The 72,089-nt window shown below is 38.3% G+C and overlaps 1 protein-coding gene across 1 annotated transcript; it reads left to right on the top strand.

The window, feature by feature from the left end:
- The first annotated feature begins 33,101 nt into the window (after positions 1-33,101).
- On the top strand, positions 33,102-44,297 carry HS3ST1 (heparan sulfate-glucosamine 3-sulfotransferase 1). The gene is made up of 2 exons (XM_086889736.1): positions 33,102-33,265; positions 41,603-44,297. Exon 2 carries the CDS (start codon positions 41,728-41,730, stop codon positions 42,688-42,690), a length of 963 nt encoding a protein of 320 aa, XP_086745862.1. The 5' UTR covers positions 33,102-33,265; positions 41,603-41,727; the 3' UTR covers positions 42,691-44,297.
- The last annotated feature ends 27,792 nt before the right edge of the window (positions 44,298-72,089 follow it).

Here is a 72,089-nt window from a genome sequence, read left to right as displayed (position 1 = left end):
TGCAGAGCAGAGACTGTGGTTGAACTGTCAGGATAATAGGAATCTCCAGGGAGTCCAGAGAGCCTCTTGCTGGCTCAGCCTCTCTCACTTTCTCTGGATGTACTGAGAGTTGTGAGGTCATGAGAAGAAAAATCATGACTCCTTGTAACTTCACATATTCCTACTGCCCAGACAGTTCTCTCAGAGTATTTCTAATGTAATTTTTCAGGGAAAATGGTATCTTCCAGTATCATTCATTGAGACAGAGAGAACATAAAATATCCTGGGAACTGTCATTTATACTTTCCAATTCATAAGCGTTTTTCCTTGCAAATATTTCAAACAATCTCTGAAAATAGTGCTACAGAAACACCATGAATCCAGTTCTCCATCATGCAAAACTTGTCAGCTGTGAAACTGTGGTCAGTTTGTCACCAGCTGCTCCATTGTATCTCCTGAAATAGGAATATCAAAAGAAATCTAAAGCCAGAAAGGTCAATGCTGGAGTCTCTGTTATGTTGACCTGGGGGGACTCACACCAGGGAAGTCAGGGCATGAGAGGCAGCCTTAAAAAAATCTTCATGATAGCACTTCACATTCCTTTGAAAACATGTTACTGACTGTGCAATGCTTCAAGAGGAGAGGATAATCAGGTCTAAAATTGGACATTCTCTTCCTCACATTCAATTTTTTCCCTGATTCCCAGAGGAAGGCCACTCTCATTTCCCTTAAATCCAGAAAGGCATTTCTTATTTTTAACCTGCCATTGTCATCTAGGTCATTATATAGTGATGATTATTCAAAAATTTCCTCTTACTCCAGTAACTTGAAATGAAGTTTGCTCTCTGTGTTGCACACAAACTCAGAGTAGCGCACCCAGTGACAGAACATTTTCAAGCAACCTTCATTTGTATGATTCATTTCCCTACGGCTGTTTCACATGAGTACTTAGAACTTCCCTGCCAACAAGGATTGGCCTCTTGACTTACTTGTTTGGTGAGGGCAGCTTCCCTTAGGCATTTACCTAATAACATCCAATTAGCAGTTACCATTGTACCATCAGAGTTTATGCTTAACTGTGGCTTGCCAAGTGATGTACTCTCTCTTTCCTTTACATTTATTTCTGGCTTCTTCTGGCACAGCATACACAGTCCTTGTATCAGGATTATATGTACAGGCTTGGTATATATGCAGCAATACAAAGAGAGACTTAATAAGCTTCATCATGCAAGCACCACATAGAAACTCTGGATTCCACAGTGATTGTGTCCAAAATCAGCTTAGTTCTGAAGCCAGATATTTAAATGGCTGTAATAGTCCTCCTGGTAATAGAAACAAGACAATTCAAGAAACAACAGAGTAAATACTCCCCATTTACTGTGCGAGTTGACTTGTAAATACACAAGACTGCATGTCCTCAGGGAGAAGAGAGCAGGGCCTGACCAGAGAGAACTTGTTTGGACTAGTGACTTACAGGTTATCCTGCTCTTTGCAACTCCTGAGACTGAAAGAGTTACACCACTTTGGAGCTGAGAAACGAGTAGCAATGCTCCATATGTGCATCAGCAGAGCTGGGAAATGACTTTTCAGGTCAGCTGTTTTCCTCTGAACAGGTGGATACAAGTAAGAGCAGGATGATACCATCCCAAAGCATCTGCTATGTGTCACTGATTAACACTGACCAGAACTTGCCAGAAATAATTAGTACTGTAGAATGAGTCATTTTACCTTGATGTACTCCAAAGATAAAGAAACCACACTTTATCTAAAAGTACCTGCACCAGATCTAAAGGAGCTAGTTTAAGCTGCAGAGCAAAGGTAGCCATGTTAGCACAGTGTGACACTTGCTTCTCGACAGAGCTAATTAATCTGTACAGAGTGCAGCAGTACTGTGGTTATATTGTTTCTGGCAGCAGCCCAGAATGGGCCTTCCCACAGCTTTGTTGTTCTTTCTGTCAGGAACGTCAGTTCCACATCAGCCAGCACTTCCTGAGCTCAGTGAGAACTAAGATTTAAAGCGGTGACAAACTCTACTGGCAATTGGGGACATATAATATATTTTTGAAATTTGAAATGCAGGACTATATCACTTGAGCACACTTCCCACATGACACTCCCTCAAAAAACTCTTCTTCAGAGTCACAGGCCAAATATTGGAGGTCAAAGTGATGGGTGAAGAGGAGACATTAAAAGAAAGATATATTAGATTGAAGTTTGTTTAGTGTCATCCATGGCAGAGGAAGAACTTTGCAGCATATATCTTCTTGTGAACGTTGAGACATTGATTTGATATCCATGGTGGTGTTTCAATGGATTTCCAAATATCAATTTTTCTTTACGTGGGAAAAATATGTGTAAATTTTAACAGTAAAACACCTGATGTGTTTTAGAACCTGCTGCTTGATAAGCAGGTTCTTTATAATCGTGACTGCTGATTTCATCAGTTTATTTGCTAAATGACAGTCCTCAATTAAGATTTTGTTTCTGTTATTAACTTTCAGTTATGCCTGTTATTGTCTTTAAATTTCTATTATTACTTCTGAAAGACTTCTGTGAATAGAGTCCTGCAAGAGGTTTCTGCTGTCCAGAATAATTATTAATTAGCCTAGAATTAAGCCAAAAAGCCCTTGTGTGACTTCACATCAGGGTATATGCACAATTGCTTACACATATATATATATACCTTTCTTTTAACAAAGGTATTGAGGTATTAAAATATTCTACAAGCATTTAAAATCTCATTTTCCACCCATTCTTTGAGCAATAAGGCTAAGGGCAGAACTTGTTGTGCAATTGGCCTGTTGTGTTTCAAGCCTGAATACACAGGAAATTTCCCTTCAGCTGTCATGGTGCTGGACGGAGACTTTGGAAATGAGGGCTAGAAGTTCAAACAGCTGAAGACTCTTTTGTGGCATGCTGCCAACCTCCTGCGTCCTCTCCCTTTTATTATGGCTTGTCCATATGCAGCCAATTCATCTTAAGGTTTGACACAACATTTTCAAAATGTACAGAGGTTCTTTGATAAAAAGCCATCCACGAATTCTATCATCATCATTATTTGCATTTATCCTGCTACTGAGAACTGTAATAGACTTTACTGTCATACACCAACAGCAACCTATGAATCACTGCCACCTAACTCAGCAGGGCATGAACTAGCTGTGGAAAAATTTGACTGGAACATAATTCCTTTTTCCCCAGAAGTATTTGGACAGAATCCACTTTCAGCTGAGAAGGAACACCATGGAAATTCTTGATGAACCGGCTCCTTTAAAGTCTTCTTACTTGTACAGCCCAATAAGACAAGTGTAAAAATATGTTTTCAACCTGTCACAAACACTTTGTCCAAGCTTGGACACAATAAGAATAGCATGGACAAGGTCTTTATGAAAAACTTAACAGTGGGTGGCTACACAGGTCTCAGACACTGCAATATTATCAGAAAATTCCTTATGGAAGGAAAACTAATAACAATTTTCTGCCTCTTCTTCAGGATCAAGTGTGCTTACAGATACTTGTAGCAGCCTCCACTGAAGAGAAGTTATAAATGTTCAGTAGATTAAATGTAGTCATGTCTACACATACAAACTGAAGCTCTGTTTTTTAGCTGAACATTTGGTATCATGACCATGGACCACTTAATACAAAGCCATTTTCTGTAATCAGGTGTTTGATATAGACTAGGAGGGGTAAAACTATTTTGCTTAATCATTTTTACAATTATATAGACCTGCAGAGCCTTTGTGCTATAGAAGGATTTGTGTCCAGATGAAAAAAACATGCTGGTAGTACTGGAATATTAATATGAGAGCTGCCTTTCATACACATCTTTTCTCTTAATTCCTTCATTCCTGAAAAGAGTTGCAAAACGTTTTGAATTTACATTAACATGAAATGTTAAGGTATTGAGTGCCCTGCAATTGCACATGACTCGTAATAAATCACAAGACCAATGTAATTTCTCAGCCATACCTTTAAGTCCAGCTGCAATTGGGTCTAGAGTTATGCAACTCAGTAACAAAGCTAATGCATCCATTCAAGGGAGGACACATAAACTAAGCTGCTTTTATAAAACAAACAAAAAAAAAACCCAGCTCCAAGAGTGCATGAAGGAAATCTAGCAAATGATAATTTTTTCATGATCTCCCATGCTGACTGGACACATAACAGCCTTAATAAGGCATTAGATTTGGATAAGATGCCACACATATTTTCTTTTGGGAGGCTTGACACACTGCTTTCTAGGCATGGCATTCAGAGAGTATTTTCTACTGGTTTAAAAAAAAAAAAAATCAGAAAATTGATTAATGCTCTGTTTCTTATTCACAGCGAGACTTCTTGAGCTGACTGAATTTCTTGCTTCTTTCCAATGCCACTCACACTCAAAAAATGACAATTACAGTAACACAGGAAGTGCAGTCTCCTCTCATTTAAATATACTTTTATGATAGCAAAGGAATTAATCCAACTCTAGGAAGTCATGAAGAAAAAAGTCATAGCTCTCATGTAATAATACTGCTATCACTGTCAATAAAATTAGATTTAACCATATCTTGAACAAACAGAAGGGTTTATTGCTTTTATTAGTTAATGTCTGAAAATGTTCCTGTGCTCATATTTTCTCAGAAAATTAATTGTTCACCTCAACACTTTTCACTTAGTCTCCACTTTGAAGTCTCCTGCAATTATTTTTGGAAGAGCTAAAGCTTCACAAACACAGGAGAAGAAAAAGTAGCTCTTGAACCAAAGACAAACTCTTCACTTAGTTGCAATTTTGATGCAGTTTTTCATGACAAAGCAGTAAAAAGAAATAGATCTGATACTCACACACCCACTGGAGAATTGAGGCTATAAACCTCAGTCATACCTGCTATCATTTCTGTGTCCATTTTTTTAAAGGTTGAGAGCAAAAAAAATATTGTAATGGCATGTACACCTAATTTAAGATTAATATTATGTTTAAAAAAAGTATAGCCTGGCACCTAGAAGATAGCTTTCAAAACACAGATTCCATGGATAGTCTCTAGTGTGGCTCACAGCCACTAAGAATTAATTCCACTGAGAAAACTATTAGTCTGATCATTTTCATAAGAATGGATTTTTTTCAATTATATGTTTAATAAGAAGTTGGAAAAAACTATCTCAACTTCCTCAAAGCACACCAGAAATGGGAAACAATTTTATTTTAATAGTGTTAAAAATATTTCATGCTGTTTTCATTCTTAATTTATATTAGGCTGTGTTCTATTCTATTAAAAGTCAGAGATAAGCAAAGGAAAATGTTGAATTGAAATATTTCTACTGTATTGAAATAATATTAAATAACAACTTACTGAAATGAAAGCAGCGGATAAACAAAAAGTAAGTCCTTCAGTTGCCTCAAATAACAGTGATTTTTATTTGTTTTAATGTAGAATTTCACTGAAAGATACTCTGCTATCATATTCTCTCTCTCCCACAAACACAAATCCAGTTTCTGACCTTCTTTACTCTATTAACTGCTTGTAAAGATTATTTTATTACCTCCCTATGAGGTAAATTGTTCCTGTTTGGCACAGACTACTGGAAAAATCAATGCAGACCCATACTACCATGGAGGGAATAACAGGAAACACTGGGGCTTCTCAGAACTCCCTGACTGTCCTGGGAGATGTGTCAATTTGAGGCATCCTTTTAGTGAGGTACAGTATATTCACCACTTATTAATCTCACTGTGCTGGTAACAATAAAGCTCAATAGCTACTTTCATTGCTGATTATTTTTGGAGTTGCGATGGAGGAAGGAATGGGAATGGGCACTGTAATACCCTGCTTGAAAAACAGAGGAAGGCACAAGACTTACTGTAAGAAAGATCCACAAGATGCCCATAAGAATCTCATTACACACACATGCACAAAGGAAAAAGAACCTGCAGTAAGAGTGGCTATGTGAGTACTTATTTTGAAAGGGAAAAACAAGTTTGATACAAATGAAGTCTGTGTGTTATTTTGCACAGTATGTGAGCCCACAGGGTGGCACACAGTGAGAGCTGCCTTTGTGAGCAAGCACAGAACAGACCAGACACATAAAAGTGGAGTGAAGAAGGCAGGAAAAGAATCCTCATGCCTCAATTAACTGGAGTAAAGGAACTCTGCAAGCGTCACACATCTCAGGTGTATACAACTCTAGGGTCCCGTGAATCATCACTATGAAGCAAACAGTATTCATCTTCACAATAGGAATTGACGTGCAATCTACAGTTTACTTTTTCCTTCTCACACACCACTCAAAAACGTCGGCTGTCATATTCACTTGATGTTACTGTTAGGTGTTAGATTTCATTATTTCATAAATAGCTGAAACTACGTCGTTTATAAAGCAAACAGATTGCTCTTTGTTCATGTGATGGTTATTCATTCTGTCGTTAGGTGAGATACCAGAAAATAAATACTGATGGTTTGGTTTTGAATGCTGTATTGCACAAACCCTGTAAAGTATCTCTTGGGAGAAGGATGACGGAATGCTGTTTTCCCTGTGATTAATCACTCTCTACTATTGCACCCTTTTCATGAGGAGGATGATATAATACATACGGCTGCATAAAAACATTCATATATCTCAATTCAAAAAATTAAGTTATTCTCCCTACGGTCATGTCCTACATTGGCCTTTTGCCAACATTTTTATGAACTCTATGGAAGAAAAATTAAATAAACAACCGATAAAATCTGTTCTTAAAAAGGTCTCAAAGCTAAACGTGTATTTCTGTAATACAGTGTAATTTGCAGCACTTAGTAGTCAACAGCACTGGCAAAGATATTTTGGACCAAGTGACTGCCAGATGACCCTGATTATCTTGCAAGCTGCTGCAGCTAACTGCTTTACATTGTCATGGAATGAATAAGAGGAGATGAAGTTCCAAGGATGATTTAGTAAGAAATGGACAGTTTTAATGACAGAGACCATTACCCAGGTAGTGAATGAAAATGTTGGAGACATGACAGCTGCTGTCCTACAGGTGTGAAAGCACCATGCCCATGAAGCAGGTCCTCATAGTCCATCTGACTCCATTCAGTATTGATCTGAAGATATAGAAAACTTCAGAATATTTATTGTCTTCCATTTACTCCTCTGCTAAGAGAATAAAATGTTGTCAGTGTGGGAAATGATTCAAAAAGGCAAGGCTGAGCATAAAGCTCACCTTTAACCCCCAAGCTGAGGGAAACCAAAGAGTCTGGACTGGGAAGTTTTCTTCCTGTTCTCCATGCCCTCGTGGCCTGTAAGAAAGGTTACTTTGCAGTGCTCACAGTGGGAGTCACAGTTTTACCAAAGCTGTACATTTAATTTCGAGAAAGGATAAAACTCTGGTTTTGTCAGAAGAGAGAATCAATAGAACTCAGCTTGACAACTCTTCATAATTTTTCCCCTCCTCTAAAACATTGACTAAAATATAAATATTAACATTATTTTCCTTTTTGCATTCTAAATTGGCTCAAGTCTGTAGACCCAAGTTTTTCAGACTTAAACTTTTTTTACATATCCTACAAAAAGCCAAAAGCAAAATTAAAGAATCCTGCAGTTACTCATATACTATAAATTTTTTCCCATGCAATCACAGTGAAATGCAAACATTTTCTGCATACTCTGGATACACAAACAAATCCCAGTTGCTTATCCTTGCAATGTAATATTTTATTCCTTGAGTGCATCATTATAATGCAAGACAAAGAAAGATATTGTGGCAATTCCATTAAAATAATCTGGAAAATAGTGATAGACTATACTGAACAAGCCAAAATCTTCCATAGTATGAGCCTGGCAATGTCAGTGGAATTAAATCAGAAATTAATTTGGGCATACACAGATACACCACTGGATTAATTCATTGAGTAATTTTCTTTTCATTAGGCAAGAAAACCAGTTTGAAATCCAGTGAAACTGTACAGGCTAATCTGACTCAATGCAAGCTGGAATGTTTGCTGTATAATCAACACTCCTTAGCAATATTGCATTATCTTTGCTTAAGGTGTACAGGAAATGATAAATGCCTGTGACTCCTGACGTGCACTGGATCTGGAAGCTTACATGACTGACAAGTCAATCTCTTCCTGGGACATGTGTGCACTACCTGTGAAGAGTTTAAAGCAATTGCAGATGTGAAGGTGAGGCCACAGAGGCTCTAATTCACTCATACACCATGAATCACCCACCCTATTTGTTAGATACTCGATTGTTGCACAATGTTGGCTGGGGAAAAAAAGCGAAAAAATAGGACAGGAATGAGCAAGTTGTGCTGTGGCAGTTGAGTAACAGCAGGTGGATTATTACAGAGCACTTGAAAAGAAGAAATTTTACCTTTTACATACGCTGATTATTTTACTTCTAAACATGTTAGAAATTTGGTGCTAAACTTTTAAAGTGAAACAAAACAATATCTGAATATTTCAAAATTAGATTATTTTGTGACTATAATTTAAATGTGTTTGCGACACTGTATTCCATAAATAAACAGGTCTGTACAATGGTTTTCAGCACACACAAATAATAGCAAGGAAATTGTCTACAGACGACCAGGAATTAGAAACATAATGCAGTTCTGTAACAGACTTTTCTCATGTATGAGTTCACAGACCATAGCAAATGTCTCACAGATCACTGTGAGGCTGCAATATCAAATTTTACCCAAAACAAACTATAAACAACACAGTTGAGGTTCAGATATCTATAACTGATATATATCAGTCCAGTCGTGACTGAGGCACCTTAGCTTAGGAGCCCCTGAACTATTAATCCTGCTAATTTACAATCTCCCGCTTCCCTTTTCTCCTGACGTGCTTCCTTGTTCATGCATGAGGAAAAAGAAAACTTCTGAGCAAAACCCTCACCCTTGCTCTACTCTGACTCATACAGGAATGCAAACAAACATTTCCAAACAAATTAACAATACTGAAGTTTGCAGCCACTACTAGAACAGGAACTGGTAGTTATCACGAGATGATTTTTATCATAATTTTTCCATATATATTACCCTTAGAAATACTTAAGCAGTATTTTAAAACATGAATGATTGACAGCACAGAAGGTACATTATTTTATCTCTAGTTTACAATCAGGTCAGAGCTCAAGAAGGATGCCAAAGTGCTCTTGGATCACACTAAAAGACATTGGCAGGACGGCATCACGGCTGGCAGGCTAGACTACAGCACAACTACATGACCCAGGGTTGGGTTTAAGTGCTGCCCAAAATAGCAGTCCTGCTTTAGATGGACAAACATTTTTTCCTGCTAAGACCAGCTCGTTAAAAGGAGGCTGTGACATGCAGCACAGCGACAAAGCTGTGCCTGGCTCGTGTCTGCATCTCTGCAAGGAGTCATGCAAACTTGCCTCCTGCCTAAAGAACTCTCTTTGCGCTATGTGATGAGCCGTGCAATCCTGCTCGATGATTTCTCAAGGAAAATGAAACCTTATTTCTACCTAGGTCTCATCCTCATTAAAAATGCTTTTACAACCTGTTTCAAATACTGGTGTGGAAGGTGCCCTTTTGCTTTTGCTTTTGCTTTTGCTTCTCAATGAATAAGTTAATAAGTTTCCACAAGTAGTGCAAACTGCTTTACCCTTGCCCTTCACTTCTGTGTTGTTAGGTGAGAAAAGCTCTAGAGCATTTTGCCTTCTCATTTACTTTGATTATTTACAGCCCCACTCTTACCTTCACTGCTATAATTGCTTATGAGTTACACAGAATCAGTCAGTTGCCTTTATTCATACTGAATAGCCCCATAGACTACAGCAAAAGCATGCTGAGTGCAGCATACTTCAGTTTATGACACCCATGAATCTCACCAGACTGAAAAACTTTAACAGGGGAAGTAATTCAGAGAGTAACTTCCACTGTCTCTGCAAAACAGGACATGGCTTCTACATCATCCTTCCCCAGATTCTCTGTCTCTAAAGTTAACCCAAGATCTGAGCCTACCTCCTAGTTCTACTGCTGGCATAGCTACAAAACCTGGGCAAGATGTGCAATAAAATTTAATGTGCAAGTAAAAATAAAAAAAACAAATTTATATTTAAAATTAATAACTTTAATTATTAATTAAAATTAATAAATAATTAAACAATGCACCCTTCCCCCCACACCCACACCCCACACCCTCCCCCCAAAAATGTAGCGAACTATTCAGGAAACCCATCAAATAAAATCCTTGAACTCCAGCCTCAGTTTGGGCTTCTATTACAGGTCCATGCACAAGTCATCTTAAATGCAACCTAAGGCCAAAGAAATTTGCAACTGAAAGACCTCATCTTTTCAATTTAGCAATGTTTTCTGTCCCTTCATATCTTCTAGTGCAAAGGGGATCAAGAAAGTGTTTATTTGAAGACAGATGGATTTACACTGAGAATGCAATCTACAGTGAACCACAGATTAAAAAAAAAAAAAAAATTAAAATTATGTCATGAAATTGTAGTTACCTTATAGCAGCCAAAAAAAATCCTCTCCAGATTCTAAACTTTTCTGAGAAGAGCTTGTAAAATATCTACCTACAAAAATTATCTTTTGAAAGCTGTTAGATATGGAAGTATCCAAGTAACTGTAATTCAGTGTGGTCATGACAGAGAAGGAAGGTTCTTCCTGGACTTCTGATACCCTGATCTACTATATCAAGTATCAAGTCAGAAGAAAAGAACACACAGCAGTGACAGCAGCAGCAGTTATAGAACCATACTCTGCTAAAGCACTGTTCAGGAACAGGCACAATCCAACCATTCCTGCACCCATCCTAACTTGAATTGTATCTTGATGTACAATTTGCTCTTATTTTCAGCTCTGCTGCACAGCCAAAAAAAAAAGGAATATTGCTTGTGTTATTAGCAAGACTGAAAATAAACCCTGAAGCTTAGAAAAATGTATTAATTCTTTGGATGAGCACTTATTGACACCCTAATATGTTGGCTGTCTCCTTTATTTCAGGAGCTTTATTATCAGGGAGTCATCTCATTCTCTCAGAACAAAAAGAAATCTAGGTGTGGATTCAATTGTTCCTAAACATACTGTGGACAAATTATGCTCATATTGTCTTCTGGTTTTGCTGCTCAGGGGATTTCTCCCCATAAACACAAGCACTTGGAATTTTCCCCATTACTCATTTAATCTTTGCTCAGCTGCCACCGTGGCATTTGGGACTGCTCAATACAGTTTTCAAAGCACTGCATCTGATATTTATGAACCTATAAACTGGTGCTGTTTGTTTGAAGCAGCTCAGGCTGTTGACAGGGCTTGTTTCTGGGTTTTAGGGTAAACAAGTTTTGACTGCATTTCAGGTTCATTCAGAGTGAAATCTTGAAATATCCAGTGAGAGACATCAAATAACTTCAGGCATGTCTATATTCTTATCAGCCTTGGTTGTCTAAAACACCTTCTGAGGACGGGACAGATATTAACTTGTCCTCACTGTCCTTCTCCTTACACGTATCCCTTCCTTCCAGCATTGTTAACAAATAGCCACCATGGTTTCAAGTTAATTTCCTCAAGAAAACCCTACTTCCCAGCCCTACATTTCCTGATATATGCATTTGCTGGGAAAGAACAAAGACTATAAGGTATATATTTCACATTAGCTCAGTTGTGTCTGTGGAATGCAGACAAGAAAATTTCAATAATGGCTTGGCAGCTATACATCACTGCAACCATTGCATAATGGCTGTATTCCAGTTCTTGTTCACTCCAAGGATTTTCTAAACTAAAGAGAGGCAGAAGCCTGGAAAACCCTAAAATTTTCTACCTGATTTCCTACTGTTTCTTCTTTCTCCATCATTCATGCATCATTATCCTGAAGTAATGGAAGAAGTAACACTGCAATAATGCAATAATAAAGTAATCTTTCTGCTTATTTTTCTATTTTTCACTTTTCACAGTGTACAGTGGAAAAGCTCTCGGACTGTGGAGTACTACAAGCTATACTTAATGACTCCTGGTGTCACAGAAAAGACTGAACAAAGTTTCATCAATATCTCATCATTTAGATGATGCTCCTCAAAGTATTATTTTACAATTAAGAAGTTCCCATAGCTCTACTTCCCAATATGAGTATAAACAAGCTCCTCTTTTTTGGAGACTAATATGTCCTCCATCATCACAAGCAACTGTTTTATTCAAACCAGATCTGCTGGTTTTGGCTGGGGTAGGGTTGATTTTCTTCACAGTAGCTAGTATGTGGCTGTGACTTAGATTTGTGTTAGAAAGTGTTGATAAAACAGGGATGTTTTAGTCATTGCTGGACGATGGTTACAGAGTCAAAGTCTTTTCTGCTTTCCACCCACCTCACCAGTAAGGAGCAACAACAAGGAGCTGGGAGGGGGCACAGCTGGCCTCACTTGACCACAGAGATATCCCACACCACGTGGCATCATGTTCAGTACATAAAACTGAGAGAAGAAGAGGAAGGGGAAAACATTTGGAGTGATGGTGCTTGTCTTCCCAAGCCACCATTAAATGTGATGGGGCCCTGCTTTCCTGGAGATGGTTGAACATCTGCCTGCGCATGGAAAGTGGTGAATCAATTCCTTGATTTGCTTTGTTTGTGTGTACAGCTTGTGCTTTCCTTATTAAACTGTCTATCTCAACTCGTGAGTTTTCATACTTTTATTCTTCCAGTTCTCTCTCCCATCCCGCCAGGGTGCAGCAAGCGAGCAGCTCTGTGGGTCTGAGTTGCTGTTTGGGGCTAACACATTTCACCAGAGAATGTTCCTGACATGAAAAATGCCATTTTCCATGCTATTTGAATCATCTCTAGCATGGTTTTGTCCAGGTCTAAAGAGAGACTAAAGTCTCCCAAGGAATTCTCAGCAAAGGTTGGGTAACATAAGCCAAGGACAGGCCATTTGCCACTCTAAGAGGGAAACAGTTTAACCTGAAGTTCATGACCAGACCAGACTGCTTGACATGAATGCTAATAATATTCCTTGACATTGTTTAATTTTCTAGCAAATATGTAGTAACAGTGTCTAGGTAACTCAGTCTACTGAGCTTCAGTTTAAGGTGGGAAGAAGGGAATAAATACTCTTACAATTTGCACTTGACAAAAGCACAAGGACAGTAATGCTTGCTTTCCCAGTAGTATTTGGGTAAGTAATTCTCATGACTTCAAAGATAGAAGTAGGTCTAACTTTATTAACCAAGGACATCCATGGGCAGAAAGGGGTTTGAACCCACCATAGCTCAGAATCCAAGCAAATGGAACAAATTTTCTTCCTGTGGGCAAAGCCTGTAGCTAGGATTAATGCCAAAACTGATTAATGCCTATGGTTGTGCCAGCACTAAGCCACTGCAAATGGAATACTTAAGCAACCCCAGATATGACTAATACCATTCTAGGACTAAAGTACAATAAAGTTTTCCTTTAGTTTAAGTTTTCTCAACTAATTATGAAGACAGCCTTGATGACTATTTTGGTATATATACCTTAATTTTAGAAAGTTAAAATTAGAGAAGAATCTCACACCAAATGTATCTGTGAAACAAAAACCAAAACTCGATAAAGAGTGTACAGGGAGCAGTATAACTTAGGAAGGTTAGATTTAGGTATTTGGCTTAATAACTTATGAGAAATTTTAGCAAGAACTTCTATAATTCAAAATGTAAGATGCAATCATTTCACTAACAGTTTTGCACAGTTTCTAACCTTTTTTCCTCCTAATGGTAAGTTTTAGGGGCAATTTTTTTTCATTATCATAGACTCAGTGACCTCCGGATAAATTACACTCATTTCATAAAATTCTTTTCCGTTTCTTTTATTTCTCACAATCAAATGTAAGTGTGCAACTGTAGTTAAAGGTTAAGAAGTCAGAAGGATTTATCATTGAAATGACACAGATAAAATCTGCTAAGGAACATCTGCTCTAAGAAATTTATTATCGCAATACTTTCTAAGCACTCTCTTGATTATCTTGCAAAGATCTGCATACTAACAAATCTGCTGAATATCAATTTGCAGTGCATATATACTTACTTCTTAACATGTCAGAAAATGATATTTTCTATGCATGAAAATTTCAGGCACTGTCTATCAGGAGGCAAGCTCAATTCTAAAAGATTATCTTACAGTGCCACATGCTTTGTCATATTCTCCATCCCAATTCTATATTTCCTGTTCTCAATCTTGAAGCAAACAGTGAGGGAGATGGTTTGCTCAGATATTTCTTGGATCCCCAAACAAATGAGAATGAATGTCTTGTTTTCTTTTGGTGAAAACTGTCATTTCTTGCAATGGAGGGATATAAATAAATATACATCAAATTATATAACATGTCACACAGCAGACAGTCACAAGATGAATTTGTCTTTTTTAAAGGCAAAATTTCTGAGTATAGATGCTGAGAAAATGAAAACAGTACCTCTGTTATAATGTACAGCATGATTCCTTTGACCTGGAGATAAAGGAAGAAAAAGCAACAAAGCCATGTCATATCTAAAGGATATAAAACCAGAGAAACCAGTGTACCCTGATTTTGTACAAGTTTTCTCTAAAGAAAAAAATATTTCCTTTACAATCCTATCTCTTTATCAATAGAGCTTTATTCCCAGAAAGCAGTGCTATAGGTCACTTAGAGAGAAATTACTCATTGCTAATGGAAAAACAAATCAACAATATATTTACTCAGCTAATGCACTTCCCTAGGTCACATTATACAGGAAAGCTTTTAAAAATATTTTGTTTGACTGATCATATTATAACCTGAGCTATTAGCTATTCTGAATAGGAGACCTTGTTTTAATGCAAAGGCTTTAAAGGTACAGTTCAGATGTGCTCACTGCTGGAAGGAAGGATTGCAAAACAGCTGTATTTCTGGCAGATGAAAGGTGCCCCAGGAAAACACAAACACTCTCAATACCAGCTCCCAGAATTTCTGCTGCTCATGACCCTGGTCTAACAAGGGACAATCCCAGCCAGCAGGCAGAGCTCCTGCTGGGCTTTCTGGGACAGTGTGACAGAAAGCTGAGAGTTTTCTTGGGAATTTGAATTAACTTAAATAATCACCATTTTGTGGAAGAGTGAAGGGGATGCAGTCTGTTCAAACTCAATTTACCACTGGAAAAAAAGTCACAGAACATCTGAACAGAAGAAAGCCTATTCTGACACTGAGGGTGACTAAAGACTCAAGCACAGGCTGTGCCTGAAGTTTGTGGAGACTTCAACCTTGTACCTGACTGCACTGCACCTGTGCAGCACATTCATGCATTTGCTACATCTGCAGTGTATATGCAGTGATGGTTTACTGAGGAAGAATTGCCATCTTTCCTTAGACAAAGCCTTATAGATACTCAGTCAAAATCAAAGACACAAACTGAAATATCTTCAGAGGAAATCCATCCTGGCAGAAACTATCTGCAACAAATGTGAGTTCATCTAAAAGCAATATTATTTGTATTTCTATATATATATTTAGATGTAAAGATGGGCTTTAGCAGTATTTTATTTCTGATTTCAATCTAAATACCAGTTTCTAAATGTCAGAGAACCATAGAATATGCTGAGTTGAAAGAGACCCATCAGGATAATCAAGTCCAGCTCCTGATCCTGCAAAGGACACCACCAAGAGCCACATTGTGTGCCTGAGAGTATTTTCCAAAGGTTCCTTGAACTCTGTCAGGCTGGTGGTGTGACCACTTCCCTGGGGAGCCTGTTCCAGTGCCCAACCTCTCTCTAGGTGAAAAAGCTTTTCCTGATATCCAAACTAAACTTCCCCCAACTTAGCTTCATGTCATTTCCTTGAGTCCTGTCACAGGTCATGAGAGTGAAGAGTTCAGTACCTACTCCTCCTCTTTTCCACGTGAGGATGCTGAAGACTGCAATGAGGTCTTTCCTCAGTCTCCTCCACACTGAACAGACCAAGTGATCTGCACTACTCTTCACACAGCTTCCCCTCAGGCCCTTCACCATCCTCATGGGGCTCCACTGGACACTCTCTAACTGCTTTCCCCAAAGCCCCTAAAAGAGAATTAACTTCTCCAGGAAGCTGGAGCCAGTACACACAAAGAAACAAAGTTTGTCGTAGAATGTTTTGATCTGGAAGAAACTTCAAAGGTTTCTAGCTCCAACCCCCCTGCTCTGGACAGACTTTCCAACCTTCCACTAGCCCAGGTTGCTCAGAGCTCCATTCAGCCTGGCCTTGAACATTTCCAGGGGCAAAGCATCTACAGCTTCTCTGGACAACCCACTCCAGTACCTCACCAACCTCACAGAAAAGAATATTTTTCCTCCTAACAACTAATCTTAACCTACCCTTATAGTTTAAAGCCATTCCCCCTTGTGCTATCACTACATGCCCTTTTAAAATCTTCCTCACCAGCTCTCTAGTGGCCCCTTAAAGACACTAGAAGGTTCTATGAGGTCTCCACAAAACCTTCTCTTTTCCAAGCTGAACAGCTTCAACTCTCTCAGCCTGTCAAGACACTACTATGGTTTCTACCAGATGCTACAACATTTTCTGCTTCTGAAACTGAATTTTCATCAACAACTCAGTACCAAGAGCTGACTAAAACAGATAATTCATTATTTGTGAGGAATGTAAAACACAAAAGATAGGTCTTCAATGCAAAAAAAGTGATGGGCATGACAGAGGGCTATATATCACCCAAAGGAATTATGCATTGTCCAGCCTATTGCTGGATTCTTTCTCTGTCAGTCTAGTTCACATTCACCTTTTTTAAGTCTTGGGGATATTTTCAAAGGATGCTATTATTACAATTATTTTACATCAATCTGAAGAAACTATATTAAAAAGAGGAGTGTAAGAGAGTTAGTAATTTCTGTCATCAACTAAAACATTTTCTGTCTCAAACATGAAACAAACCCTTTTTGACTGCAAGTGTCAAGGTCAGAATTACATTTTGTTTATTTATTTTCATCCTTTACACTGACAAGTACAAAAGACAACCTTCTGAATCAAAATGAATGCAACACTATTTATATTCCAAAACAAAAATGGAAGACAAAAAATTCTTTTTGCCAGAATTTCTCCGATTTGAAAAAATAAATCCTAAATCTGTATTAATTTACAAGCTCTAGTGCAGTTTTTGTTAGTGCTTTTTACTGTGTGTTACTGCTAAAATATTTTTAATACTATTCTGAGTGGCTGATAAATTATAACCCATGTAAATTTACCATGATTATTGCTGATCCACTTCCTGGAAATCCTCTAGAATTTTTGTTTTGGAAAGACTCTAAGAGGGGAAGTATATCACCATCTGCTTGTCCCATTCGTATCTCTAGCATCCTAAATTGGCCACTAGCATACATGCACAGCAGTCCAAACAGACCTTTAGTTTGACTCATTACAGATGTTCTTATGTTCTCAGCATTTAAGATAATTGCTTTAGAGAAGAGAGTACATGGATTTCCTAATAAGTTTGTGTTTTGTTTCAAAAAAGCAGTGGCAGTGCCATTCTCTTTTTTAATTTGTTTTGCATTGCTTAGTGCAATATTTTGCACTTCCAATGTAAACAGATTGCCCTTTGATGTCAGGACTAATTCCTTGCATGTTGATGGAGCAGAATATCAGAGATGAAATCAATCATATGGCTCCGAGACAAGAATCCATCTGTACCATCATGCTAATTTGTGAACATATTTGGAGCCAAGATAAAATATAACACTGCATGGAGCTAAACATCAAGCTGATCAGCAGAGACACAACTAAATGCCATTGAAGTCCAAGGAAAATAAAATCAGTGAGCAAATTGAATCAAGTTGTCCACCAGTATTTCTTTATAGCGCTACAAATATGTGGTGCATGCATAAGCTCACATATTAGAAAATATTTGGGAAATATTTGCAGACATACCACAGTTGAATTTCAGTGCAAATATTAAAGGACATTAGGTTTTGGCACTGTTTCTTTGGATCTGACAAGGAAGCAACTCACCAACCTCAGCATAAAATAAGTCAAACCTAAAAAGTTGCTCCTTGTGGCTATTGGAATAGGGTACTTTGTTGACAAGAACTGTTGGCATATGAACTTTAGTTAATCCTATAGGATAAGGGAGAAACTTAGTCCTAGAAACAGATGAGGACATTGAGTGTAAAGGACATGTCAAGCATTGTCACCATGTCTTTGTGAAAAGCCTTTGAGATGGCCTGATTGTGAGCACCAGCACCACAGACTTGCTGGGTGTTGAGGAAGGTTGACTAAAACTTTCTTCACCCAGGCTCTAACTTTTGAGGTTATAAGCTACTGAAGAATGGAAAGGGGCCTCACAGCCCTGCTCCATGACCATGAACCCACAGCTGGAACTTTGACTCCCTCCTGACTTCTCCTTTCCATTGTCTTTCTCATGGGACAGGCAAGTCACATAATTTGTAAAATTACTTACATCTGTGATAAAAGTGTTTTGGTATCAAATCCATTTAGCTTCTGAATAGACATTTTGGTCTTAAATCTTTACTTCTTTGTTGGGACCCTGGGCACAGAGAATTTCAGGCTTTCTGTGCTAACAGGAACTGACCCGCAGGAGAACATTGTATTTGACCTGAGGCTGTGGGAAAGGCTTCCAAAATTAAGGGATAGAACTGAGGTTGTGAGTGTGTAGTTTGAATAGAAGTGTGCTATATCACATGGCGGAAAATACAGAGTTTAAGGTTTTGGGATATAGTAAAATATATGTAGCAAGATGGAGCTTTAAGGTGTTAGCTTGCCTTGTTCTTTCATCTTCTTTTTCTTGGGTTTTAGGTAATATTGTGTGGTTGGATAGAAAAATCCGCAGTACGGAACATGGGTGTTTGATTATTGGGTTAAAAGCAAAAATAAATTAGTTGGCATTTTATAATTGGGTAGTTGACTCTTAAAAGGTCCTGTAGTGAGAAATCAGGGGTTCCATTTTTAGTTTGTTAGCTTAGTGTGTTGAAAAACTCAGAGTCTGTGAGAATGTAACATAGATAAGAAATAATAAACATGTCTGAGTTTGAACAATACCGTCTCTCATTCATTAATCCCAACTTTGAGGAAAAGAACCTTGAGACAATTTTACACACTTCTTCTTCATCAACTATATCTATAATCTCAGACAACACCTCAGGTAAAGGATTGTAAGCACACAAATGCTCTGACATGGAGATTGCATGTCATGAGTGACCTAGAACACAGGTATCCAACTTTTCCAGTTCATAAAGCTCTCATGAAGGTGTGTGACTCTTGTACACTGCAGCCCATCCCTGTGCATCCCTACATGCACCCACCCTGTATCAAACTGTAGGAGCCTGCTGTCATCCCCATCAGTCTGCAGGCATGTGCAAAGTCACCTGAGCAGTGTCCACTTTTATGTACCTCTTGTTTCTCTGCAAAAGCATGGGTTTTACTGTCATGGGACAGACCTGCCCCATTCATATAACAGAGCATGCAAACAGCCTTGGGGCACCCAGCCTTACGTGTGTGAACATGCAGAAGAATGCCTTGTCAAGGACACAGCATAACATTCTGGGCATATAGTGGAAAGGACTGGTTACACAGGGAAAAATGACAACCCTCTGGAGGGAGAGGGTTGCATGGAAGAGGCTCGTAAGAAACAAACTGCCTGGACTGGAAAATATAGCCTGTGGTGCCTCATCCTGTTGGTATATATATGCAACAGACCTTCCTAATCCTGAATGAGCCTTGCTAAGTCCTTCCAAAAACAGTCCTCATTGTCTAAAATACATGTGCACTAACCCATTATGCTCAAATCTCCCCATTAATGTGGGGAATGTTGAGGATGAAAACACAATTCTACAACACCCGAATGGATGTGGCCTATCTCCTCCCCCATGCAGCAGTATCCTGTCTCCTCTACCAACAGCAGCACTGAGCTCAGCAGGAGCACAATTTGCATTCCTTCTGCAAAGTCTCCTTATTTCTCTGCTCAAGAGAGGGCGGTTCAGACATCAGCTGGGGCACCAGTCAGAGGACTCCCTCAGTCCCCTACTTAGATTAGGATCAGCCTGGACGAGGCAGACAAGATGTGAGAAAAATCACAGCATGGTGAATCTTAACAGAAACTAACTTTTAATGAATTGTTCAAATCCATAAAAGTGATGTCCTCCATCTGTTTTAAAAAAGCTGTAATATTCTTCATGTCACTTAATTTGTTCTGAACACTGTGTGGGAGAACACAGAAGAAATATTAAAGTACAAAAGGAGTATTTCATAACATTTTTTGGCATCTCCTCTCAGTAAATTGCACTGTCTACCGTAGCTCTTTACATACTTGCATTTTATGCTGCATTCCTAAAAAGCCACATGACACTTGCCTTTGGGTCAAATTCATAATCACTCAACAGTAGCACACATTCATTCATACAGCTACTAGCAGAAACCACAGAATGTTTTTCCACTAGGATTCTAGTGGAAGTAATCTACAGAAACAGGGAACTGAGGAAATAGGCATGGAGACCTCTAGGTCAAATACAGAGTCAAATACAGACAGCTGAAAAAGACAGACCTATATATCTTCACTGAAGAATCACCAGTTCAGAAATACAAATATAAGTTAGCTGGTCATCATGATTCCTTGATTGTAATCAAGGAGGCACAGATAAAGAATCAGATCACTGAAATGTGTTTCACATTTTCACAGCAGTTTTGTTCTGCTTTGGGCACTAGAGCTGAACCACTCCTTTTCCTCTTGCACCACGTGCCTGAAGCTGTATTGCCTGGATCTTGCAGGTAGCTGAGAATATCATTTTGGGTCCAGGTGAAACCCACTTTGCAATTTTTTTGTGTGGGCTGCCTAAAGCCACAAGTGGATGGAGCACTCTTCATCCTCTGGCATGCAATCAGCTCAACTTGTCCGACCTAAGAAATCATATGAGTGGAAAAAAAGTGACATTTTCTGTTAGGATCCAGTCTACCTAAGCACAATTGATGAAAGTATTCTAATAAGGTATATGAAATTGTTTGATTTCATGAACTTTCATAACTGCATGAATGTATGGAAGCTTGGAGTTGGAGAACCACACAAATGTGAAGACCACAGATTAGGTCTCTCCTTTGCAGCGTGGGCATAATATGGAAAATGTGGGCATTGGCAGTATTTGAAGAAGAAAGGGATTCCATTATTCTACTGTGTCATTTTTCCATTTTTCAGAAAGTTGTAAGAAAATGCTTCCTTTGTTTTTCCTTAGCTGTTGGATGACTCAACAAAACCTGAAACTCTGCTATCCTCAGCATTGTTTAAAGATGTGATACAGAAGGAATATGTCAGCATGAGGAAGGCAAGAGATGCAGAACATAAACTGAGGACAAAAGGGCTGGAAATATTTTTCTATGTCTCTCTCCAAAAGTAAGCAAGGAAGTGTTTACAAGGTACCTGTTATAGGGTGCCAGCAGGTCAAAGTATTATACCTGAAGGCAGGGTGAAAAGAAGACAGAACCAGGTTCTTTCCAGTGGTGTTCAAGGACAGGACAAATTAATACACAGGAGGTTCCCTCTGAGCATCAGGAGACACTTTTTTACTGTGAGGGTGACTGAGCACTGAAGAGGTTGCCCAGGGAGCTTGTGGAGTCCCCAGCCTTGCAGACACTCAAAAGCTCTCTGACATGGTCCTGAGGATCTATTTGTAAGTGGCTCTGCTTGAGCAGGGAATGTGGACCAGATGATATCCAGAGGTTCCTTCCAAATTCAAGTATCCTATATTTCTGTGACAAATAAGAAGGATTATTTCTTAAAGCTGCATTTGAAAATCTTGGCTTAGTGGAGCAATTTAGAAATAATTTCGCTGCAGTCAATGAATTACATGGGAAAAAAAGATCAGAACCAGGTTGTACGCTGTTGTTCCTTTGTATTATACTGGTAGCCAAGTTAAAAAAAAATATTGTAAAGCAGTTGCTTGAATAAATGATCAGTGCTATTTGCAAGACATTTACATGTTTTAAACTCTACAGATATCACTAATGCATAAAATTGGTTTCTTCCTCTAGTATCAATGGCAGTGTTGGAAGATGTATTCTGGAAGACTATTCACCCCATCAAGAAAAACACAGAACCTTCTCTGCTACTGTTTATCTCCTATGTTATTTAATATCAAAGGCACCTATTCTATCCTAAGGAGCTGAATTTCACTAGAACTAGAAATGGCACACATGTGAGCTAACAGATCAACCTTTTCTGCACAGCAGCTGTGTAGTCACCCCAGATTACTTCTGCATCACTCCAGGACTGATTGAGCAATGCAGCCCAGAGACCACTGACATCCCAAGAGGACAGGTGGGGTTTTTAGCCTATACACTGAGACAAGGATTTAGTCCCAAATGCTGATTTCATTTTCTTGACTTTTAACTAGGCTTGTTTGACCTTCTGTGTCTAAAGAATTTGAATAAACGTCTTTTTCTGTAGAAGTTATGTACCCTCTGCACATCTGACAGCACAGTTTTACTGCAAATGTTTCTATCCCCTTTTAAAAGCAGGTCATTTGTCTAGTTGAATCAGACTTATATAAGACACAGCTTACCGGGGTAGCAAATGTGCATTAGCACTCTTTTATTAATGAGTTCTACACAATGGTAGTCAACAATTCTTTCTGCTGTTCTCCCAGAGAACTGAAAACAAGCAACGGGTTTAAAACAACTTTCTAATCAAGCTGCACCTCATTAATAGGGGTTTTTTTTTCAGCTTTTTATAGTGAAACTGCTTAAAAGTACACTTTAATTAACTTCAGGTAATTTCTGCTTACTCTTCCCTTAATTTGATTTAGAAAAAAGATCATGTGAGCTGATGCTCACAAATCAGGAAGTTTCTATTCTTACAACTTTCTAAACAAATATTCAATCAAAAATAGATTTTATATTTTAAAAACCCATGTCTTTCTAATAATATTTTCATTATGTGGGAATTTACATAAAATATAAATATTTATATGTACAATTAATTACATATGGATATATTTGCCAGGCATATTTTAGTAATGAAATATCAGTACAAACCAGGACCCATGGACAGAAACAGCAACCTAAAAAAATATAAATACTAGAAAATATTCTCATCAGAAATCTGAAATATGTAATTAGATCTATTTTTTAAAAAAAAAATCCCAGACTTTAAGTGAGAAATTAAAATAGGTTTTAGCTCTCTGGGTAAAAATTTACCAGCTTCAATAATGAATATTTCAAGTACAGAATACTTTTCTGCTGAAAGAAAAGTCTAAGCATGGGTTTAAGAAAGAGATATGGCAGACTAATGTGACAGAAAATGGTTCCTATAAAAAAGGAAGATAGGAAAGGAGGATCCTATAGTAAAGCTGAGGTCAAGCTGAGAACTGACTGTACCTGAAAAAATGTCAATGGAAAGGAAATCACAGAAATCAGGGAGATGATAAAATGCCAAATAAGTTAAGGTAGACTTAGCACAGTCTGCCCAAGAGATTCGCACAGAATAAATAGCTTGTATGCAAACAACTAAAATCACAAGAATTAGTGGAAGAACACAGCAGTAGACCAGGCTCTGGCTTTGGGCAGGCTGCACTAGATTATACAAATTCCTCTTAACCTGAGCTTCTATCGATATCAATAGGAATTCATGTTAATGATGGTGTCCCAAACCCACAGTATTTGTAGAAAGATGACTGATAAATAAAATTGTACTTGTTTTTATTATATAGTCCCCTTCATCAACCTATTTGCAGGATGAATTTTGAAGAGGTAGAACCTTGTATTCTCACAAGTATGATTTGGATCATAGTAATCTTTGTGTAACTCAAGGCCTACCTCTGGTAAAAGTATTGGTCCCTCAGCACCCCTGATGCCCACGCTCTTCTTGTGCTTTCTCCTTCCAGCATCTCTGAGCTCTGATGTCTCCTGCTCATTCCACAGCTCTGAAATTCAGCCCCTCCTCTTCAGAGGAAATGGTAACAGAAGCAGCAATTCACAACATTTGGGTGTGTTTACACCCTTCCTTTACTATGGCTCTGCTGCAACATAAGGACAAAATTAGTTTCCTTGAATTGCAAGACTCGAGTAAAAAGACAGATAAAACAATTATTCTAGCACAGAATTTTTCAAACAGTAGGTGTATAAGTGTGTTAACAGATGTAAAATTTGTATTAGTCAGACATAGATAGCTTTATTTGCTGGCAGCTGCTGAGAAAAGTTCATGATGAGTCAGTGCCACTGGTCACTTCTTTTCCTGAACTATGTGAATTGAGATGCTACTGTCTTGTCTGTAATGGAAGAGCAGTAGGTGGAATGAGAGGTTTCAGGTGTTTACATAAAGACACAAGAGCCTAAAAAGGCAGCTGAATTTTAAATCTGCCATATCTTATCAAAGACTGTCTCGAAGCAAACTTGTGCTTTCATATACAAACAGCTGTTTGAAAAGCCTATCTTACAATTAGTGCAATATATCTTACCCCTCTTCCACTAAGAAAGAGAAGTTGGAAGGAAGAAAATACAGAGGAAGATAAAAAAATCATCTATTTTTTCTTTGGAAAATTTTTTGTCCAAAAAACCCACTGAATTACTTGAACTAAAATGCATTTACCCTCTTTTTCTATACTAATCACTGAGACATATGCCCAGCAGAGAAGCAAGGACATCAATGGCAGGGGAGGAAAAGACTTTTCGGTAAAAGCTCCAGGTTATTCTTGTACTTTCATATAAAAATGTTTTATATATATTTTCTATTCAATCATGTTAGATTTTGTTTTTAATTAAGAAGTTTGGATCAACCTTCTTTTCTGTCACTGAAAGAATTGAACTGGCTCATATGATATGGCTTCTCTAGGAATGCAGGGACATCCTCAATGAGGATCCCAGGAGCAGCTTTCTTATAAAGTCAGTGCACAACCCAAGGGCACTACCACCTCTAACAACCTTTACCATATTGAAATTGGTCCCCATAAGAGTCAGATCAATACCTGAATTAGGCCAGAAAAATCAAGTGCTACCCTAAGGGACTGAGCATGAAGCAGTTGTGGGTTTGGGTTCCTTTCCCACTCCATAAAGGAAGTCTGAATGACACTAGCTCTAAGAATGTAATAGAAGCTCTTTCACCCCATCCAGTGTGACTGCCTTCCAGTCAGGATGGCCCCATGAAAGGCATACTGCTACAGACCAGGGTCACTCCATCTTTGTGATGATTTTGATATTTCCAAATGAAGTTTCTGCCAACTGCACCACTCAATGATTAACAATTCCAAGGGCTGGATCCTCCTCTAATGAAGACTCTTGCAACCAGGGAGCCAGGATAATTTGGGGGCCCCACCAGTGCAGCCAGCCCCCAGGATGCTGAGGACCTGGCAAAAAAAAAAAAAAACCTCAATTCCAGAAACCAGGAAGGTCTAGGCAAAATTTCACAAATAATTGTTTCCTTCAATCTCCAGCAAAACAGTTGAAATACCCTCATTTGACAACATGATTTGGGACAGTACTTCAGCTGAATCCATCTAAACTGTTTTCATCTGTACCTTCTAAATAGACCCATAAAGAATTGGTGTCACTCCTGTCCCTCAACATTGAGGCAGCCTGGATCCATCTCTGGAGAAGTCAAAGAACCAGACTCAGAAAGGTAGTGAGTTTCACTAAAGCTGTATTTTCTAGTAAACAGATAAAAGATTTGCTTTTCATTGTTTCTAACAAGTGAAATAGGGAATAAATGTTCTTCCCCTGTAGCTACAGAAATTTGAAACAAGTCCAAACAGCTTCTCTATTGAATTTACACAAGCAGCAGCTCTAAGCTCATAAAAATATATCACTGTGAAGCCTACAAATATGGCTTCATTTTATTACTCTTACAAAGATAATTTGGAGCAATAAATATTTCACACTGAACTTGTATTCTGTCTGCAACATGGGTCATCTAATTTCCTCGGACTTCACTCTGTATTTGGAACTCAGGGTTCATAACCCAGTTGGTCTGTGCCTGGAAATTCTGATGGTGTTAGTGGCACTCACATGCAACAAGAGCAAACATGGACCAGCCCACATTACACGAGTGGCATTTGATGAAAGCCTGGATAATGCTTTCTTTTTCTCCATTAAATGTATTTTACTCTGCAAACTACTTTACCAGTTGATTTCCACGGAATCACTTGCAAAACAGCAACTTTGAATCATCGTGCCACAGCTGAGCATTAGCTTAGTTTAGAGGCCACCACCACAGGAAAAAAAAAAAACAAACAAAAAAACGTCAAACGAATTCTTTTAAAAGCAACAGTGGCCTTCAAGGAAGACAGTCATGCTGGATATCATCTGGTAGGTGAAAGCATTCAACCTTGAACTCTGTGTCTAATAAAAGCTACAAAGCACCTGTGTGTCTGAGTATGTTCTTTTCTTCTAAGGTAATCATACCCCTACTAGAGCTCTCACAAGCACCTTGAACATTTTTTGGCGTTAAGAGCAATGACAGCTTTTTTTAGGCTTCTAGTCCTTTTAGTGATGTTACATTTTGTTTGAAATAAAAAAAGACCCTGCAGTCAAAAGGCATTTTCCTGTAGCATAAACCAAGGGGACAGACGACCACACAGTGGGTCCCAGTCTCGGCCCTGAGCAGGTAAACACTTCACACTGTCTATGGGAAGGATGGTTCCAAAGTGTCCCATCACTTCCTACTGCTCCTGAAAACACATGACATGACTCACCTCCTGCTGTTGTGTGAAAGCAAAGTGAGCCATGGCCTTAACTCTCTTTAATCCCTTTAAAGCCAGCAGACACCCCAGAGAGCTGCAGTGCTATCAGGCTCTGTCTAGGAGTGAGCTGTGCACAGCACACATTCTGATTCCCCATTCCCTGCCCATGTCACACACTAAGGGCTGAGTAGAGATTAGCCCTCAACAATATAGTGCACTACTAGAAGAAATATGTTTTTATTTATCACCTCATGCAGGTTTTCATTTGAATTCCAGAGTATAAATTCAACAGAAAGTTGTGTAAGCCAGTACAGTGCACTTCAAATAGAGCATGCAGATTAGTTCTGGCCTGTTACTATTAAGTTCTCACAAACCACGTAACTTTGGTGCAACAGGGATTTGCTTCTAAAGAAAGCAATAGATATACACACACACAAAGAAAAAAAATCAAACCCAATATGAACCAAGCAAACAAACAAAAAAATCCAAAAACCAACCAACCAAACAAACAAAACAAACAAAAACACAAAACCCATTGGGTATAATATATTCCATCAGGTCGCAGGTACAGAAAAACAAAGAGGGGTAGAACAAATGCAGAGCAGTTCTTTCAATCACAGCAATGCCCTCTAAAAACTGAGATGGAAACTGTCATTCTGAAGATCACAAGTATCTATCATAAATACCTTTCTCTTAAAATAACCTGAGGCCAATCATTCCTAATTTATAGTAGCCTGAAGACTAAGAAACGGACTTTTCTTATAGAGACCTATATTATTTCTTTACATTTGTACAAGGCTGTGAGTAGAAAAAAAATCTTTCAGCTCTCAGGCTGAAGGTATAATAAACCCAAATAATACAAGAGGCTTTTTGACACTGAGAGATGTCTGAAATTGCACGTCTGGAAGCATAATAATGCTTGAATGGGAAGGCAACCTGTTGTTTACACTGCCTCCTTTCACCATCTTCAGCATTTTTTCGGGATTTGAAACTGCACAGCAGGGCTCAAGATGCATGGGTTGCTGTCACCTGCTCTGAGCAAAAAGGTCTGTGTGTTGTTAGCAATTTCCAATGGATATAATAGCATTTGTCTTTCCCCCTCTTATTTCAAGTGGCTAAGTACCACTGAAAATATGGATAATTACTATTTCTCACCAGCTCCCAGCCACAAGGGAGTCTTCCCAGGGCAGCTTGTACGAAACCAACAGGAAACGATTCTCTGGGCTGGTGGTTTTCTCCTGCTTTAGCAAACTCAGCCTCCTAACAAATGAGTCCAGCAGCAGTAAGGTGAGGATATGGAAAGTCATGTACCTGCCCTTTCAGCACTGCAAGCTCTGCTGCCTTTGCGAGGCTCTGCTAGACTCAGGATGTCACCCAGAACAGAACGGTGGGAAATCCTGTGCAGCTGCAACTCTGCTGGATTCACACAGCTCTTTGGGAAGATGACATTGCAAAAGTTACCATTTTGTACCTATATCCTTCTCTTTATATAGCAATACCTTACTTGAAAGGGGTACCCTACATTCTCAAAGAGAGTCTTAATTGCTTGCAAAGCTATGACAAGTCTGACATAGAACTGGAACTTAGATATCATCCATTGTCAACTTCGTAGTAATCTTTTTCTTCCTTAACTTTGTTAAAACCAGCATCCTTCAGATCATGTAAAAGCCATCATTCAGAGCCTTGAATCACCAAGTGATAATCTGTTTCTTATTGCAAACAACATTACAGTTAGGGAAAGGAAAAATTTTAAAGTTTATGCTGAACTACAAAATTTTGACAGGTCTCTTTCTTATAGCAGTATAAACCTCCATGCTCAATATTCAGCTCCTGGAGCTTAAAGTACCAACCTGAGAATGTTTGACTAAAGAAAATGAATTATAAGGCCATGGCACCACTGCATGCTTCACAGAGATCATTTTAAATAAAAGTCTAAACTGAGCTATGAGGCAGGTCTGTGAGGAATCTTCAGACTAATCCTTTATTTATTTCCCTGGAAAAGTTCAATATTATCACTTAATTATCATTTATCCTCTCTTTTCACTGTAAGGTTCCTCTCTGCATGCTTCACTTCCACCTCGCTTTCATAAACTCATCTATACTGCAAGCTCTCACTCATTCTCTGTAGTTAAATCATCCCTGAAAATATTTTTAGGAGATTAGGCTTTTTAGATTTTCCTTGCACCTCCTTCAGTATTGTACCTAGACTAGTCTGGTCCTTCTCACACTGTTCCTTTCCATCTGCTACATTTTAGTTCTTTTCCCTGCATTTTATTGCTTAATCTAAGTTGTGAACTTAATTTCAAAATACACTGGACCGTAGAGAGGGTATATGGTAGTGGCAGCTCCCAGCTGGAACCACAATAATACATCTCCTCAATATTACTATTCCTAAATGCACCATAATTGCTTCTAAGAAGTAGAGCTGGATCAACAGCACTGGACACCTGACAAACAAACTCAGCTGTCAAGAAGTTTACAGATTAGCCTTTTGCATTTTTGTTCAAATCTGCTACCCATTTGGAATTAGTCTCATTCCCACAGTTTGTTTCCCTATTTCATCTGTGCCTTCTACTGTCAGCAACCAACCTGGTTTTTTCCACCTCATGGACAACTCTTCTCTTCAGATGTACTTCGTCTATGCAAAGGCTGGCTTATAACCTTAACACTCCCAACCACAAACCTCTTTCCATACTTTCCTACCCTTTTCACTTTGCTTTTCTAGTCAACATGATGCCCTACTCATGTCTTGACCCTCTTGCCCTAAATCAGACATATATTATTTAAATTTTAGACCTGAAGTAACACACCTTTTATTTCCTGAATTTAAAATAATATTACAATATATACCTATTTAATAGTATTTTAAAATTCTACACCTGAATTCCATTACCTGACTGGATAACATCACTAATTCTTCCCTGATTTCCCTAGAGTGTTTCCTGGTGACAAAACAGAAATCTCTTAGTCTGAATTCTTAAGTCATAGCTGCATTACTTCAACCTGAGAAATGTAAATTTTGTTGTGTAACAGGCAGCTCCAACATAGACTGTACACAGAAAGCTCTAAGTATTTCTTCTGTTAAGAAATTTTCATGTCTGTGCTCTTTCAGCTACTTTCCACCTTTGCATCACCAAAACACCTATGGTGAGAAGAAGAGGGTTTAAAACAAAGTTTTCAAATCCCTCTGATGCTCATGACAGCATGAACCCAATGCTCTCCAGGCTGTTCTGGGAGCTGCTTCAGCCAGCTGCAGAGCTGAGCCAGCAGTAAAGCCACCTCAGGGCTGGCTGAGAGGCACTGGCTCTGTCCTGGGAGCCACACTGCTCCCAGTCACCACCTCCTCCTTCCCTGCTGCACAGGCATCCCACCTCTGCTGTCCTGTTTCCAACACAGGTCCTCTTCCCAGCATGGGGCCTGTCCCCAGCTCAATCCCCAGATTACCCAGTCTTGGCTCTGAACCATTTTCCATTTCCTCCAGCAGAGTTTTTTCCTCTAAGCAGGCTCCCATTGAATTTATTATTTGGGCAGAACACCCTTTCAGGATATGCTGGAACTTTGGTAACCCCATTTTCCACATCTTCATTTTTGGACTAATGAGGGAAGCATAAATGACTATTGTCCATGTTGCATTGATATTTTTCATTTCCTTCCTCATTCTTTTGGCTTTAAGAAGTCTCATTTCCTTTTTTTAAATTAGTCATTACTCAATTAGCAAAATGAAAATATGGCACTGTTGACTCGGTGTCATTCTCTCTTACCACTTTACCCACAGCTGGAGAGACACTCCCACCATCATGTCAAATAAACCTGCTTTTGAGGAAATTACAAATCTGCTTGATAAGTATGAAGGCAGAATAGTCTCATAAAGCATCAGATTTAGTAGCTTGGGACATTTGAATTTAAAAAGTAAGGATTACTTGACAATGAAAGGTACTTGAAATTGCTTAAGAACTGCACAACCAGCAGATCTTGAAACCTTATTGGCAATTGGATTCATTATCAAAGCATTGTGAAAATGCTTCCATTGTCAATATTAAGCATCGCTATTGTACTCACTGAGAACTTGTGAAAAGTGAAAAAAAGTAATTAAATCTAAACTTTCTTGAGCCTTCCTGTGAGACACTGTAAGAGACCACTTTGTTTATCTTATTAAAAAGTGAAAAAGAATACTGAGAAATGACCTAATTAGAGTAAGAAAGTAAGTTTTGGGGCAAAACATATCTTTAATCTACCTGGGAAGGCGCTAATATAAAGCAGTGGCTTGAAGTTACACTTAGATACCTTCAGATAAAAAGGTACACAGATGCTTTCTGTTATTATTTTGACACCAAAGATAGTCCATGACTGGAACAATAAAGAAATTATGAATTTTTCATCTTTTGATTCTTTTATATCAAGACTGGGTATTAAACATGAAATGGGTATTATGATATCTGATCTATAGATCACACAGAAGAAACAGTGATCCCTTATCACTGAACTGTGCTGGTCCATAGCACCTGAACAACATTTAAGCTTTTTGGTTCTAACCTCTTTCCAATCAAAACCCACAGTCATGACATAAATATCAGGATTAAACAGCCAGGCTAATCACAAATGAATGTATTTCTCTACTAGACTCTCAGGTTTATAATAAAACATACAGAAAAGTATAAAAATATAAAAAGTAAAAAGACAGTCTTATTGTTTTGGGTTTTTTAGTAAACACTCTTGTGAGATGTTCTTAAAAAATTAAGAATAAAGTATTTGTACACATCTATTGGTGCTAAAGCAATTTACACTGCAATGATGTAGTACACTTAAATACAGAAAAACTCTTAAATGTTAAATATGCAAAACCATAAAATACATTTATAGTTATTCTGTCCTATTTTTCCTTAAGTACTTATATTTGTTTCTTGAAAACCTTTGACAAGATTCTACTTGGCAATACTCCTTTTCAAACATACTTGAGTACTCTTCATTCCTCAGATGTTCTATTACATATTTATTTTACTAATTAATTTAGCCATACAAAAGTATGCTTATTCAAGGCTGAAGGTAAATGGTTGTAAACAAAATAACTCCACAAACATAGCCACTTCCTCTAATCCATTTGAAATTGCTGGTGATACTTGAATAAACATCATCTTTGTTCCGGTTCCCTCATCAGAAGTCATGGTTAGAAAACAGAATTCCATAACTGGTAGCTTTGCCTCCTGTTACATCATCAGCGCAGGCCAGGGCTGAAGGTAAAGGATTTAAGGAAATATACAACTTGAATATTTGTGCATAACTCTTGTGCATTAGTTTGGTTTTTTGTGCAGTAAGTGTGACCCAACAATCTCACAGCCCAGCAATGAAGGAGAAAATGAGGTGCAATGAGGTGTGAGCAGGTCACAGACATGGTTAAAGATGATATACCCCTGCTGGGAGGGTGGAGGAAGGTGTAACCACCTGATAAACAGCGCTGATCAATGGATGAGGAGACTGAGGTACCAAACCACTTTTTAGCCTCAGTCTTCAGTGGCAACTGCTCTTCCCACGCTTCTATCATGGATGGACAGGGGACTGGGGGAACAAAATACTTCCTACTGTAAGTACAGATCACATTTGTGACCACTTCAAGAACCTGAGCATACACAACTTTATGGAATCTGATGAGATATCTCCCAGAGTCCAGACAGAATTGTCTGAACTACATCACTTCAGGCAAAAAACCTAAGACCTGTGTACAACCAGTGCAAATAGACTTTCTTTTGGAACAAACACCCTGTCAGATCTGTTAAACAACAAGGAATTAATCAAAATCAACTGAGATTTTATTTATTTATTTGGGCCTACATTTTGCTCACAGTAAATTTCAAGAGTTTGGCTGTTGAAATAATGGATGCAGTATGTTAATGCCAGTTTTAATTCATTTTGTCTTAAAAAAAACCACAATTCAGTTCATGGTAAATAAAGAGCTATTTCAATAAATTAACCCTAGGACTTAAAACCCCAGAAGGTCTTTTCAATAAATTAACCCTAGGACTGAAATCCCCAGAAGGTCTTTTCCCCACTGCTCTTAAGGAGCAGTATTTCAGTCATTCTGGACATCCATCCTGCTTCAAATTAATCTGGCTGAACAGAAAGCATTTCAGGAGAAAAAAAAAAAAAAAAAAAAAAATCAGAGCCACCTTGTGAAGTCCCAAGAAAGTAAACAAGAAGTAGAAGAAGTAAATATAAGCACTATAAGTCTGTTATTCATGCAGCCTCGCATGGGTGGTATTTTTATAAGTGCAGGAAGGAGGCAATCGAAGGACTTGGACTCCTTGATCCTCGTGCGTCCGTTCCAACTCAAGATATTCTACGATTTTATGGAGGCGGGGGCAGGTTCGCTCGCTGAGGATATCCATTCGTTTCCCCAGACGCGTGGCACTATCCGGGCAAGCTCCCCGCCGGCAGCCGCCCCAGTGTCCGCGGCTACCCCGGCGGGCGGAGGGGCCGCTGCCCGCAGCCCGCGCTGCCGCCCGCGGCCCGGGCGGGGCCTGGCCGTGACGCGGCCCGGGCGGGGCCCTACAAACGAGCCGCGCCAGGCTGGGGCTGCGGCGCTGCCGGCCGGCCGAGGCGGGCGACAGCGGGCGCTCGCAGCCCCCGCACGCCGCTGCCGGGCGCGCTGCCCCGGACGCCGCCGCCAGCGCGGGCGCCCATGGAAGAGCGGGGCGAGCGCTGCCCCTCGGCTCCGCGCCCCGGCGGTGAGTAACGCGGGTGCCTCGGAGGGGAGCGCCGCGCCGACGGCTGCCCTCGGCAGCGTGGGAAGTTAGGGGTGGACGAGGCTGCCGGCGATCGTGGATGGGCTCTGCCGGCCCCGGGGTGCGCTGGCGCTGCCGGCCGGCACCTGCTGTGGGCAGGTGGGAGCCCCGCGGCAGGCGGGCCCCGCCGCGGGCTGGGGAGCGCTGCCCGGCCGGGCCGTACCTGAGAGCTGTCCCCAGGCTCGGGAGGAACCGCGGCGCTGCCTCAGCCCTGGACTCACCGAGCCAGGCTCTGGGAGGCGGGCAGGAGAGAAAGCGGGGGGCAAGCAAAAGTGTTTGGCAGCACCTGGCCAGGTGCGGCTTCTGGGCACTTCCTTTATCTTCTTTATCTCGTGGCAAAATGACAGGCACAAGGGCAGAGCGGTAGGGCTCTGGAAGCGGGGCGCCTACCTGACGGGAGAACACTTGCAAAAGCTCGGCTGAGCATCTTCGATCCGCTCCTCACATAATGCTGGAGCCGGCGGGATGCAGCGTGCTGAACTGGAGCCCGGCGAGCTGCAGAGGGCTGGGGGCACAGTGCTCTTTGGGGGTGGCAGGAGGGCACCAAGCCTTAATTCCAGATCATTTCTGCTTTGAAGGACTGTCACCCTATAGTACAGCAAAGGCTTGGTTACTGCAGTTGTCGGTGTGCTTTCCAAGAATAAAGGTGTGTGCAGTTCAAATCTGTTGGGGGTAAAAGGATGCCGAGAGGGAGGGGTGGTAGCCTTCAGATGGAAGAGTTTGGGTTTGGTCTTATCTTCCAGGCAGACATTGAAAAGATCAGGAGGGGGTACGCAGCTGAGTACTGGCAGTTCGATCACCTCAGCTGACTGGGAATTAAAGTACATTATTCTCCTCCCTTTCTCTGTTAGTGCAGTGGGCTGTCTCAGTTTCAAGGCTGTTCCTCTTTGGATTTTGGTGTGGGGAAAAAAAAATAGACCTTTGAAGTTCTAGGAATATCATGCTTGAATGGCATGGGGATAGAATGTCTGCAGGGAGCATCTTTCTGGCATGAGAGATCCATGCAGTGCCCACTCCCACTGAGAGAGAGCCTCTGCAGTGTGTATGGCAAATAGAACATAGTAGAACAGGTTTATTTTGGTGAATGCATGTATATTCTCTGGCTATCAAACTTAATTTGTAAGTATAAATATAATAACTGTTGCAATTTACATCTGCTAGCGTTTCTTACACTCTTGAATAAGTGCATTTCTCACATCGCTCAGAAACGAGCACCTCTCAGTAAGAGCGCAGTCACTGACATCAACTTTAGCTGTCTCTTGCACATCTACCCTTTCAGTACCTACTCTGTTGTTTTCTCCTTTTTTGAAAATGCAGAGGTTTTTGATACTACAAAACCAAAAATACCTCTGGTAGTTCAAGAAGGTTATGCATCTAAAGCAAGGCCAGCTATTGCAGTGGAGAGACCCTAATTTGACAGAGCAAATTCCAGCCTCAGGACTGACAGGTTCCCATCTGTGTCCCTTCCCTTGGCAGGATCCTACCTTGGTTATTCTGAACTTAGACAGGCATTGCAGGAAAACACTTTCCAAGACATGCATGTATGTATAGATACACACAACTCTTCTGCTTTTCATTAGAGGAAATAAAAAATGTTTTTATTAGTCTCACTAACCTGGGATCTCCCCTCATCTAGAAATGCCATTCATAACACATAAGAAATCAGAACCCAAAAATATGTCAAAGCTGATGAATTTCCATGAAAATTTTTGAAGGTGAGAAAAACAAAACTGTAATATGCTAAAGCAGACCAAGATGGGAGATCCTGCTGGTCATCTGTCACTCCAGAACATGAGGGTTCCCTCCAGGTCACTGTGTAGTGCTTTGCTTAGTAAATTGATTGGTTTAACTAAGTCTAATACAGTGATGACCTCACCAGTATTCACCCTGCTCCAGTGTTATTCTGAAGGCAGGAGAGTGGAAGACACTGAAGTCTACTTGGAATATGAACTAAATTACTATTTTGAGTTGTGGAGGGTTTTTTTGGTTTTGGCTTTTTGGTTTTTGTTTTGTTTTATTTTTGTTTTAAATATTGATATTTGAAACAGGGCCCACAGCCCTGTTTAAATGGTAAGAAATTGCTTGGCAGAGGAAATGTGAATGGGATTGCTTAGTCTTCTGTGTTCTCTATTTTAATACATCCAGTTAAGGTGAGCCTTTTTACTGGAAGAGGGCAAGACAGGACAGAGCCATGTTTTCACACACGCTGTTTTCTTGGGGACAGCTTTCATGAATTAGGAAGCAAGTCGATTAACTGTGCAATAGACTTCTGCTTCCCAATTAGAATGTGACCCATTTTGCTTGGAAAGTGGGATGGGGAGTAATTTTTGGATTTTGAATTGAGCATTTGGGCTTATTGTGGGGGGGGGGGGGGAGAGTGAAATGGAGAAGGCAGTGGTGTGGTGTAGTTACTCTCTTTACAAAAAAAACTCAGTCCTGACAGGTATTTAAAAAAATTGCTAGAAGGTGTTAAGGGGATTCCATATTACTATTCAGTACAAAAAATTTTGTGCATCCTGAGCTTTTCAAGTTATTTTTATTCTGGTGTAATGTCCCATTTTATTTTTACCTGCATGAGGTTCTCCGAAATCTAGGGTATTTTCTCTTCTAACAATTTTTATGATCTCTTGGCATGAAAGACTGGAATGGTCCCTTCTGACCTTAAGAAAGAGTGCATGTTATATATAACCACAGTCTATTGTAAATTTGCTACCTTACTGCTCACACTGGAGCTGAATTCCTTTAGAAGTCATGAACTGGTGGCCTATCTAATTTGCATAAACTGTATTTATCGCAGCAGGTGCAGAAATACAGCAGATTTCAGCCAAAAATACTTCCTACCAAGTCAACATTTCTCAGCTTGTGAAGTTCTCCTTCCCAAAATTTAAAGACCTTTTAAAGTGTATTTCTGAAGTCTTGGTGCTGATAGACAATATATTAACAGGACTGAAATGATTAGATTATGATTAGATTTCTTAACATCTGACTATAAAAGTTAAAGCCATGGTTTAATCTCTCCTGGTTGTGCAGCAGTTTTAATATAATTTGGGAAATATACATATCACCTAGGCACTGTAAGACAGGTTCATACAGTTACATATAGTCCCTTCATAATGTGCAGATGACTTTTTTGATGTATCATGAGGTGATCAATAGTTTATGGTTCAGAGACCTTCAGTAGTATGTAGTTCTATTTCATTTATTACACTTATCTCTGTAGCACTCACTAAAGTAGGAAAGTATTTGTAGTTAATTCCTGGAAACTAGAATTCAAGAATTTCATTGGCAAGTGTTGTTTAAAACTTTAGTTAAAATGGGATTAAAAGCCACAAGTGTATGCATTGGGAAGTATGGGAAGAATTTCTTCATGGAGAGGGAATTTTGATACAGTTCAATAGATAAAAATAACAAAATGCAAAATATATTTTCAAGAAAAAGCATGTTGCATAAATTGAATTAATTTTTTTTTAATTGCTCTCTTTCCCATGCTGCTCTTGGCTGAGCCTTAAGTGATAGCTGTATTGAGAAGTTTTAGGTTATCAGAATACAAAGTGGCACTTGAGTTAATATAAACAACTAGGGAATATATTTTATGGTGGACAGAGTCTACCCTTAGAGGATAGGAATGTACTGTTCATATCAATGAGTTCTTGAAGGTTTTCCAGTACACTGCAATTGCTCCAGTTCGGTTTTTTTAAAGCACATCACTGAATACAAATGTTCAGAATGCTGAGTCTTTATCAGTTTAGGAAGTTGGTTATCTCAGGGGAATTTTTTTTTTTTACCAAGAGAAGAAGTCAGCATAGCAGATGTGTGGGTTGTACTGCACAGCTAGGTTTAACCAGCAGTGTTTGTCTTATATATTGCAGTACTGTGTGCCCAAATATGTATGAGGGAAAATAACAGTCCACAAACTGTCCTGAGGCTCTGTCACATCAGCCAAACTAAGTACTCTTTATAAGAACAGAATGTCTCACTCAGATTTTCAGCTCTAATCTCCCTCTACAGACAAACTTCAGCAAGTGAAGTGTAGCTCTCATTCAGCCCAGACTGTGTTTTGAGATGGCTGGGCAGAGATCTTTCCAGTGAAAGGTTTCAGTTCTGCAAGGAAATAAAGTGAGGCCATCTGAAACCTGTTTGTCCACAGTCCCTAAAGAACCACACAGGAAAACACAACTTCTCTTTAACGAACATTAAGTCGCTTGCATGCTTATGGAAAGGAGTTGTACCTCTCCTAGTTACTGTCCTGGTAGTTACTGGGTCCCATTAGCTCTGCTAAACCTTTCAGTGTGTTACTGTCAGATTTTTGTGTGAGATATGTCCCTGACAAATCTGCCAGCAGACTCTGCCTGATGCTTACTGACTGCCCCACAGACACTCCTTAGGTTTCTTCCTACCCACTTGGACAGCTAACTCAGAGGTTCTTGTGGAAGTTCAGAGCTAAATCTAACCCCATCCAATTGCCAGAAAAAATGAATGAATAAAATGAATTTTTTTTAAAAAAGAGACTACCTTATTTTGTTAATGCATATTAAACTAGAAGTGTATATAATCTAGGTAGTTCAGGCAATGTCACTCATGACATACATATGGAGGCATTAAAATACCTTTGTAAAATGGTAAGAAATACAAATTACAAAATAGTGACACATGTTTCAAAGAGTACTGAAGCATGCTTAAAAGTCAATGACTTATGACAGCCTCTGGCCCTCATTCTGCATTTACTGGTTAAATTTCCTATTTATTTCCAAGTTACTATTACTATTGAAGAGGTTTTAATCATAAAGTTCACACTGAATCTGGTTAAATAAATAGGATGGTACATTTCACTAATTATTTGGAGAAAGCTGAAGAAAAGATTAAGCAAAAGCAATCAGACTTTTCAAAAAGTCTTGGTATAATCTTCAAAGCACCATTTAACATAAACTGTGTTCCTTTTACAACTTGCTCATTTACTTCTAGCAAATATAATAGTAATGGCTGTCAGTTAAATTTTTTGAACTAATTTGGAATACAGAGCCATCAAGTGAAGTCATGTATGTTCTGCATGCCTTGTGGATGCAGTGAAAAGAATTCTTAAAGCAGAAGAGTAACTTGACAAAGTGACTGCTTTAAACTCCTCAGTGCTTATTATTGTTGAAAGAGTTTTTCAGAGCCACAAATTATAAAGCTATGGAATACATGTTTACATCATTTTATATAAAACACTGTAATTCTAGACACCAAACTACACATTGACCTAAAGCATTAAAGAGGATGTAAAAGATGAGAGCTGAATGACAACAAATTTATATGCTGCTTTATTCCTGAAGACCACTCTTGTCCTCTTGGCACACATTTAGAGGCACAGTTGTGTCCATTGTGTTACAATAGTCTAACAAAACAAAATAATTGATCCAGATATCAGGCCTATATAGTTTGGGAGAAACAAAATAGAATGGAAATAAAAGGCAAACAAAGCTTTATTGCTTGCAAACAAAACATCCAGTAGCGTATAGGTATTCTGAATGACATAATTGCTGATATGGTTCTTTAGAAGTGCATTAAATAAATGCTACAGATACAATAGCTGCATTCTGCAGTGGAAGACGTGCACCTGAACAAATAGTGGGGAGGAACAATGAGATTCTGTATGTCTGCAACAGAAGATATTCCTATGTTATTATGAGATTTCATGTTGAAGCAGGAAACAGTTACTTTTGTGTATTTAGAAAACCTGCGCCCCATAAAAGTCTTTAAGAATGGGAACACATTGAGGCAGAGCTCCACTGAGGCTCAAAAAACCTGCTTGAAGTGAGGCCCCTAGTACCACACCTGTAATATCTCACAGGTCTGATTTCAGAGATGCTGGCTAAAACAAGAATAGAGCTAGAGTGAAGAGACACCTTGCTATGTCTTTTTCTCAAAAGTTCCTATGCTATATTCAGCCACGGAAGGCTTGAATAAAAAAGTTGGCAACTGACTAGTATAAAAACTGTAAGCTACAAATTAAGAATCCAAATAAATTAATAAATAGAATTAATTTTCAAAGAAAAAAAAAAAAAACAACTGAAAAACCCCCAAAAAGAGCAGAAAAAATAAAGTCAACACTGCATCCTCTCCAATGCAGTGGTGTGTTGTCACTATGAGACCAGCAGCTAAAATTTAATCTTTCCAGACAGTCTGTTACAGAACTTGGCTGTTAGCATAGCATATTTCAGTCTGACTATTAAGAAATAAGTGTTCCTACCAGTAGGCTTTAAATTCACTTCTTTGTACACAGTTCAACCTCTTCCTCTCTGGAATCCTATTATGCTTTTCCAATAAGGTGTTAAGACAACAACTCCAGCTTACTATTTATGGAGCCAGTGACTTAAAATGTACTGTGAAGTAAGTGGCTATTCCTTTAATCTGTGACCTTAAAATTCAACAGAGTTGATGTTTTGTTATTCTTATGTACTGAGCTGCCCATCAGTCACTAATCCAGTCTGGATGGTGCTCTATCCTGTGCTCCTGTTGCTGCTGAATATTGTGGCAACATAGCTCAGTGAATTCACTTGTATTAAATTTTCTGTCTCCCAGTGTCTTCCCCCATCAAATTCCACAGTGTGGGGTTATGAAGACTATTTCTTGTTAAAAGCAATATAGATTAAGCTGAGAATGATTAGCAGGAATGGTGGGGACAGGGAAAGAGAGCAGAAGACTAATGACGACAGACAGAACGGAACTCTTGCAGGCAGAGAGAACTTAACAGTGGCCAAAAATGAAAAAAACCCAAATTCCTGTGCAAACTTGCCTCATATCAGACATCACAGCGTAGCCTGAGACAAGGCTCAATATTGCCGCCTTGTAGCCCATTAAAAATGGAAAAAGGGAAAGCACCAAAGTGATAATCAGTAGAAAACATCAGGAAGCAGACCTGTTCCATTCAGGATGGAGTCATGACCTCTGTAAATGCAAAGCTATCAAACAGAACTTTAGATTACTTAGAAACACATCATTAGTCCTTGTTGCACTGGGACTTAGGTTATTGTGGAAAAGTCATTAGTTTCTTTTCAGATTCTCTGGAGAGTTTCCAAAACCTAGCCCTTGCATTTCCTCAGGTTGTTCATATGTACTTTCATATTTCAGCCCTTGTTAGCTGGCACAGTATGTGCTGTTCTAGGCTTAAATTTGTAATTACAGTAGCCTACTAAGGCAAAGCAGTCAGGTACTCAGCTGTCATAGCTTCTACTTCTAAGTGGAGTTAGAAAATACTAAAATCCACACCAGCCCTTCACTGAAGGTATAAAGTCTTTGGAAGACATTGTAATTCAGGGAGCTTGTGTACACAGCCTGCTCATACTGCAACAATCTAATAGCTCTACTGTGTGTGAAACCATTACAATTTCACTTCAAACATTGCATTAAAAATACACTGACCTTTAAAGGGTGTTCAGTGGTGGTATTTAGTAGACTTTCAATAAAGCCTAAAGTTAGTTCTTTACATCCCAGCAGCTTGCTGGCTAACTCTTGAAATGACCTTCAGAGGTATCCATTGTGTATTTTCTTTCCTGAGTATGGAGACGGGAGCCACAGGTCTTTTAGTGTTTTGTTGATTCAGTCATGCTACAGTCTATGGTTTCATTATCTTACCTCTTTGCAGGGCCAGTGTGCAAGCCACCTGTTTTATCCTTAGAAGCAGTAAGCACACAGAAAGCAAAAGTTAACTTCACTTAAAAATGACACAAAATTCAACTTTTCCTTGGTGTGCTATTTACCTCAAGCTCTTCCTAATTCCTTCCTAGGAGAATGTTGCCTTCTCATGTTGGACAGCTCTATCTATATTGCATGAGCCTTTTTCCCAGGAAGCTTGACTTCTAGGGTTGCTGTTACATGGTTCTTTGGGAGACTGTAATTTCCAGGCATCCTACAAGACCCTCAGCTTTTAGGTGTGCTATTTTGGTCCCTCCAGATCTTTTCCTTTTTATGTTTTGTTTCTAAGACAAACCTATTCTAGTAGACCAGAAAAACAATTCTCTTGTGATTGTGGTTCAATTCCAAGGAAATCAGATTTTTTAAAAAATAATAACTAATAATACTCTGCGTGCAAATGAAAGATTCATAATATTAATGTCTCCTTATCCCTGGAAATAATTTTCTTATGGCATTGTTGCATATGCCTGTCTTTTAAAACATTTAATTACACTAAATTATCTATGAGACTGGAGTTGGGAAAGCTAAAGTTTGTTCAGTTTTGAAAAGAGAAAGATATTTGCAGTGTGGCCGAATATAACGTGCTTTTTCTTTTCCCTCTTTCAGTGAAGTTTTTGCTTGAGAAATACACATTGGCTCAGCAAAACAAAAACCACTTTTAAGGGTTCTTGGTGGAAATCGCTCTATGCCCTATTACCCGCTTGAGTGAAACCAGACTAAGAACTTCTGTCATGGCAGCTTTTCTGCTGGGAGCTGTGTTGCTTATTGTTCAACCTCAGATAGTGCCTTCCAGACCAGCTATAAATTCAAATGCTGAGACTTCTTCTCAGTCTGTTCAGAGAGAGCTTTTAAAGAAAACATCTCAGAAAAATGACTTCAAGGAAAACATTCATTCTAATGGATCATGTCAGCAGCTGCCACAGACTATTATTATTGGAGTGAGAAAAGGTGGAACAAGAGCTTTGTTAGAGATGTTGAGTCTCCATCCAGATATTGCAGCAGCAGAAAGTGAAGTTCACTTCTTTGACTGGGAAGATCATTACAGGAATGGATTGCAGTGGTATATTAATCAAATGCCATTCTCGTATCCCCATCAGATCACCGTGGAAAAAACTCCAGCGTATTTCACATCACCTAAAGTGCCTGAAAGAGTTTATAACATGAACCAATCAATGAGACTACTCCTTATTTTAAGAGACCCAAGCGAGAGAGTACTATCAGATTACACCCAAGTGTTCTACAACCACATGCAGAAGCACAAGCCGTACCCATCCATTGAACAATTCCTGATAAAAAATGGTGAACTCAATGTGGACTACAAGGCAATAAACAGGAGCTTATACTACATTCACATGCAGAACTGGCTGAAGTATTTTCCTCTTGATCATATCCACATTGTAGATGGGGATAAATTAATCAAAGATCCCTTTCCAGAAATAGAAAAGGTAGAGAGATTTCTGAAGTTATCGCCACAGATAAATGCTTCAAACTTTTATTTCAATAAAACTAAGGGATTCTACTGCCTGAGGGACGGTGGTAGAGAGCGCTGTTTACATGAGTCCAAAGGACGAGCGCACCCACACGTAGATTCCCGGTTACTGGAGAAACTGCAGGAATATTTCCATGAACCCAACAAGAAGTTTTTTGAGCTTGTGGGCAGAACATTTGACTGGCACACATTTGTGGCGAGTTAGTGGTAAGCTTCAGAACCTATGTTCCAGTGTACAGTTAGAAGATTTAAAAAGGGCATTTAAGCTATTATTTATTTGTAAAATCCATAAATACTTCTGTACAGTATTAGATTCACAATTGCCATATATACTAGTTATATTTTTCTACTTGTTAAATTTGAAAGCATTTTGTATTGTTTTTCATGGTTGTTAACATTGTGTATGATGTGTCTATATGAAGAAACTAAATTATTTCATTGCAGAAGGTGCTCTCTTGAGAATGTGTTGTCTTTTTAATAAATAAGAAATTCATTTCAACAGAACATTTCTGAATTATTTGAATACTTTGGCCTTCCTGGACTATCTTCTCTAATTGCTAATGAATATGCTAAACTTTACCTTTCCATTTTTCTTAGTTTGAAGTGTGGATTAATAATTCCTTTTCCATTTGAAAATATTATTGTACTTAATAAATTGTTCAATCCTGCTTTATGAAATTATTTCCTGTCAAAGTGGTGGTACTTACACATGTTGGGAAATGCGCACCCAAAGGACAATGGAAGTCTCGATGTAATTTGATATATTAACTAATTTGATATATTAACTTCTATACTTAACCTTCATATTCACTGTTATAAGAAGTGCTCCTCAATTCTTTGGCAGTACAGTGCAGGTTTCATGGCAGATTTTTAAGGATTCTGTGGGGACCAGCTCATAAAATACAGTTAGCTGGAGAAATATGGTCAACCTGAAAACTTCTTACAGTCTCTGAATGTATGCACACTTCATAAAGAGGTATAGTTGAGAGAATTTAAGCAATATAGAGACTTTTTCAAGGCTGCTTTTGACTGTTCCTACATTTCATAGTACATTTATGCTTTACAATCACTGAAAATAAACACACCAGAAAAATTAGTTGGTCTACATTCATGAACTTCATTCATACAAATATTACTACATTTGTCCCCTACTTAAGGCTGTTTTCTGTGAGTTTTCAGTTGCTTCATGCAACTGAAAATTGCCTATGGACTTCTATTTGTTTAATCTCCTTCCAAGCACCATGATGCCAGGTCTTGATTAGATGTGTGTTGTGGGATTAACCCACATTCCAGGAACTTTCCTTGTTTTCCATCTGCTGAAAATGGAAGTGAGAGGTTAGTCCATTGGTAAAAGCTGCAGTTGTCCTGATCTACAGTGGTTATGGTATCTTGTTAACCATCAGTTTTTGGAGTTAGAGTTAATCCAGTTTCCACACAAGGCTTCTTACAGTACTTTCAAGTACTTTGATTTTTATTTCATGATCTTGAGTTTAGTTATTGAATGTGCAATGGCAACACCCAGTAAATTTGAACTTGTAGCTGGTTGTTACAATCCTTTATAAAATTTAAATGTAGATTAATTCATTTTTTTTCTGGTGAGTTAGTGCAAACTTGGGCACTATGACAAGGTATCGTCTGGATGCAAATATCCCATATTATGCCTCTTGCATGAAAATTTGCAGATGCTGTCCCTCCCTCTCCCACTCCTTGTGCACCTGCCCAAGCTGTATTCAACCTCAGAGAGGTTGGTGGTGTTTTATAAAGCCTACAATGAAATGGTATTGTACTCAATAAAATATTTTCTGAATTGCATTTTTCCTTTCTGTTTTTTTTTTTTCTTCAGTTTCTAGTTTGGAAGACCAACATTTAGGATCTAACTCCAGTTTAGATTTCAGCTAAATTTTACCTAAGAACTTAGCTGCAGCCTGTTGCTACTGATGTGAAAGCAGTTGTTTGCTGCTGGATTATGCCTGAATGGTCTACTGCTGACCCAGAATATACAATAAGGAGGGAAAGTTTCTGGTGGCAATAATGTCAAATCTTACATGAGGCAGATGTTGAAAATAACAGAATTGTAGTACCGTCATATTTCTATTAAAGTTTCAGAAAAGACAAATTCAGGGGATTTTGTGTAAGGTGGGGCAGTATTTTTTCCTACACTTACCCCATTTCCTTGGTAATGTTATCTCTGCAGGAGCCAGCTGGACCAAAGTGATTTTGGCCCAGACAGAAGGTTTCCATTAATTAGTGCCTTCCTGCAGTCTCAGATTAAGCTCACCAAATTCACCAAGGTTTTGCTGAGAAAGGAAGAATACTAGCAAGCATGTGACCAGGAACTGGAGGAGTCCATGAAGGCAGGGTTGCAATGAGTCCACCTGCAGCAGGTTGAACAGGGCATCAGTGTTGAATTGGAAATGCCTGTGCAGTACTGACAGCTGATGTTGGTACTGAGGATGCTTTTAGTGCCTAGTGCTACTTGATACCAGTATTTTGCCTGTCTCTAAGGAGGACACGTACACATTCCCCTACACACAAAGTGGCTTTTTTCTATAGAAAGAGAAGTGCATGAACCATGAGGTCACTCCTGCTGTTATAGTGCTAGGACCTCACAGAGTGCTTTCTGCAGGGTCCAGAGGTGAAGTGACCACTTCAGGGGACATTCTGAATCAGAATATCACATGACTCAGGTACTAGACAGCAAGTTCAGAGGGTCCCACAGAAAGTATGTCATACCAAATGCTTACACCTTGTGTGTTAATGGCATGATTGTGCAATACCTTATCCTGGAGATTGCATGGCTTGCTCTCTGTTAGCTGTGATGGTGGTGAACAATAAATCACACCCACAGTAATAATAATGTAATGTTTACCTGACATAGGTTCAAGAGTTCAAGAGTCACAATTCTCAAAACTATTCCAAGTGTGAATGTTCTGTTCAACCAGAGCAACATTCGTTTTCCACACTGTACTTAAATATATTTCCTAGGCTGTTTCTAAAGAATAATAACAAAAGCCATCAGAAAGTGAAGAGAGAATGAAAGAAGAAGGCTGAAGCACATTCCATTTGGGACTCTATAAAAATTAATAATGACCTTTGAAGGCATGTCATATCTGTTCATAAAAGAAAAAAAATCCCTGAAATACCCTTCCAGTGTTATGCAACACAGGTATTTATTTCTGTAAAGCTCTACTATCTCAGCTTTAAAGTGCAACCACCTGGGTGTTGCTTGATACCTGTTTTCTCAGGGCACCTAGCCAAGCCTGTGATCACTCTTGCAAACATAAAATAAACACAAATCTTTATGAGAACTCAAAGCCTGGAACTCCCCTCGAGTACAAAAAGAAATGCCAACCAAATAATTATTCAGGGTGGCACTGCAGGACTAAGACTTTCCCTTTGCGTCACAATGTAGATCAGTGCGAGACTTTGAAAGCCAGATATTGTACCTGCAGAGGACAAAGATTAAACTATATCCCAGGAACACTGCTGGAAGATTATGGAAGGGGAAAAACACCAAAGCTATTACTTCATCAAGAGTATTGCTACATGTACTGCTGGTGCTGCATGATCTTGTTACATGTGCTTTGCTCTTCCTTGTATATTTTTCCTGCTGTTACAGGTGAAAAAGCATCTACTGTGCTTGGGTAAATTAACATTTCTTTGGAACATGTCAGAAAAAAATATATTTTTAAATCTGCTACACTCATTGATGAGTGTGTGAAACTTAACACTATGGAATGTTTTAGATTGAAACTTTTTTAGTTTGGTTCTCAAAGCTGATAATTTTATGTTTCCTTGTCTACTACCATTTTCAGAGTCAGCTTCTGAAGAAAGCCAGGATTTCATTCCCCGTTGTCATTTAAACAGATTTCAAATGCCAAAGAGAAATATGGGTTATGGAATACGGCATATGGCATATTTCCGTGTATCTTTCTTCTGCTTTATCTAGCATGGCTGATCATATATTTAAAAAATATCACACATGTACTCTATAAGTAAGAGACTGTACATCCAAACTACTTCTCATGGGAATATTCATTCTCCTTTCTTTTTTCTGAAGTCTGTGACTTGAAAGTCCTACTTATGACCACATTGTGAATGAAATTTTGCAGGAGTACTTTAGTAGATGTTTTCTAATACAGTAACAAAGTAATAAAACTAAAATAAGGCAAAAGTATGAAATTAAACTAAGTCAACAAAATGTGCTGAACTTGATGCTAGGTATATACATGCTGAAATAGTTGCAAGTATGTGCCTCTACAGCTGTAACAATATTTTCTCATTCTTAACCCAGCAACCTTTATTTTTATGACTCTGTCTAAATGCCCAGTTAGGCTCAAAAGATTGTATGTTCAATGTTAATTTCTTCATTTTTTAATTGATTGGAAAACCCAGTTATGGGTGGAAGCCATGCAAATATCTTGTGAATGGAAAAAATTTTCATTAATAATTTGCTTGCAAAAAATAAATGAAATTGCATTTGTCTCCTAGAATTTTACCAGAGAAAAGTACTCTTTTCCTGCAACAATAACCCATCCACAGTAAATTTTCTACTTAAATACCACACAACAGTTGATGCAGTTTTTAAGTTAATAGTGCAATAAACTCAACAGTGATGCTGCAGATTTTAAATGCCATCTGGGAAATATAAAATATGGAAGTCAGAGTGGGGAGCAGCTGGATGCATGGGAACATCTGATCTCATTGGTCTGAGAAACCTTTTTTTTTTTTTTTTAATGGTAAGGAATATGAAATTTTTGGCTTGGAGATAACTTTTTGTTGTCTATGAAAGCAGGGTCTTCAATTAACTTCCAAGTCAATAATCCTAACATAATTACATCATCTTTGTATTTAATATTGATATTATTCTCTTCCAAAACAGATTTTAAGAGCCAACCCCAGATAGCAGGTGCATCCCTTAGTATAAGAAAAAAAAAAAATTGAATACAGCTCTGACACATAGCTTCAATTACAAAGGCACATTGCCTTGCCCGAAGGAGTATTTTGAAACTGATGGCAAAATTCTTCTTTTCTTAATTTGGATGAAGATTACAGAAACAGGAACATTTATACATTCACCGAAAACATAATAACTTACATGCCCTTCCCTCCTTGGTTTACATTCAATCAGTCATTAGTATTTCATCAATAAAGATCAGGCCAGGTTCCAGGATCCAACACAGTTCAGTCCAGGTAACACTCAAAATGAGAAGTTCTTTCAGTAATTCTTAACCAAACAGACTTTTCAGGATGTCTCCTATTACTGAAATTGCTGTAACTCTTCTTTCCTCCCCTGTATGCTACAGTCCTGTCACATCTGTGCTATTAACTGTTGTGCTATCACCCCATAAGAAATAGATGCATTATCTGATGGTGTTTTTATAGAATACTATTCAAACGAATAGGAAGTCACAACATTATGGAGCTCAAAAATTACTTTATATGTTTTTGCTCTGATATATTTTAAACTTTAATTGAATAAAATTCAGTTTATTTTGTCTGTGCCATTGCAATACAGAAGGAGTTATTGTCACACCATTATGCCATGTATGTAGTTATTTAATGGTAAATGATATTTTATAAATAGAAATATATAATCAAAGCAACAAAACTTTATTATTGCTACAGTAGCAGCCATGTTATTGGCCATATTTTGAGTCTTTTACCCATAAAGCAAATGGTAGCACTGTTTCTTTGGAAGTGACAGAAGCATTTTGAGAACCATTCTCTTAGTACATGTAGGAATAGGGTCTTTGTTCCCTCTGTGACCTCACTTAAAATAGAACATGCAGGCATTTGAATTATTATCTATAGTCAGTTAACAACAGTTGGTGAAGTTTTGCTAAACCAAAGGTATCAAAAGTGTGCATGTTCTGAAAGTAAAGGAACTGGAGCCATAGGAGATGTTATTTGGGTTTTTTTTTTAATGTCTTTTAACTTTCTTGCCAAAATATATGTGTTCCTGTGCAAAGGGAATAATAGAGGGAAAAAAGGACACATGCTGCAGAATCAGAGCACCTACTCTATTTTACTGTGACACTGGCTGGACCTCAGCTAGGCAGCTGCATGAATAAAGGACATAAAGTGGATAGAAAGGGAACACTGGATACAGGTGAACATCTTGTCATAACCTCATTACTTCTGTTCATACCCTTACAAATGATGAACAAGCACTCTCAACTCTCAATTCTCAAAACAACTTCTTTTCTAGCTCTTGTCTGTGCCAGACAAAAGGCATCCAAATCCATCTGGATGTCCATTGATTCCCATGCCTTGAGGCCTTTTTTACATGTTAGTGCACTATAAAGCAATTAGAGTTATTCACCTCAATTTCTAATCTTCTCCTTTTTTGTTTTTAAATTTGTACTGAGTCTTCCATCTGCTACAAATAAAAAGGTTTGATGAATAAATTATTTACAGCCTGCAGGAGGAGAAGAGTTCATACGAAACAGTTTGCAGACAGGAGACTTGCAAAAGAGGATATTTTCATATAGAAAAAAAAAGCATCTGTGGACCAGTTGGTTTCTTGCTGACTAAGCCAACTGGGTATGATACAATTTTGGCAGCTTCCTGATTCTTGTGTGGGCTCCAGTTATATGAATTCCATAAGATATTTATTATTGAATGTAACTATATATTGAATATTAGGCATATGATGGTCTGTGATGTTGACAATAGTTTTCTAAGTTAATTATTTAACAGCAAATGATATTAAAATCCTAGTGCCATTTTTATATAACAAACTTGAGTCATTTTATTCTCAGAAAAATTCAGGAAAAACAAAGTAAAAGTTCAACTGCCTCTAATGCTCCTTTTTGTGACTCACAGAAAAACTTTTTTTCTACTGCCTTATGCAAGAAAGTTAAATTTCAAGCTTGGTAAGTAAAGGAAAGGATTTACTCTCCCTTAAAAAGATGGCAATGCATGAAAAATTGATTTTAGCAAGCGAATTAACTGTTCATGTCATTGAACAGAGATTGACAGCTCATGAAAGTGAAAATGAAATCCTTTCTTGTTCTCAGAGCAAGGGTAAAATGGGTGTCAGAGCCTCTGTGGGGACTTGTGGAGTTCTGGTATGTTCCCTCCACCTTAGCACAAGCATGAGAGTTTTACTGCCTCTCATCTGTCACCTCAAAAAGATGCCTTTTCTTCTCCTGTGCTCCAGATTACCAGCCGTAAATTGGTCTGTTTAGCTGTGAGTATACTGGAAATAACAGTGTAAACATAAAGGAGAAAGTGGCTTAGTAGAAGCAGCTCCCTACTCCGCCCACGTAACTGCTTGCCTTATAAACAGTTAGCTGAACCAGCTGGGAGGACAGTGTGCCCAGTGCAGACAGAAGGAACACATTTCACTGGTATTGCTGCTAAACTCTTCATTCCCTTATGCAGGAGACAGCTTTGTTGTTGTTCCTACTAAGTGAAGGACCTCAGCCTTTAAAATTGCATCCATTTCTTTGGCACACAGGCCATTATGTCTTGTGTTTGATTGTCTAGTAATAAATACTTGCTGGGAATGATGCCTCTGAATTTCCTATTCCCCAAACCAGTAATTCAGAATGTGATTTCAGCAGATACAAGCCATGGTTGAGCACTCAAAGATATTGCTTATTCTGGCCAAAGCTGTTCAGAATTGTGCCAGAACAGGAGAGAATTCAGCTGAAAAGGAACCCAAACAAAACCTGTTTTCTCAGCTGCATCAGGTCCCTCGTTGGGGTCATCACGGTTCTGCAAACAGAAGCATCCCTGAGCAGACCTGAATGTGAGACAGCCTTTCATTCCAACACTGCCACCAAAAATTAGCCCATTAAACTACAGAAGTCTTCAGGTATTACAGTACTTTGAGATATTCCTGCCCTCTATTTTTACTGTCTTAGGACTGGTACAATTTTGTGGGCACTTATCCTTTGAATTGGATCGGGAAACTGCTGTGTCTTTTTATACATTTGCTTTAAAGCACTGGTCATGTAAAGAAGACAAAAAAAAGTGGCATGCAGTGGCCATTGTTGGGGGTTCCTGCAGATTGTTCCATGGAGCAGTTTGTGGTGTGACACCACAGCCTTTGTATGTACATTTCAGCATGACCTATCTTCACCCACTAGTTCAGACCAATCCATGAACTGACAAATGCTTTTGATAAAAACATTTAAGCTGAATGAATGCCCAGGGCTCATTTCCTCCTCTTGACTGATGTTAGACATAACAGTGTTCAAACACTCTGAGTGAAGAGGAGGTGGTGATAAATGACCCTCAAACCTGTCTCTGAGGACGCTGCAATGGTGGAAGTGCAGAATTCCCCACACCTCTTAAAATGTTCGTCTTTCAATGGGTTATATTTTCCATTCAATTTTTGCCTTTCCATTAAATCCTTCAAGTTTTGTCTGTCTGCCAACAAAGGGTAGAGCGTCTGAGATAATTCCTGTTTTTGAAGGAGACACTCTTAGTACCACCCTTAGACAATTTCACAAGGGAACTGTGCCACAATTTTGTATATTTATAATTGAATATTTATATTATAATTTGATGGGTGCAATCAACCAGAAAAAGAATGACAAGAAAAAGTCTTTCCTTTTCTAAAAGAATATACGATTATTGATCGCTTTTAAGCAAAATATCAATAGTTGGGAAAACCTTTGTTCTAATCAGTAGGATTGTCTTCTTGCTCTGCTCTCAGATGCACTGATTAAACATGCTGTCCTCCATGGAATCTCTGAGGAAAGGGAGACAATTGTGTAGGTCCATAGACATAAACTACAGTTTATGCAGAAAATGCAGAAAGGCAACCTTTGGCATTTTCAAAAGCAACTTCAAAAAGTACTGGATTCTTTTATGGGCTGCAGCTCTGACAGCCTTCTGAAGGTGCTGTGAATATTGTCACAGGGACCTCTACCCTCTAAAATACCCCACCAACCAAAAACCACACACAAAGAACCCAAAACCCAATACAAGGAGCCCACAACTGAAGAAAAAAACACTACATTTTAAATATCTACAAACTGAAGTGATGAAAATAAAATCTTCTCATCTTTAAAGACACTAAAGACCATCTTAGGTAGTGTCATTTTTCTGTTTATGCCATCTCCAGTGATAAATCCCCCTTAGCTTAGCTAACCTTTTCAGAAGTTTTGCTTTCTCTATAGGCAAAAGTTAAAAAGAACCAACCAGAAGGCAGGGGAGACCTACCTCAGCTCTACTTTCTATTCAACAGCTGCAAACATATCACAGGAATTTAGCATTATAGCAAGTTAAAACAATGGAAGAAACCCAAATAATCAAATAAAATACACAAACATTAGACATACACTAGACTTTTCCAGGTGGTAAGCCAAACTGTCATATTGTTTAAATTAACATAGGGTCACTAAGCCCTACACACTTTGATATCATTACATTTTTACCACTGGAAAAGAGATGAAGAAAACAAAAATTATCTGTAGTTGTTCCATAGTGCCCCTTCATTTCTGAAATGGTGTAAAGTACTTTATTAAAATGAAAGTAAATTCCTCCCTGTCTGGTCCCAGAAAAGAATACCAAGGTTATTTAGCTATCCTTCTTAAACTAGCCAAACAGCATGAGAGAAAAAAAGGTATCTATAAAATTATCAGCAGAGTTGTATAGAGCCAAATGTCTTTCAAAGAACAAGAAATCATGTAGAAATTATCAATAATCAAAGTGTTCATGAAAACAACCCATGTCTAATAAAATCACCTCCACCCAAATAAGCACAATTCATTTTGAGTTACTGCCTATCAGTCCAATACTTGCTATGTAAACTTGTCTTGTGCAGACTTGACTTGTTCACTCTTTTACAGAGTTAATTTAAAACCATGGCTGCTCTACATATTTTCCAGAAGGACAGTCAATAAGCTGCTAACTTGATATGTTGCTTTACAATTTATCTCAGAGCAGACAATTAAGTTAAATGCAGCAGAAGGATGCAGACAGTCCCAGCAGTTATGGTTCATTGATAGTGTATTCTGCAGCTCAAACTAAAGATTTGTGGTGGATCAAGCTATTTTTCTTTTATATCCCTAGAAAATTCTACTAAATTACCCATATTTTGACACCTGTAATTCAAGTATAAGGGAGAGAATGAAAACAAATTTTTCTTCTGGTTTTCTTGGAGCTTGTAAAGCAGTAAAGAAGTTACCAGGCTTCTTTGCCTTTTCTAGAATATTTAGTGAATGCCTCAGGAAAAGGAAATGCCAGTTTCCTTCTCTCTATTTAATATTTCAAAATAAAACAAAAAGAATATGCAGAAGTGGTTACCAAGGCAGATGCCAACTTGCTCATGCAGGCAGGATCAGCTGACAAGACAAAGTGGGCAGGTGCAGATTGGTTTATGAGATGTGGACCGTAAGGACAGTCATCATTCCCTTGAAATCATTAATCATTATTCGCCTCCTAACAATTTATTAGCCTCCACAGGCACTCAGAAAAAAGCTATACCTTGCAATCTGAGTATGCAGGCTAAAATGCTAGCTTGAAAAGCAGAAGAAGCAGCAACCATGTCCTTTATTGAATGAAACGTCTCAGGATGGTGCTGATCTGGCAGGAGAAGTCTCTCACACAATGGTGAACAAAGACTTCCACAAACTGCAAAGCAAGGTCATGACTATGCTCAGATGTCAGCTGTAATTTAGAGAATAGGTCAGAGAAATGTGAAGTTGGTAAGCATTTTTCTTCCTTTTTTAATTACATAATTCATGTACATGTTCACAGAAGAAAGACAACCAGCTCTGCCTACAACACACCCAGAGGAATACTGAGGAATCTCTATTTTCCCTGAATTTGGTCTAGATCAAGAGGTGGCCTCAAAAGAGCAAATGATGTTACCATCAAATGGAGGTTAGCTTAGGGGAAAAAGGTGAAAGCACGAGCTTCACAATTGTTCTTTAGTAGCTCTCCCAGAACAAACTGACATTTTAATTTATCCCTTTCTTGAGATGCCTTTTATTGACTGCATACCTCAATAGAAGTTTTGCTTCAAAATCATTAGAATACAGTCATATTGAGACATGGTGGTGCTGTTTGTCCTGAGTATATGCTGAGGTCACTTGTCTTGATTGTCATCTGGGGAAAAATAAGATTCATGAAAGAAAGTGTAGGTTTGGGTGAACTTTGGTGTCACTGGAAAAGAGCAATATTGCCCTACTTCTATAGAAATTATGAAAAGGAGAAGAAAATAGCAGGCAGGAAGAAAAAGGTGCTGCAGCAATGAGGTCAATGACTATTAGATTTATAGACTTACCTAAGTTAAGCTAAATATAGAACTACATTCTTTTCTAATAAACACAACAAAGAAAGCAAAAATAAAATACATAAACATAACAAATTTTAAATGTTTGTTAAAAAAACCCAATAAACTGTCAATAGCATCAAGCTTTTCAATATTTTTGAAGTGCCCATATAGATATTTCATTTGCAGGAGGCAACAATGTTCCCTTAAATCATTGAGAGTAATTGGATATATCTGGCTGCTGCTCTGTGGACTGAAATAGGAAATTTAAATTGCCATTCTATAGTTAATAGTCCCATAAAATAAACAAACCCTTTTTCTGATTGACTTTTGTAGGTGAATATCAGAATGGAAGTTAATTTTTTCACCTAAAACTGGCAGAAAATTGTTTAAAAATTTATACACCTGTTAGTAAGATGTACCTCATGTCTTCTTTCAAAAAGTAGGCAATGCAATGTGTTATACCATTTACAGTACTGTTTGCAAAAATTATGTTCTATTGCTGTTCTGCCTGATTGGCTGTAAAAATCATGAACAGGATTTAAACAACATCTGAATGTCTGTGACAACATTGCCTCAGATATCCACATGATGTACAACAGAAACCTTTACAGCTTTACTTGCAAAATCAGTCACATAAAGCTGATTTTTTTTTTTTTTTTTTTTGTGCTATGTTTTCTGCTAAGTGTAATTTAGAACATCCTTGCATGAATGTTGTCAGGCAAGATTCCAAAACAGAACCAAAAACCTACAGGTACCTCACCACCATCCTTTAAAATTGTGAGTTTTAAATACATTTTGTGAGTAGAAAAAGGGGATTGGCATTCTGGAAAGGGAACAATAGAATTTCCCCTAAGGATCCCCATGGAAATATTTTTGGAAACAAACAGCTTTTCTTCATATCTAGTAAATTATACCCCTGAAATCACATAATTCTAATATTTATCATTACTGCAATTTGCCCCTGACTCCCAGTGCCTTTCAAATCACTGATACTGTAGGAATGTAGCTGAAGTTAAAGACCTCAGATGAGCTTCTTGCTAGAGGTATAACAGTGACTCCACTCAAATGCTAAAACTTGTATTTAATGATCTATCTATTCAGAATTCCTCAATTATTATACAGTTTCCATATAATTTATGTATTTTCAAGGACACTGAAATTGAAGAACAAAGAGAACAGGCTAGCACATTTTAAGCAAAACAAATATTTTCTTAGTAGAATTCACACCATGGAATCCTTGAATCACTGAATATACTGAGTTAGAAGGGATCCATCAAGATCATTAAGTCCAACTCCTGGACCTGCACAGGACACCCCAAAAATCACACCATGTGCCTGAGAGCTTTGTCCAAATGCTTCTGGAGCTCTGCCAGGCTGGTGCTGTGACCACTGCCCTGAGGAGCCTGTTCCTGTGCCCAGCCACCCTCTGGTGGTTTCCTGATATCCAACCCTAAAGCTCTCCTGACACAACTTCAGGGCATTTCCTCGAGTCCTGCTGTTGGCCACCAGAGTGGTACCTGCCCCTTCAGTTCCCCTCACAAGGAAGTTTTAACTGCACTGAGGTCTTCTCCAGGCTGAACAAACCAAGTGACCTCAGCTGCTCCTCATATACACCTTCCCCTCCAGAGCCTCCTACTCTGACTATACTTTCCTGAGTGTAGCAACCTGGTTCCACATTTATTGCCCCTTCAACTCATCTTCAACTAAAAATTAAAGGAATAAAAAAACAATCTGCAAGAGAACACCTAAAGCTTCTAGCACCTGCTAGAAGCTGATCAGCAATGTATATAATCCAATTCTATTAACCCAATATAAAAGGAGTTGAAAATTAATCATTTAATATATTATAATATTTTAATTAATTAATTATAATTAATATATAATATTATAATATATATTGGATATAAAGAAGTAAAGTTTAAAGAAAAATAGTTTTGTAAGAAACATTTTTTCTTAATAGAGAATAGATGAAAAAACAAAATTAACAGAGAGTAGATAACAAAGGTTAAATAATGTAACATTTTCATTTTCTACATTACCAACACAGATAACTTCTGTACAAGGTCACTCTGGACAAAACAGGCAGAATATGAATGGTCTATGATGATCTTGACTGTCCTCACCCTGCCTTTATTGAGGAAAATAATCAGATTTATACAATTCTTTAAATGTAATGTTGGAGAAACAATTATGAACATCACTGTCACAGCTAACAAATATATGAAAATCTCTCTCTTTTGTATCTTCAAGAATGTAAATCAGAGATGCTAGACCTTTAGTCCATCTCTCTTTAGTAGGATTTGAAGCTTAACCTCTTCTAGGATTTATTTGAGTAACAATAAAACATTGGACATATGTAAACATATGTACAGAGTCACAGCTATATGATTGCACCTGGGAAACAAGAAGTGAAACATGAATTCTGGAAAGGTAGGAACATACACAGAACTGTGCAAAACTTTTATTTTCTCATGAGCTGAACTAACCTCATTTCCGAAGTAAAGCAAAACAAAACAATGCAAAAAACCACAACACCACACTCAGCTCACCACACTTGATATTTTCCCATGTCTCTTGCAATCTGACTGTCAGCTTTCCATTGATTCATCCCTCACAACCTTTCCTAATCTATTCATTTCCCCTCCCCTTTCCTAGAGTCTTTGAAGTTTCAGATCTCTGCTGAACCCAGGCATAGCCCTAGGAGGAGTACCCCATTGCAGCCTACACCGAGCCAGTTTGTATCCCAATAGCCCAGAAGCCACTCATAGCTAAAATTCTTTGAAGTCATATACCTTAGGCTGCCTAATCTGTGTCATTGTTCTTCGAAGGCATTCCTTTAACAACCTTGTTGCCATTTCCCAGGATTTAACTCTTTGCATTCAGATTGGCAACCAAAGAAAACCGAACCCTGAAAGAGTCAGAAAGAGTCAATACTAAATTAATAACAAATTCTGAAAGGATATATTCCAATCTTTATAGCTTGAATAGAAGAAAATTAATTTTATAAATGCTAATTTATATGATTTTTTTAATTCTAAGTTGTTACTTAAATTATAATGAAATTAAAAAGACCAAATTGATTTTGAGTGCAAGATGCTTCATAACTCAGCTTTACTGACACTTTTAGCCCTTACAGTATTTTCTGGAAGTTGTGAAAAACCAGATCTCCGTAGGATGAAAAATGCTTCACTGCATGGAACTCACACCAGAATTTTGTCCCTTACCTTCCCTATCTAGTGCACAGTGAGACTTCTCCCTCCTGCAGAAGGGCTGCCCTGCAGTGCTGGTAAAAGCTGCTCCGAGAAGCCATCAGAAAACACGGCTCTACAGAGTGCTCACTTCTCTTACTCTGGGGATGCTCCTTGCAGCTCCCCTGGAAGCAGGGCCCAGGACCTCCTCCCCAGGACAAGAACATGCCTTTCACACAACTGAGGACCTATTTCCTTTTAGAAAAAAGTTGTGCCATGGCAGGATTCCTACAAATACCAAGGGGTAGCATTATTTTCATACAAATTCAACTGGCTGTGTCTGTTCCTTTCCAGTTCACAGAGAGAAGGAAACATTTGGAGGGTTGGCTGACATTCTGTAGACATTTGTTGTTATTTTATTAATCACATCCTGAAGGTGCTGCTTAAGTAGTTGAGGTCATTTCCACCTCAAAAGCAGGCACCCCTCACCTCCTCCCTGTAACTTGAATACTTTATGAGGACCCTCTCTAGACTGAGTGGGTTCAGTACCATACATTGCTTCTTCAGATGGAGAACCCTCATCAGAAGTTTTAAAAGTCTGATTAACTATAAAATCCCAGTCTGTACATCCTTTAGGGCATTTTTTTCTAGTATGTCTCTTCAGACCACTATTCTAGATTAATTCACACAAAACAGTCACATAAAAATAGTGGGACTTGATGCGAATCAATCAAATTATTAAACAGAAATATTTTCATCTCTTTGTTTTATTAGTATTTTGATTATAGGATTGCAATATGGGGTACAAGATACCTGTAATAACCTTGGTAAAACCAGAATTTGGAGCATACTTTCAACAAACATTAAAGTGCAAGCGTCAGGGAAATTTGGGTCACAAAGTAAATTTTGGCAGGAAAATATTCAGAAGTTTACTGCATGATTTCAATACAGCAAAATATGCTGCTAAGACTCTAAGATTAGTTTGCTATTTAGCCTAACCAGATCTGGTGAGGAAGATATTCACAAAGTGACCGAAAAAACCTCAGTATACATTAAGTCAAATTTCTGATTTCTGGAGGAAAAGCAAAACCAAAAAAACATTCAGAAATTGCCTAAGAAGTTATTTGGCACAATTGGTTTCAATGTAATTTTGATCCCGAATGAAAAAACTACACAGAATTTGTTTATATTGGCCACACTTCTCAAATAAATGAGGCTGGTGAAAATCTTTTGCCTGCCAAGAGAGAACCCCCACTTTGATTATTGGCATTTCAATGCAATTACAGAATTCAGGTTTAAAAATTAGCCTGACTGATAAAAAGCACATTCTTCATAAATATTTAACCTTCTTCAGTATGACAGTAATTATAGTGTGGAGCTCACTAGCTGCATATTCCATTTAAAAGATCTGTCATGCCTTCCATTCGAAATGCTTCTTTTCAAAGGTTTGCAATGCCAAGATAAAAAGAAAACTCCCCCAAGGTGGAAACTTGGAATAAAATCTCATCTTCTTAAAATTATTATTAATGGTAGATTCTAAGGATGAGAGGCTGTTTGAAATATAGTGAGATTTTACAACTGCTGCTTTCTTTTCCTGAGCAAAATATTTGATAACATTGGGTAGCCATTCAAATTCTATACTCTAAAAATATCTGGAAAAAACTTGCAAAATAATTTCAAAATTAAATCACTGATTTTCATAGTTTTGTATTGTAACATCCTTTGATCCTACTGATACAATTTCCTCATTTAAAAAATACTTGAAATAAAGTATTTGCTATTCAATACAATTGTTTTATAGTAAATGAAATGTTTCTTTTCCATGGACTGTAGATACCCAAAGAAAACTATTACTTAGCTTTGGATAGGTATAAATACATTTTGATGAATAAAACCATACTTTCCTGTAATGGAAAGCTAGGGAATATCTTTGAAGAGAGTTTTGATAATGCTTAACTCAAAATTGTGACTTTTTTAACTCAGGGAAGCTAATTCAGCCATCTGAAGTCTGGCAGTCGGTGTGGGTCTAAGGAGGGAAGAGAGAAAGTGCTAAACCTCAGCTATTTTCATTAGCTAAGTAAAGATAACAGGTCTTGCCAGGAGAGGCTGATATTTGTGGCTGTGCTGGCACCCAGACACTTGACCCAGGTTTTCACTTGCCACAGGAGTGGGATGTGTAACTCTCTTGCCAGGGCAGAGTCTTGGTTTGTTACTGAGCAGCTGTAGTCAGAGCACCTTAGGAACAACCTTGACTTCCCTCCTTCTTGCAAGGAGAGAGCAGGAGCATCTCCCAGGAGCTATTTTCCCATTCTCTGCCCACACAGTGTGGATAGGAAACTAGGCTAGTTTGTGTGTAGGTGGTTATGGGGAGGAGATAAATAAAGACACATATGTTTATATGGCGCTTCATCTCTACTGAAAATCAGTGAATTTGGAGCCCAGCTTCTGCTTATGCAGCTTTGAAAAGCTTCTTGTCTGTCCTTGGGGTTGAACTCTTATTAAAGAGAAAACTTCTCTCCAGCTTTATGACCGCACAGGTGAACAGTAACTGAATTAGCCAAAAAAATGCAGTCAAAATTTGAGTTTCCCTTGAGATTCTCTTAAACACTGAAAGTTTTAATGAAACATCTGTGCTTCACTTCATCCCTCTTCTAGGTTTATTTTAAAAATATGAAGAACCTTTCTCTTTCTTTTTATTCATAATAGCTTTTGCTGCAGTTACCCGCACACACTCAGAGGCTATTATTATTCACTTACATTGCTTTGCATCTATGACAGTTAATGTCAATGCATTTTTGTCACTGCAGCATTTAGTTAGCATGAGAATTTTCTGTAACTTTTGACAGCCACCCGAAGTATTTCTCATTTAAATATGATGTCATAAAAATCATATACAAACTCTCTTACTTCCCTATTAACACTTTTTCCAGATTTTTTTTAAATTATGCTACACCGCACTTGGATCTCATTTCCTTCTTCTATTGTCACAACCAAGTTTATACTCTACCTTCTATTTCATACCCTTTAAAATGTTGCTGACCTATAAGGGGACTTTTCTTTATTTCCTGAGACAGCTTCATTTCTCCAGCAATATTAGTTTGATCGTCCCTACTGATATGCTGTTGGCTTCAGAAGACCCCTAGCAGATGTGTGAATTAGGAGTTCCCCCTACAGAGTAACTCTTCCCTCAGATAACCTCTCACCATTTCTCCATTAACTCTGGTACACAGGATACTCATCACTCACTATAAAGTGTGTTTACCTGGTTAAGTAATGATTTCATATTTCTACATTTTCCCTGAGAGGACCCTTAACATATATTTAATATGCCAAAGGATATTGGCATTTAGATGGTTATTAAGCTAAGTAGACAAAAAGACTGCATGAATCTACACATCTATCTAGTAAAAGAATCCAGGTTAATTGAACCTTGGTTTCTTCAGATCGTTTTTGTTTCTTCAGAAAGTTTAGTATCACATTGGCCACCTTCTATGACTTCTGTATTAAACAATGTATGGCACACCACAGTCATTGACCAAATTCATTTCATTAGGACATATTTCTCTTACTACTACTCTAAATTTACTGAATTTCAGAGAGGGAAATAACACCAAAAACAAAGAATGAACAATAAAAAATAGTAAAGAAAGGAGAAAAGCCACCACTCAGACACAAAAAGACACGTGAAATTAAAAATAGAGGGGATTTAAACGGAGAAGTATAACTTTTTCCAAAATAAACTTATTTTTTCTGCTACTGAAGACTATCCTATTCTCAGTGTTGTGCAGCAGATAGAACTCATTTTCTAGAAACTCACTGCACTACTTGCAAGTCCTTCTCTTTTCTAGGATTACAAAATGGGAGGTACTCACCTTTCCTCATATTGGAGATCTAGGACCAGTTCTATTGTTCCAGCTCTCCTGGAACAAAACCTATGAAAAAATAAAAACTGGAAAAAGAAGCAATTTTTATTCACTGTTAAAAAATCGGTTTCCCTTTAAAATTAGAACATAAGTGACAAGGTGATGCTTGAAGCAGGAATCTGGGTGACAATTACTTGGAGATAAGCAAGCAGGTTATACATTCAAAAATTTGAAAATATGAGGGGAAAACAAGCATGTTTTCCTCAGTAAGATATGCTTATCTGAGGATGAGGCTGTCATTACTGGGTCTGGGCAACCTCTCTTTCATGCACTATTTCTTCATTATGATCTGTCACATTTTAACCTCTTCGTGTAACCATGGCTGTCAAGTACCAAAGACAATTCCGTCACATTTGCCTCCAAAAGTATGTTTGCATTTGCCTACATGCTTTCCAAATTCTTTGCACAACTTATGAAGAGACATGCAAATAAAAAGATAATGGACTAGTATTTTCTTTGAAGAAATCCTAGTTATTAGGAACAGTTCATTTTTATGGTTTGATTTCTAGGCAGTGGTAATTTCTGATGTTTAGTTCATCTGGGTCAGCTATTATTTAAACATTGTTAAAATGCACAATAAATGAAATTTATTTTACTGAAGTTGCTTAAGTTTATTTGATCATAATCATGTAAGTATCAGCATATACAAGTCCATAATTTAAATTTTCTTTCAGTTTTATAGTCTGAACTCCTCCATAACTCTTGCTGTGAACTGTATCTCTGAGTCCATTACGGGGAGGTACTGGAAGACCAAAAGCACTTGGCTGTCCTTGTCCTTGTCCTCATTCAGTAGTGAACACGTCATCAAAGGTGGATATTACACAACAGCTGAGGCTCAAGCACCAGGCAGCACTGAGCAGCTGTGTGTGTGAATGTTGACCTCACTGCTGCCATGCAGTCTGGATGCACATGATGGTGTCCCAAGCTACCCAGGGTGCTTAAGGATGCCCAGCACCACAAGCTCTAGAGCATACAGACACGCTGGGAGTAGATTTACATGTTCAAGATGGGAACTTAAGGAATTTCCATGCCTTATGCTGTCCTGTGCCACTTAAGACTCTTGTCCCTCCCTCTGCACTGAAGTTTACTGTCCCTTCAGGCACCTTCTCCTTCATCCTTACATGGTATGTGCCAATGAAATTGGTTGCAGACCATTTCAATTAATTAGTTCACTAAAATTATCTAATTTTTTTATGTCCCCTTGAAAATATTTTTTTCTGTCATATTTTTTAAACCCAAAATATTTTCATGAAGCAGGTGTCCCCGATAAGACTGCCCAAACCAAACTTGCAGAAATCCCACTCTTTACTTCCTTCAGAAAACTGCTTGTATTCACACCATTATTATAATTTGAAAATTATTAAACTTCAAAGGAGACTCAAAGAATTTACAAGAATTTGGGAGACAAAATTGAATTTCAATTAAACCTCAGTTTTAAATGCAGAAAAAAATCCACATGTAAATGCCAACAGAATAATACATTACTTTATTGCTATATAATAAGTAAAAAGTATAACTTCAATAATCAGTTATCAGTAAAATTCCTGACCTATAAAAAGCAAATAACTGGGTGTGTAAAAGTACAAGAAAGATTCAGTTCTTGTCAACAAATATTTCTGAAACTTTATGACAAAGGTGGACAGAGAGGAGATAGAAGGGAAGGCACATAAATGGAAATATTTTAAATTACTAGATGCAATTCCAGATGATAGATATTTTCAGAAAATTCACATAGCAAGATAATAACTGGAAATAAAACTCTAATCATAGTTTAGCAAAGTAGGAAACATGGTTGCTGGTAAGAGTCTAGAAACAGAATCAAAGAGGAAAATAACGAAGATAGAAAATTCAAATAGGAGTACAAAAGATTGAACACTAGAAATAGAGGTGTGATGGGGAAAACTACATGTGAAGGATGGAGACAAAAGATGAGAGAAAGAGACGCCTCTCTCCTTTCTAAAACACTTGTTGATTTTTTTTTCAAAAAACCGTGTGAGGGTATAATAGAGATAGGAGGTGATACTTTGCATTGAAAGGCACAAAAAAAGATAAGATCTCTAGTGTTAGCATACAAAGCATCTCAGCCCGGGTCTATAAAACTTCACAAATGAGATTTCCACTCAGCAAAACCAATGCTTGTGTGTCAAAAGAAAAATGAAAGGTTGAGTCCTCTGTTACAGGAAATACAGTGCCATTGACTTCAAATAGAGATGGAGCAATTAACATCAGTACCGAACCTGGCCTGACCCAGCAGTCCCCATACTAACAAGGGGTTACACAATTCTCTGCTAATTTGTTACAAGCTTAAAATAACTCCAAGTGTTGCAGCTCAGAAAGTGTAAGATGAAACAAAAGCAGCTGAAGAAAGTTCATTTTTATGAGAAACATCTCTTCATTCTCCTTGCAAAAGTAACACCAGTGCTAATAATCTCACTAGAGTTTTCATATGCATACAATGAGTGTAAATACACCAAGAATGGACCAGTCCTGTCTAGAAATTTGAGGAACCAAACATATTCGGGAAGGACAAAATTTTCTTTAATATCTTAACACAACAATTGAATAAATTTCTCTGGTCTTATCTAACTCCCCCTGTCTGAACTCATGGTGACTGATGCTGTGCATCCTGGTACCTTGAAACTCCAGGTGTGAGAGGTTTAAACTCTGTTTAAACCTGAAAGGGGACAGCCCTTCTGTCCAGAAGCTTTACTTCTTTGCTTCTGGTTTGGCCAAAAGAGAGGGACCCTGACTTAGTGTCTATCCCTGCAAATTACAGGAAGAGTGAGCTCGGCTGAAGCTCTGACCATCCCACTGACAAAACAGCTTTTAGTGATCTTCCCATTCCTGGTAGAGTTAGGAAGTTAATCACTGGATTGTTACATCAGCATAGAAGTGTTCTAGAAATTGAGGGTGTGGAGAGAAGCAGGTAGGTTTCCCACAGAGGAGAGCACATTTGCTGGCAGGTGACCCAATTTCTCAGCAGTGTGTCAGAAAAGCTAAACACAGTCACAATTCTGGCAACTGCAGAATAGCAGCTGAAGCCACAAGCCACAAGCTCTTCACAGCTCCCTCCAAGGGGGGTGGAAATGTTTTAGTCATGGAAATTGAGTGAAGCCAAGATGGCTGTGCTGGCTGGATGTGCCCAGGGATATAAAACCATCACTACTGTGGTGTCCAGAGAGCTTAAGGAGGTTTTGCTTTGGAGAAATCTATATGTGATTATTTGTGGGTTTATTTCATCAAAAAGACAAGAGTTCAATACATTCCTTTCTAAGAGAAATGAGTTTCATTTGTTCAAATGCAGAAAGATTTTTAAAATTTGTGTCCTACTGAAGGTAATTACATATTGCAATGAGCCTCAGTACGTGGGCACCCAACCATAACATTAAATATCCTCAGAATCTGTGAAACTTCAGAGTCTTTGCTAGTTAGGGCCCAAAAATTACTTCAGAAAATTAACCTTTTATTGGAGAAAGGTCTGTAGAAAACATGGAACGTGCAAACAGGCAAATTATTAACCTGCAGAATTTAATATACAAATTCATACAGCAAAGTTCCAGGACTGGATCAAGATATTGGGATTACACATGAGGCAGAACATCAACCTCTCTCATTAACATCTGTGTGTCCTGAAGTCTATAGTTAGCTATAGAATAGCAGGAATAGCAAGCCCTGGGAAAAAAAAAAACTAGAAAAAAAAAGGAGAAAAACCCCAAACCTCTGATTAAAATAAACTTAAGAAATTGAGCAAGAGTTTTTTAGAATTGCTTAGACCATTAAAGCCACAGGGCCTGCACAGAACAGAAAATATTTTATTCCAAATATATGACCTGCTTATTCTTCCTGTCATATATGGACCTTCTGTGTCCTTCCAGCTCTCTGGGAACTGGAATTTCAGGAGGTGCTGTTTCATTTTACCTCCACATGAGGATCTTCCACTTTATAAAAATAATTAAATATTTATTGCACATGAGACTAAGTAAATCAGCATGTGGGTCACACACCTGAGAGTATAGAACATATATGACTTTTAATAACACAATTTTATCTTGGAGAATAAAAGTATTTCTGGGGAATGGAGAGGGGGAGGGAAGGAGTTGCTGAAGACTGTACACTTCCTTCAAGAACTGGATTTATTTGAAGTAAATTGTCACTTTCCTAGAGAAAAAAGCTTGTTGCAGATGTTCAAGTCATTCCACTATGAAGAACTCCATCTCCCATCATTCCAGCTAGCATATAGCTCAGGAATTTGCACTGCTGTAATGTCACTTCCCTATTCCTTTGGCAACCCACCAAAAAACCAGAGCTCTCTTTAACTATTTTAGCTGTACCCTTAACTGTGCTGCCAGGCTTCCCTGCGGTGCTCCCCGTGGCGCTGGTGGGAGCTGCCTGCGCTCGCCGGCCACGCTACAGAGAAACCCACAACAAGGCTGACTGAGAGAGCTCATAAATGTTTTAAGAGCTCCATGCTGGAGTTTGCTAAGGTACAATATTTCAAATACTTCCACTGTACAGGAAATCTCATATTTCTTATTTTCTTCTCAAGTTAGGAAGAACAGTAAAAAAGAGAAAGGTCCTGGGGAGTAGACCTGCAATCTCTTTCACTGATTTTCTTTTAAACTTCATTTTAAACTCTGAAACAGGTACAACTAGCCAGCCCAACAAACACATGCTCAAACTCTGCCATTACCTAAACAGGCCAAAACATTGATCCACTGATGTTTTCCATTATATAAAAATAAATACATAGTAAGCAGGTGCTTACTCCTCACAGTTTGCTTGGTGGCCTAGTTGGTGCAAATCCAAAATGACAGTTTGTGGAGTGTGGGTGTCAAATGCATCAGTGACATTTTAAAAGATATTTTACCTCATTTGTTTAATTAAAAAAAAAAAAAAAAAAAGATAAAAAGGCACAATGCAGAACATAGGGGCTTTTGGAATCCAGAAACTCTGTCTAAGGAGAAATTACTAAATAAACTACATGACAGTAACAGATACTGAGCACAGCAAAAGTGCCAACAACTAGGCAGGCTGAGAGAACACAAAACCACCAAACAAGATGAGAAATCTTCACTACAGTATGAAGATGAAATGAGACTTACCATCCATATGGAAGAACATACATGGATTGCCTCTAATAATGATGTTGCATGGCGGGCTTGGATTTGGTTGGAAGTTTGAAGGAATAAATCCATTTTTATTTACATTTTGACAATTCCAAGTACTAAAACAGTGACAGTTTCATTCAAATTATAAAGAATTTATAAATAATTGCTCAGGAACTATGAAGTCATAAGATGTCCTTGGCCATAAAAGGAAGACAGTCTTTACTACTGATAAGAGTTTTCTAAAACAGATGAAGAAAAAAGTTCAGCAAAAAAGTGCCTATTCCTGGTTAATTAGATAAATGCACTCAGAAGTCATCTAGATGCTGCCTGTGTTTAAAGTCAATATGATCTCTGTGAATAGTATAAACACAACATGCACATAGTACTGATAAAGGGGCCATTACATTCATCAACATCACTGGATTCCCTTACAACAGCAGCATTTGAATTAGAAAAAGGTCTCAACAATAACCACAGCATTCTCACTGTGCAACAATTCTAAATTCAATGTGCAGATACTCAGTGCCTTTGTAAGTTACCTCAATTTCATCACTATATTTCCTGCTTGTCTCTTTTGAGTATTTACATCTCCCTGGCAAATAATCTCACTAGGAAAGAATCCATGAGCAAGGAAGAAACTGGGCATATGTAAAACATTTAACATCCTTAGGATGAAAAATACTCACTGATGGAATTCCTCTCTGCAGCAGAAGATGTCCCTTTAACAAAGGAAAAATGGAGAAGTGGTGTTCTTAGCTTTTCCTTCCCCACAATTTCAGAGGAAAATTCCACATATTCTGCTGTTGGGTCACAGTGCATCTTATGAGCTTTCTAAACATCTGCTGTAACCTGGTGTGGTGCTTCAGGTAACTGTTCATCCTTGGTGGTCCTCAGCTAGGGTTCAGCAACCACAACAAAATAAATATCACAGTAATACCAACAGCAAGGCAGGTTTTTCTTACTGATTCAAATACCATGATGCAATCTCAGCTCACTCCTTCTGACTGATGATGAAAAGCCCCTCCTGTTCCTGCCATTTCCACAGCATTGAATCCTTTGCAAACACAAGGGATCTGATATAATGTTTGTAATGAGATATTAACTGTAGTATAATGGAAAAAGAACTTCAGAACTTTACAAAACTTCCCATGATTTTTCATGATTGTATATCAAAGAATGTCAGGGTAGGGAGTGCAAATGAGATGATAACTGAAACAAAGACAGAAGAACAAAGAAATAAAGATAAAAAGAGGCAACAACACTGATAGAGTTGTTAGGACATTAGTAGAAAAATAGCACCTGCAATTTGTCAAGTGATTAAGCTCAGATATTATTAATTAGGGTGACTCCAGCATTCTGAACAAGAAGATTTGGCATTGGCAACAACTTAAAGTGTATTTTCCACAAAGAATTAGCATCAAGAATGAAGATATATCCTTTAAGGTTCAGTAAATAAAACCCAAACTTCAGCACCTGTGTAACTGAACATGGATTGTCCCTTTTGGTGTCAATGAAAATGTTTAAGGTTTCAAAATTTAGCATATACATAGTGAGCTGTTGACAAACTTGTTCAAGTTTTATGATAAACTATTGATATCAGAAAAGAAATCATGCTTTATATACAGTTATGAATTTCTTTTTCATCCAATGAATGTTTTAGTGTGTAATCAAAATACTGAATCCTGTTTTAAGTATTACAGGATAATACTACTGGAAATTAAATACAGTCTTCCTAGTACTTACCCTTTTTCTCTAATGTTACTTGCACTTTTATAATGCTCTTCTAGGTTCTAAAGTTAATAATTTGAGGCTTCTGTAAGAACTGGGGCTATATGAGAGCTTTACTCAAAGGAGCTTGAAAGAAATTTAATTTCTCTTTCCCAATTAATAGAAAAGGGTGGTGTTTGTTACAAAATACATCTACAAGTTTCTAAAACAAGATAAAATCAGATCAGGCTAAGACAAGCCCAGGCAAGTTCTAAAATCCCACATTCCTACACTTTTTACTGGTAATGAAAAAAATGATTTTTACTGGACTGCATCTATGATTAAGACAAGTAGATGCTTGCATACAGCACAAGAGAAGGGTAGGAACAGAGACACTGTGCCTTGCTACTGACAGTGGACAACCTATTGACTGTCACTGGGAATAGATGAACCCTAGATGTAACAGAAGTAAGTGATACACACAAACCTACTCGCAGAGCTGTTCTGAAAATTTTGTTTTGTGTAGCCACATCAGCATGCCAAAGCATAATGTGGCCATAGCCACATTTCTCTTACTCCTGACAAGTGGCTGATGCCTAGAATAACAGAACTGTGTCTGATACTTCAGTGTTGCACAAATTTTTTAAATCATGTTTCTAAGTATTAAATATGCAGAATGAGATAACTTCTGAACACAGATGGCTTTGCTTGTGGAAACTCGTGTCCCTCTTAATCATTTAGAACTTTTGAAGAATTATCAAATTATTGAAAGTACAAAAAGGAATGGAAAAAAATCTACTTGCATATTTTAAAAGCCTAGAAGATACTCAGAAAATTAAAGTAATGGAATTATTTTTCCCATGGGACTTTAACGATAAATTATGTGCAGAAAGGGTTAGTTGTTATCACAGTAGGTGTTAACAGTTTGGGAAAGATTCAATGATGCACTATTTTAAAATATTTTAATATAGTGTTTTAAAATAGTTTCTTTTTAATATAGTTTTAAAATAGTGTAAAAAAAGAATAAATAACAAAGCTTGCAGAAGACAAAAATTTGCATGAATTTGATTTAGACAAGTTAAAACTGAAGAAAATTTAGATGCACAAAAAGAGAATAGGGATTCAGAGTCAAATTACCTCAAAATTTGATGGCATTTATATAATCCTTGATACTATAAAAACTTTCTCTTAGCTACATTCCCAGATTTAGGATTAAAATTTCACCAGAACAACATCCTATATAATTTATTTTTACACCTCTTGGTTCAATATGTAGTAAAGTAGAGAAAATATACTTGATGAAATGGACTTCTGGTCCAATTTTATGAATACATTCCAGTGTATATATCATTAACATAAAAAATAAAGAAATATTTAGGGAAAATTTTCAGTTTCTTACAGAATTTTAATAAAATTTGGGGGGTTATTGTGTTTGTATGGTTAGGTTTTGGTAGCAGGAGGGCTACAGGAGGGAATTCTGAGAGCAGCTGACAGAAGTTTCCCCTGTGCCTGACAGACCAATGCCAGCTGGCTCTAGGATGGACCCACCAGTGGCCAAGGCTGAGCCCATCAGAGATGTTGGTAGGTCCCCTGGGACATCATAGTTAAGAAGGGAGAAAAGCTGCACAAGTGAAACTGTGGAGAGGAGTAAGAATATGTGAGAGGAACAGCCCTGCCAACATCCTGGTGAGCAAAGAAGAATGGGCAGGAGGTGCTCTGAACGCTGGAGCAGAGGTTTTCCTTCAGCCCATGATGAAGACCATGGTGAGGCCCTGCAGCCCATGGAGCTCATGCTGGAGCAGCAGGACGCCTGAAGGAGGCTGTGACCCCATGGGAAGCCTGTGGTGGAGGAAGCTCCTGACATGACTTGTCATTTCCATGACATGGAAAGAGGAGTCCATGCTGGAGCAGGTTCTGTGGCTGGACTTGTGACCATGTGGGGACCTCCCTGGAGCACCTTTTCCTGGAGGACTGCACTCCATGGCAGTGACCCACACTGCAGCAGTTCCTCAAGAACTGCAGCCCATGGAAAGGACTCATGTTGGAGAAGTCCATGGTGTACTGTCTCCTGTGGAAAGGACCCCACAGTGCAGAAGGGGAAGAGCATGAGAAGTTCTGTCCCTGTGGAGGAAGGAGCAGCACAGACACAACATATGATGGGGTGACCACAGCCCCTGTTTCCCACCCACCTGCACCACTGAGGGGATGAGGCAGAGAATTCGGGAACGCAGCGGGGCCCAGGAAGGAATGAACTAGAATTATTCTGTTATGATTTGAGTAGAAAAAAATTAAATCTTTTTTTTTTTTCCCCCAAGTCAAGCCTGTTTTGCCCATGACAGTACCTGTTGAGCAAAAACTCCCTGTCTTTATCTCGGCTCAAGAGGTCTTCTGTTGTATTTTCTCTCCTCTGTCCAGCTGATGAAGGCACTGATAGAGGGGCTTTGCTGAGCAACTGGAGCCCAGCCAAGAACAACCTAACACATTGTTATTGAGAAAGTGAATGGCAAGTTCCAAAACAAGAACAGCAGAAATTATAGGCTTGTACTGTCTCTTGCACAAATTTTAAATAATAAGCAAAATAAGGGTAAGAATATAATCAGAGAGATATTAAAGAGTAAACTAGAGTTGCCATGTGAATCAGGCTTCTGTGATAAAAAAGCTTGCGAGTCATGCTAAATGCTACTTATACTGGAAGCTGAGCAATAAATTCTAAGGTCATTAAAATACTGAATTGAAATATATTAAGTGCAGTTCAGCATTCTGTAAGATGAATTTATTGCTGGTTGCCAAGTTTCTTGAGTTATGTCAAGACCAACTCTCAACTTCAGGCTTGACTTAAAAATTGACATTTTCATGTCATAAGTGCTTGAGCAGTTCTGTAAAATCCAAGGCTAAAAATATTTGTGTGGTGCTGTAGCACCTCAGGTTTTCTGTTTCTGTTTGCATCTTGGGATTGAACTTGTTAGTGCTGTGGTCAGGAATAGAATAACATGTTGGACTGACTAACCCAGAGATTCTGATTCAGTTATTCTTGAGTAGCTGACATGAACAAACAGATGACATTTTTTCTTGAGATTACCGATACATGAATTGTGAAACACAACCTCTCAGTTACTTCAGATTTCATCTGTTGTTTTTAAAACACAGCAACTACTTCCCATTCATCTCAAAAGGTCTGCAAATAGCAAGATAATGTAATTCCTATACAGCAGCCACCCTGCAGTCTAGAGCTTATCAAAGATTATTGTGTAGCGTTTTTTTGTCATGGAGTTGATTTTGTTGTGTTTAATGTTGAAATGTTTTGTTGTTTTTTAATGATGAAATAAATCTGAAATTCATGTGAGTTTGGTTCATTAAAGTTCAGTTCTGTAACAAACAACATGAACATGAAAATGAAACAAAAATTTACCCTTGCAGAGAAGACTCTCAATTGCAAACCAGATTGTGTTATCAAAAGTGTGGACAGCAGGTCCTGGGAATCAACAATTCTCCTTCAGCTGACACTTGTGAGACTGCATCTGTAGTACTGCAATTGAGTTTTGGGTTACTTCAGATAAGGAAGATGTTGTCATGCTGCAACAAGTACCGGAGATAAGACACTAAAATAGACAGGGAGTTGGAACATGTGACTTATGAGAAGCTGAAAGAGCTGTGTTTGTTCAGCATTAGAAGAGAAAGCTTAGGGGACATCTCCTTGCTATGCACAACTACTGCCTAATGCAAGGATTTAGAGAAGATGGAGATGAAATCCGTTTGCAAAGGTATGTAAAGAGTCAAGAAACACTTCCTTACCTCTTATGAAGTGAGATTCTTGTCAGAAGATCTCTAAAATGATGAACTGTTTTTAACACAAAAAATAATTAACTAGCTTATTTTTACTAGCATTGTTACTACACTCTTCTAGAATTCTCATTTTCATGCTGAGAGATGCACATCATGCTTTATGACAAAAAAATATTTATGTGGAGATGAGAAATTTTAAGTTACAAGTGATTCATGATTGGTGAAGAGCATCAGTTTTGAAATATCAATTGGACAAACAAAGACATAAGATCCAAAGGTGGAGAAGTTGCAAAGCCTCCCTTTGAAGCAATATGCCTGTCCTACGAGGGAAGAATTTCCCTGATGAAAGTTAGACAAATTGAGATCTGTAAAATCAGATGCCAAACAAGAACAGTCTTCAGTCTAATGTTAATAACCAATTTGTATTGCTGGGAACTTGGGGAGGATGAAATCCCCCTGCTTTAAAAGTACCTTCTTACTGAGTATTTTACCACGTTGTGCTTGATTAAAAATGAAAATTTAAAAAATTTAAAAATACTTTAAAATTTATGTAATGATTCAATAAAAATAGCAAGCCCCATGGATAGCTTGCTTTCTCACATGGGCCCAGAGAGCTTTAAGTACTGTTCAAGATTAAAAGTATTCTTTTCCCCTTT

Source organism: Cyanistes caeruleus, chromosome 5 (assembly GCF_971803275.1).
Source record: "Cyanistes caeruleus chromosome 5, bCyaCae1.hap1.1, whole genome shotgun sequence".
In the NCBI taxonomy this organism is placed as follows: domain Eukaryota; kingdom Metazoa; phylum Chordata; class Aves; order Passeriformes; family Paridae; genus Cyanistes; species Cyanistes caeruleus.
This window is presented reverse-complemented; position numbering and strand designations above follow the sequence as displayed.

Coding starts and splice junctions, on each gene's coding strand:
- HS3ST1 (XM_086889736.1), top strand. CDS start 41,728: ATGGCAGCTTTTCTGCTGGGAGCTGTGTTGCTTATTGTTCAACCTCAG.